Genomic DNA, 72089 nt, shown 5'->3' with positions numbered 1-72089 from the left:
TAAGGAAAGGTTTCTAAAAGAAACAGAAAAATACCTTTAAGAGATTTTAGGTTTGGGGGTAGGTTATACAAAGGGAAGGTATTAGCACCCCTTTGTATCCATGGTTATCCATGGGCTCTTAATTGCTTAGCTCACTTGTTTTGAATCATTTGTCTTGCCTTGAAATGCTTGTATGTGGTTTTAAAATTCATTTTGTAAATTGACTTTGTAATGATCCTTGTACGGATGTATACAAAGTGTTTTATCTTTCGAAAAGATGTTTTGAAAAAAAAGATCTTTAATTTCGTAATGATCCTTGTTTGGATATATACAAAATGTTGTCTTTTTTTGAAAGTTTTGTTTTGAAAAAAACAATGATATGTGAGACATTTGTTGTTTTGATTTGATTTGAGCAAGCAATTAGGAGATCTACCCTAAATTTATAAGGTCCTTTCCCATTTCTTTTAGAAAATTCTCCTTTGACCGGATGTAAACAAAAGTTTAGATTTGCATTTGAAACAGTAGAATTTGATTTTTTTGAAAGGAGTAACAGAGGGATTACCCTAAGAGGTGCAAGTGAGATTGTGTTTTGATTCAGATATTTTTGTCTTTGAAGTTAGTGATCTAACGATTCAGTTTTTATCTTTGACATACACGCAGTTTTATATGTACAGAATTTAAAGTGCGGGAATGTAAAATGCGGAAAGTAAATCTACGCTATTACATGACTTCGGGAGGGGGATTACAATAATAATCGGGAGCACAAAAACTAAAACCCTAAGCTAAATTATTACATTACTCGTGCGAGAATTAAATCTAAGCTTATTACAAATTATTTGCAGGACTTTAAATAAAGCAAACAAATTATGTTAAAAATAAAATCGAGGAATGGAAAGGGTGGATGATAAAGGAAAAATAAAGTTTTGAAAATAAGATAAAAATCCTAAGTCTAAGTTTTTAAACCTAAGTTATTTTTGGTGTTTTTAACTAAATTAAGAGTCTAATTTAACCTAATTAAAAGACTAAATGATAAAAAAGAATCTAACCTAATTTAATTAAATCTAAATTAAGTCTAAACTAGTTGTCTATTAAATTTTAAACTAAAAATAATTTTTTTTGTAGTTTTTGGAATTTGATTTTAAGGTTATACTAAATTAATTAAACTAATTAATAATACTAAATAAATTAACCTAATAATATAATAATATTTTTTTTTATTCAGAAATTAAGTGATAAAATATAAAAACCTAAATCTAAAAGAAAAATTATTTTGAGTGATTTTGATTGGTTGATATTTAATTAAAAGTAAAAAACTAAAATTATTTAATTAAATAAAACAAGGGGGTGTATTTTGCAATTTGAAAATGAACTGATTTTAGTTCAAAACCTGCATATGGGCCAGAAACAAGGGGTGTCAATAACAACACGCACAGGCCCAGTCTGATTGTTTTTTATTTTTTTCTGAATTTAAGTCATGTGGGGCCCACGTTTTTAAGTAACAACCAGTCATGTTTTATCATTTCGCCACGCAAGCCATGGACCTGTTGACTGGCCAATGAGGAGACTGGAAGGAGCCACGCGTGCACTGACTCTCCCCTGGGTCTTGTTGACCGCCGGAACAGTGTTTTCCAGTTGTCTTCTCCGGCGAGGTGGATTTTAGAACCTGCAAAATCGTTAGTTTTGAAGCAAAAAGAGTACCCTATCCACCTAATTTAAACCTCCTGAACACGATGGTGGCCTTGGTTTTTCCTAAAAGTGTTTGTATTAAGAGATTCAAAGCAAAAAGTTCAAACACGGTTAAACATGGCAAAGGTTATTTCAAGGACCTATGCTTCCATGTGCTACGTCAAAGCTCCTCTAAATCACCTCACAAACTCAAACCAAACGTTAGATATGATTTATATATGCATGTGAATGAGATATAGGTTCAAGAAAAATTACCAATTCGGAGAGAGTGAGTGAGGCTTCTTTGAGGTATTTTAGCTTCGTGTAAGGGTTGGGTTTTGTTATATGAAGGCTCAGAAGAGTGTTTGTGTACTTGGTTTGGCTTGAGAATGGATGGAAAATGAAATTCGAATTTCAAAAGTTCTTTGATATATTTTGAAAATTTGTGAGTTTCTTGGCTATTCTTTTGCTAGATCTTTGTGTGTCTTGTGTTGATGAAGTATCCTACTTCATTTATAAGCAAAGAAGTGCTGCAAATTGAAGCTAAGAAGCATTGATTGCTTGTTTGAACTTTTGATTTTTTTATATTAAAAATCTTTGAATTTTTGACCATGGCTTGATCTCCTTGGTCTCTCTTGCTCTAGGCCTGCTTTGTACCTTCATGCTGCAGAGTATTGATCAACTTTGGTGGCTTTAGCTTAAGAATCAAGCATTGTATCATTATCCTTCACCATTTCTTCTTTAATTTAACTTTAAATGTAATAAAATTAAATCAAAAAAGAAATAAAAATGTCATGGGCCTTAGGTTGGTCGTGGGAGGCCCTTAACATTGTTAGAATCATGTTTGGATCATGAAAAGTTGGCCCCTTTTGGAAAAAAAACATTTTTGATCAATGTTGGTTTCATGCATTTTCCCAAAATATAGCTAACAAGGCATAAATCCCTCAATTTTTATCATATGAAGGAGTTCTTGTACTTTTTAGAAACCTCAAGATGTCCTCTACAAGCTACTTTGGAAACTTTTTTCATTTGGAGAAGTTATCTTGATGTTATGGCCTTTGACAAAAAACCACTTTTTGTTGACTTTGAAAATGACCTGTAATGTCTGAGCTCATATTTTTCAAATGGTGAATTCAATGACCATGGGATCAATTGCATTTTGAAAGATAATTGAATTTCCTTCAAAACAAGCTTTGGTTGGAATTTTTTGAATGAAAGAGGAGAGAGTTATGGCCGGTCAAAGTTCAGTTGACTTTTTAAGAGAAAACCCTAATTTTGAAACTTAGGGTTTTGTTGATTTTTGATCTTTCCTTGATGAATTATGATCAACCAATGATCAAATGATGAATCTTTTGACAAAATATGGATGTTGACAAAAAATTTCATTTTTGACTGTCTGTTGACTTTTCGGTCAAATTGGTCGTCTTTTGACTGTTTGAGCTGCTGACTGTGCGTCTGAGCGAATTGAAGTTTGAAAATTTGTATGGTGGTACTTTGAGATATATGGAGGTCCATGAAATCCATTTGAGGTCTCAAAAAACTTGTTCTCCTGAAAAAAAAAACAAAAACCCTAGTTAGGGACTGTTCGTGTAGGAGACAGTTAAGCGTACCTGATTTTTGTGCAGTGCTGAGTCTCTGCTGATCGTGTGATTATCAGAAGACTTCTAGAACAAAAATCTTGGAATTTTGAAACGCAAAAGATTGATTTGATTGATGGTACAAAACACGGAGAATCGTGCTGTCAGCGGGTTTGACTGTCAACTGGCTGTTCAGGCATTAACGTAACAGTTAAAGTGAAAATTCAACAGTTAAAGTTAATTTTTCCTTTTTGTTTTTTGTTGTGTTAATGGTGAAAATTTATTTACATGAGTTGTTAGAAAAACACAAAACATAATAAATAAATAAAATACACTGTACGCGAACGAAATTACCGATAATAACCTTGAAAAATATTTAATGCGCAGAAGAATAAATATTTAATTAGCAAAAAACACACATAATATTATCTGGATAATTAAACTACAGTACGACAGATAGTACGACATTTAATACTGACAGTACAAATATTACATAATATAATGAACAGTACGACAAATAAACGGTACATTATTTAAAAGCAAAAGATACGACAAACTTTAAAAATGACGATTAAAAACCCATGCTATAAATAACAACATATAGATGATCGGGAGTGTAAACAACCCAGATCCGCATTTTTCAGGACTATGCAGACAGAAAAAGGACATGATCACCACAAAGACGGTGATGACCATAAGAAAACACGTATCCATCCACTTCGCCATTTTTGCCGGGGAAGAAGAGAAAATAAATATGAGGTAGAAATTTGAGAGATGAGTTGAAATTTGATGTGAGAATTTATGGAAAAAATGAGAGGTATTTATAGAGTGAAAAGAAGGATAGAGACGTTGGGGAATGAAGTGATTCCGTACAAAAAAGGAAAATTTGAGTGGTAGTAGGATTTGAAAGAAAGTGTATGGTAGGGTTTGAAAAGAGAGATGTATAGAATAAAGTTAGGATTTGATTTTGAAAGAAAGAGATTTGAAAAGAAAGGAAAAGATTTTGAAAATAATAGAATATAGTACAAAAATTAGTGGGAAACAAAAAACTAATAATAATTTACTCGTTACCAGTACAGTCTGGATCCCCGGACTTTGCGTCTGCAAAAAAAAATAATTTTGTACCAATTGCGTCAGTACTATTTATCTGCAAATAAATCTCAAATAAACAGTGTGTGTGAAGTGATAAACAGTAATTGGCGTTTGTGTAAGAATAAATTCAACAGCGAACCAAAATACCGTATAAGAAAAATTCTAAAAACCGAGTATTCATAAAATCAGGATATTTATGGAATAAAATCCAAGATTATATGAAACTCCCAATTTTTAGACAGAAGTCTGTTGTCTTCTTCTTGAAAAAGATGCGGATAAATTTTGGGGTATAACACTCTCACCTAACATCATTCATCATTTAATGCACTTGATTCCATTTGATTCTGTAACTGTTCATTCTCATAATTTCATTGCATTTCTTTTTCAAATCCGCCTCTATATATTCATTTCAAATCATAATGTTTTTCTTCTTCGCTCTCATTCTCTCTCTCTCTCTCTCCTTGCATGCATTTCTGCAACTTGTTCGCCATTTTCTCTAACCCTAAACACAAACCCAAAAAGAAATCCAGTAATCTCAGTTGTGCTAAAATGGTTGCTTCTTCATCACAAGTCGTTGGTTCATCTTCTCAGCAACGTCAACAAGGAGAAGAACAACAGATTGTTCCTGTAATCACTTGCTCGATTCCTAAGAATGGGTTAGAAGTGATTTGTGAATTAGTGGTTGATTTCGACAGTCTTGAAGAACATGAGTTTCATCTCAAGGATAACATGCTCTTTCAAGGTTGGACGTCATTGTTTTCTGAGTTCTGTGGACCGGTTTACCCATAACTGGTAAAGGAATTTTGGGTTCATGCTGTAGTAGCCCCTAAAGCTATTATATCTGTTGTCAATGGAAGAATGGTTGTCATCACTGAGAACATTCTGAGAATTATGTTCGATTTGAGAAACCCTGAAGGTGTCTTTGAATCTGATCAAAGAATGGACTAGGAAGTTGTTCTGACTGAACTCTACATAGATGCAAAGAAAACAAAGCATGTCAAAGACATGAAGGAACTTTACAAAGTCTGGACCAAGATTCTTCTAGGGTGTTTCTATCACAGAAAATCAACCCATTCTCCAGATTTCGTCAACAAATAGCAGCAATACATTCTGTACTGGATTGGCACTCAGAAGAAGGTTGATATTATCTACATAATTTTCAATCATATGTGGAATGTTGTAAGGGACTCCAGAAATGCGTTCAGAACGAAGAAAGGAAATATTATTCCCTTTGGAAGAATCATTACCAATCTTCTGGTTCATACCAAGACTATTGAAGACTTGGGAGCTCAAGGAATCATCAAGGATCTTGCTACTGCTACAGGAAGTTGCTTGAATGCCAACACCTTGAGAAAGATGAATCTTATTCAAGCTGTTAGAGTTATTCCTCAACCTCTCCCTGGAGCAAGAAGCAGAAGAAGCCCTGTTCTTGCTGAGTTTGAAACGTTTTTTCAGAAGTGAGCTGCCAGAAGTTAAGGTTCTATATCTTGACACTCTCAGGGAAGGTGGTGCTCAAGATGCTCCTGCTAAAGTTGGTCATAAGAAAGCTTCCACTTCCAGGCCTGCAGTTTCAAAAGATGTTTCAGAAGCTGCTCCAGAAGTTGTTGTCAACAAATAAAGAAGGACGAAGCGTAAGTTTGATCGTCCTTCTATTAACAAGGAAAAGGAAGTTCAAGAAGAAGCTGCTGCAGAAGTTGAAAATGAGAATGTTGCTGTGGAAGAAGATGCAGCTGAAGCAAATCAATAAGTTTTAGTTGAAAATGAAAATATTGAACAAGAAGCTTCCGAGAGAAGGAAGAAGAAGAAGAGAAAGTCGAAGAAAAATAAGAATGTAGAAGATGAAAAGGAAGCAGAAAGGAAGAAGAAAAATAAGAAAATGAAATTGATAATAGAAGAAGTGAACGAAGAAGAAGAGATTCCAGAAGCTGTGAATCAGCAAGAAGAAGAAAATCAAGGAGTAGCAACTCAAGAAGTTGGAAGTCAAGAAGTTGTGGATAAAGAGAAAGAGAGACTAGAAACTGCCAGAAAAAGAGAAATTTCTCTTGGGAAGGTGAAGACTATGTATGAGAAGAAGAGGAAGTAGAAAAGACTTGAAGCTGAATTTGAAGCTCTTCAGAATATGTCCAAAGGTATACATATTTCTGAACCTATCTCTGTCTCTGTCTTAAATTCAGAACCTGTACCAACAGAAGTTCCAGTTATCCCTCAACCAGAAATTCAACCAGAAACAGCCCCAACAGAATCACCTCATCACACCAATGTTCTTACCCCTCCTTCTTCACCTATCACAAACGTTCTCATTCCTTCCTTTCCACCCACAACCAACACTGCTTCTGACCATCCCCTTGAAACTCTAGTTCTTGATATCCAACCCCTTCAAACCCTCTTTACTCCTCACTCAAATATCTCCACTTCTCAACCTCCTCCTCATGCAAACTATGAACCTATTATGACCCCCACTCGGAATAATCCGTCTATTAATCCTGCTGCAAACAATTCTCCTGAATCAGATTCTAAAAGTTCTGGTTCTTTAGCACAACTACTCCGTGACTGCAAATATACACCTAAGCCCCGTCCTGAACCTGAGCTAGTGGTGCTAGATCATGAGTCAGAAAAAGAAGTTGTTTCATCTCTTTCCTTTGATAGAGAACCTCAACCCTACTTCTTTCTGAAACCAGACTTTGCTATCACCAGACTCAAATCCCGCCGGGAATTTTCTGTTGGTGTACGTTTTGAACTTTTAAATCTGAGACTGCAGACAGATTTAGAGACTTTGAAAGCAGCACATCATGCTAGGATGGATGATGTTGAACTAAGGAATCTCTGGAGGATGTTCAGAAAAAAGATGAATCATGAGTTCTGGAAGCTTCAGAAGATATGTGAAGCAGAAGCTCCTGGTCATCTTGGAATCCTAAGATCCTATGAAGAGTTCTGGCATAGTCCTTTTGGAGGCAGGTATTTCTTTGAAGAGAAAGCTTTTGTTGATGAACTTGCAGAATTTCTTGAAGCTGATCAACAAGCAAATTCTTGGGAGATTGTTGTTTGGAAGCCAAAATTTCCAGTTCTAACTGAAGATTCCCAATGGTTATTCCACTGGCTTAGGGCGAATCCTTCTGAGAAGGCTCCTAACAAGGTTATTCCTGAGGTTGTTTACCCGTCAGAAGTTGCTGCTCCCAAACCTCCAAAGAATCTGGCTGAGATTCTTCAAGCTCTTGAGAATGGAGATTTTGATCTTCCTACCCCAGAATATGATGAAGATGCTTCTATGGAAGAAGCTGATGCTGAGAAATAAGCTGAAGAGAATCATCCTGCTGAGAATGTTCCTGTTGAGGAAAATCTAGATGATGTTCTCACTTTAGATGCTTCTGTTGGGCATGCTATCCCACTGAATGCGGGTAGTGAAGATACTTCTGGTGAACCGTCTCGTCTTGAGAAGACTTTGGAGGCTCTTCAACAGAATCAAGCTGATCTAGCTTCTCGCTTGGATAGGCATGAAGAGTTTAGGACTTTCATGAAGAAGCAATCTGAAAGCACTTCTGGGATTCACGACCTTCTGGCCAAGATCATGTCTAGACTAGGCTAGTCGTAGTCTTTTGAGTCTTAGTTGTCTCTTGTTCTTGCATCTGTTTTCTTGCATTTGATTTTTCTATATCTTCTGATATCTTCTGATGAATCAATGAAAGCTCTCTCTTGTCTCTCATATTGTTTGTTTTTCATCTGAATCTTTTATGTTTTTTGATGTTATGACAAAAAGGGGGAGAAAATGTGATAATTGATTTGATTAATTATATCAGTTGCTAGGAGTTCTATGTAAGTTCTATGTCTTTGAGATTTTTGCAGGATTGAAGATATTCTAAAAATCTCAACATGAGAAGCAAAGACATGGGGAAAAGCAATTCTATATAGAAACATGCTCATGGAACTTGAAGCAAGCTTAGTGCTGTGAAGCTTCAAGATCAGAAGCAAGAAGGAAGAATGTTCTGATATTCTTGTGATAGAATATGCTCTAACAAATTTTTATCTCTTATATGTTATGATGCATTTTATGTGTTCTAATACATACTATATGCTCTGATACATATTTTATGTTCCGAGTCATTCATGCTCTAACTTTTGGTGTCTAGTTTGTTCTGAAACATTTCAGGATGTAAAGATGCTCTGATGATGCTCTGGTACATTCAAGAATGTTCTGATACAATCAAGCATGCAATGATTTTAGAAGAAATTCAAAGCTCTGAAGCTGTCCTATGGAAGCAAGAAGCAGAAGCTCTGAATGTTCTGAAGTTCTAGGCATTTGTGAACGTCTCAACTGAAATGGAAAATACTCAGCGAAGTCCTTTATTTATAAATTTCTTCCAGTATCTATTTCATGAGGAGATTAACTATTTCAGGGGGAGATTGTTAATCTCAGGGGGAGACATATTCACACACTATGTTTATATGCTTATGCTATAACTGTGTATTTGTCTTTAGCCATCTGATATTCTGAGTGCAAATTCATATCAATTATATATGTTTTTGTCATCATCAAAAAGGGGGAGATTGTTAGAACAAGAATTGTTCTGATCAATATTCTTAGTTCTGATGATAACAATGTATATGAATTTTGTATAAGATAATGTGGTACTCTAATCCTACGCAATTTCCATTTCAGGAAACATATAAAGAGTATGCACAAAATCAGCGCAAGAAGCACTGACTCAGAAGGTTCAGCATGCAACATCAGAACATGCTCTGGAAAGACATCAGAAGATGGTCAAGCAGAATCAGAACATGGTCTATTGAAGCATCAGAAGAACTTGAGATCAGAAGCAGAAGCACTGAAGTTCTCATGGTATCACGCTAGAAGCACTTCAAGGTCAGAAGACAAGAAGATGCTCTGCACCAAGCTGTTTGACTCTGATGATATTCAAACGTTGTTTATACAAACATCAGATCAGAATCAAGTACAAGCTAGCAGGCTACGCTGACTGACAAAAGGAACGTTAGAAGCTATTAACGGCAAAGTCAGTGAAAGTAGGAAAAGCAAGTCTCGAGGTAGTTGACAAAAGAGTGAAACATTAAATGCAATGTTGTACGGATCACGCAACGCATTAAATGCTCCCAACGGTCATCTTCTCAAACGCCTATATATAGAAGTTCTGATGAGAAGCTGAATACAACACTTTGCGCAAACATACAGAAACGCTGTCAAATTCAAAAGCTCTCAAACTTCATCTTCAACCTCACTTCATTACTGTTGTAATATCTTAGTGAGATTAAGCTTAAACTTTAAGAGAAATATCACAGTTGTGATTATAGCATTTTAAGAAGCATTGTATAACTCTTGTAAGAATTTGTTTACATTCATTTGTAAAGAACTAGAGGAGATCAAGTTGTGATCGGATTCTCTAGAAAGTCTTAGAGGGTATCTAAGCATTGTGTTCCTAGAGTGACCAGGTTGTGATCAAAATACTCTAGAAGACTTAGAGGGTATCTAAGTGGAAAACCCTTGTAATTAAGATTGATTAGTGGATTAAATCCTCAGGTGAGGTAAATCACTCCAAGGGAGTGGACTGGAGTAGTTTAGTTAACAACGAACTAGGATAAAAATCATTGTGCAAATTGTTTTTATCTTAAAAGTTTTTAAAACTACACTTATTCAAACCCCCCCCCCTTTCTAAGTGTTTTTCTATCCTTCAGAAAACACCTTTAGCTATCAATTCCTGCATCTCTATTTCAAAATTCTTGAACAATATATCAACCTCTGTTTGTGTGAGTTCAGGAATTTAAGGTTTAGGGTGAGCTTCTGGTTCCTTTTCAGAGGGATGGTCAGGTTCAGACTCGGTAGAGGGATCAGATAATGATTCAAGGGATATTTCAGGGTTAGTGAGTTGGTCAGGTTGATGTTCTGTAGATTTTTAATTTGAGGTTCAGAGGTTTCTATTTGTTGAGATTCGAAGATTTGATCTTCTAAGGTAATATGTTGTGAGATTGTTGAATTTTGTGGTGATGGAGAGGCCGGAATGACATGTACTTCAGGAGATGATGTTCTAACAGTATCTTCTGATGAACAAGGTAAAGTTGTGTTGATTAGGTATGGAGGAGTGGATGTGATGGATTCAGGAAATGAGTTATAGGCAGGATTGTTTTGGACAAAAGTGTCAGGAATAATTGTGGCTAAGGGGCTAGTGTATCCAGGAATGTTCCATGATCATGTGTACCACCCATAAGGTTTTTGAATAGAATTTTTTCATTGGATTTGTGGGTTTTATAGAGAGGGTGCAAATTTAGAAAAGCTGAGGGATATTGTTTCTTTTGATGGTGGATGTTCAGATGGTTCTAGATTAAATGATGTGGAGAAGATGGGAGGATTTTCTTGCTGGAATTTTGGTGGAGCTGTATCTGGTGAGGTTCCTTTTTGATCAGTGGTTTGAGGACATGCTTCTTTGGGATTATCCGGAGTACTAGAAATAACTTAAGGAGTGGTGGTTTGGGTTTCTATTTGTTTGGAAGATACAGATGTTTTTGGATTAAAATTGTCAATGTCTGACAGTAGTTGTGCCAAGGTATGATCTTTTGGGAGATTGGTAGAACTGTTTTCTAAGGTTGGGGGATTTGATTGTTTGGGAATCGGGTAAAACAGAAGTTTCGATATTTTCAGAATTAAGAGTTGAAACAGAAATACAAGAATTACCCGAAGTTCTTTTCTTTTTTTCCTTCTTAACTTTGACAGAGGTTTCTTCATCTTCAGCCTTCCTCTTTTTGGTCTTCCTCTTCTTCTTGTTAACTTCTTGAATGGGGTCATTTTTGCCTTGGAGCCAGACTGGATCAATAGGTATGCCTGCTTCATTGTTTAATCTAATAAAGTCTAAAATGATGTGAGGAGTGTCTCCTGCATTGAACATAGGAAAGTCCTCAACATGAACCCTTCTGCTTGTGATGGAGCTTGCTTAAGGAGTGGAGGGTTTTTGGACCATTTTCTTTAAGATATTCATCTTCTTCAGATTCTTCCCACTCATGGTTATTCCACATATCGGTTCTAACTCTTGAACTAGTTTGGCTTCTTATAGATGAGCCACCAAGCCATTCTCTGTCAGAGTGTTTAAAATTAACCTAGAGAGAGGAATCCTGTTTTTTTTAACCTTGACTTTTCGATCTTCTCTTGATTCTTTAACATGTGTCAATAGATGTTTGAAGAGGATGAATGGTAAGTCAATCTTAATATTCTTTCCAAGGCGGTACAGTAAGAATTCTTGATCAGCATTTATATAGTCAGATGAACTTGCAGGTTTACGATGGAAGATACAACCCAGAAATATTTTTTCCCAAACTTGATAGTATTCTTTCAGTTGTTTAAACTTTGAGTTTTTCAAGGATTCTCCATTCTTGTAGATTTATGCGTGGACCAGTTCCATATCTGGTCTTCCATAAGAGATTCCAACATACCCATCCTTTTCAATCCCTAATAATTTTCTGATCAGATTTTCAGTGATTACAACTTGCTTACCCATAACAATTGATAGAATCACAGTTGGGGTGGTTTCTGCATGTGTCCAGAATTCTTTAACCAAGAATGGGAAGACTGGACCGATCAATCTATCAAACAAGTTTCTCCATCCTTGAAATTCAATGGCAGAAAGTGTCGATATTGTTTTCCTTGATGTTCTCCAAATCCACCATGTACTGACACAAAACTTCAATCTGATCAATGGGTAGGAGCATTGTTCTTTTGGGTTCAGTGTATCCGTTGGTTTGGGGGTTGATGGAAAATGTTGCTGGGATGAGTTTGGATGATGAAGACGCCATTGATGACTGGTTGTGGTTTTGTTTCTAGCGAAAGAGAGACAGGAAGGACGGAATTTAGGGTTTGAAGATGAGTGAGAGCGAAAGAGGGAAAGAGCAATTTCGAATACTATTTATAGAGAATAAAAAAATTTAGAATAAATTAATTATAATAACTAATAAATTATCCCATTGATTAAGGAGGAGAATGTGATTATTGAGATGATTTGAACAGTTATCTAGAGATGAGTAACCATACCTGGCACGTGCGATCTTTTGGAGATTTACACACGTGTTCATACCTTAGAGCTAGCAAGATGAAGTAGTATTTGTCAAGGTGAATTCTGAAATGTGAACTTCTGAGACAAGTAGTTCCTATGAAATTTTTCAGAGATGATTCCTTGTTTCTTCAGTCTTTATCTTCTGACTTTAGATATCTTCGAGCTTCTTCTGATTTGATGCTTATCTACAAAACTTCTTATGATGAGTAGAGGATGTGCACAGAGTATTGAGATCAAGCCTTGACATCTTTTGATTATACTGAGTGTTGGAATTTGACTTTGATTTCAACTCAGTGTGGTTTTTCTCCTTCTGGATCTCTCTACACTGTTAAGTGTTTGATCTTGAGATCAATACAGAGCCATGCTCTGATACCAATAGAAGGTGGAGAAAACACAAGAAAGGGGGGATTGAATTGTGCTCTTTATCAATTAAAATTTCCCTTTCTTTTCCTTAACGTCTTTTCTTTCACTTAATCATCTATTGGATTATGCTTTGATGTTGCGGAAGCATGAAGTGTAGAACTACAAAATCAATACGATGTTCATTTTAACTTCTAAGGATATCAGAACTTCTGACTCGTTCAGTACAGTTCTGCAGTTTGAAACTTGAAAGTTCTAAGTTAAAATGACATGTGTAGAAAGTAAAAGACACATTCATTTTTATCCTGGTTCACCTTCTAACTAAGGCTACCTCCAGTCCACCTTCTTCAGGTGATTTGCCTCTCAACACAAGTCTTAATCCACTATAACCAAATCATGATTACAACTGCACGAATCTCCATCGTGACTCACAACCTGCACAGCCAACTACTGTGACTAACCATCTCGACAATGACCCGTTCAGTGATCTCCACGAGATATAACGTCCATTGACTTAGGCACCCTGCACAGTCTATCCACCGTGACTAACCATGCAAAACCAACCTGCTGTGACTAACCCCTAGTTGACTGAGCCGTTCAGTGATCCCAGTAGGATTTAATGTTCATCACACTAGTAACCTGCATAGCTACCTGGTGTGACTGACTCCTGCACAGCCAACTGCTGTGAGTAACTTCTGATAATGAACCGTTCAGGGATCCTAGCAGGATATAACGTTCATTTATCTTCTGGAGATTACAAGTGTGATTCTTAGTTAAGCAGATTGTCTCCTATTCTAAGTACATACTATGCGATACAATGACAAGTAATCACTATGAGTGAGTGAATAATAATTTGAGTCTACTTGTATGCATCTTCTGAACGAGATCTTTGCTTTTTGATGGTAAGCAGAGTGAGAGTTTCAGCTTCATATGTTAAATGCTTCTTTAGGTAGTTCTTTGTCTTCACTTCTTCTGTTAAGCTAATTAAGAACATCAGTTCTTATTGAATGTTGCTTCTTTGATGTCTTTCTTCCATCTTCTTCTTAAGCAGATTAAGAACATCAGTTCTTATTGAAAGTTGCTTCTTTGATGTCTTTCTTCCATCTTCTTCTTAAGCAGATTAAGAACATCAGTTCTTATTGAAAGTTGCTTCTTTGATGTCTTTCTTCCATCTTATTCTTAAGCAGATTAAGAACATCAGTTCTTATTGAAAGTTGCTTCTTTGATGTCTTTCTTCCATCTTCTTCTCAAGCAGATTAACTTCCTAGGAAAAACATACTCTTCATAAGAGATCTTTGCTTCTTTTTATAGCTGTTGAATATGTTTGTTATCTTAATCTTCGGAAAGCGTAATAAATGTAGACGTGTTTCCACCATGCTTTTGTTTTCTTCAATGTGCTGCATGTAGGTTGCTTCTTCAATCATTATTGGGAGTTGTTCCTCTTAGTTGTTGTAGTCATTTTAGCTAATGATGATGTTTGTAACGGATTTCTTCTTAATTCTGATACTTTCTATTTTATTTAAATTTGCTTGCTGAGCCGAAGGTTATCTTCTGATTCACATGTGACTCTGTTTCTGTTTGTTTTTTTGTAAGTCACTGAGTTGTAAACACTTGTAACTTCAGAACTTCTAATATTATATATATGCGTGATCTTCTGATTTGTAAGGCTTCTTATTCCTGATTTTTGTTCATTTCCTTTGAAGCTTCTGACGTACTTTCTGATGTAGTCGTTGTACTCTTCTTATGATGAATCCTGTATAAGGATTATAGCGTAATGCCTGCACACTTTAATGAAACCATTAGTAATAAAATTGTTGCTCACAAAATATATGTTCGTTATCATCAAAACCAGATTCAGAACATAGATTCTCAATCTTGTTCTAACAATCTCCCCCTTTTGATGATGACATTTTATTGTGTGCTTAATATTTCTCCTAGAACATTTCATTAACAGCACATTCTGTAACAACTTGATGACGTGTGAATTAGGTTAACTTGGTTAACCCTAATTTGTTTCTTGGAAAGCCTGAGGCCCAAGAGCTGCAAATAAGAATGCTGCAATCCTAATTTGGAACGCAGAGAGATTTGTAAATTGTGAAGAACCGTAGTTCTGTTTCTGTGTGTTTAGTCTCTTGTACTCCAAGCAATTGTCTTTTGATGATTTTATTGGAATAGGTTGTTTTTGTATTTTGTCACTCAAAGCTTTTAAGCACGAGTGTGTGTCTCTTGATTGAAGCTTTTAAGCAAGATCAATGTGTGTCTTTGAAGTGTGTCTTCTCTCTCTTTTGATTAAAGTCTGTTTGTAATCACTGTAGTGATTGAGGGGGAGTGAGTGGAGATACTCAGGTCTAGGATTAGATTGGAATTGCATTGGGTAGGTCTTAAGTGAGGAGTTGTAAACGGGGGAGTTTAGCTCTAAACTAATACTGCTTATATTGGATTCCCTCCCTGGCTTGGTTGCCCCCAGAGTAGGTATTGTTTTATACCGAACTGGGTGAACAAATCGCTGTGTTCTTTACTGTTTTATGCTTTTCTTTTTTAAATTATTATTTTGTGTTATTGTGGATGCCATAACATCTAGTATGACATCGCGTGTGAGTTACTAGAATTTTCACCTCTAGTATTAGCAAGGGCATTATGGCAACAAGGTAAATAGTCCCTGAGGTGCAGAGCTATTGGGATAAGAGCATTCTTACTAACAAGTTCAGAATAGGAGATGTCTACAAAGGGATGATGAATCAGGCTACTAATGTGGACTGGCACGTTTTACTTGCAGGTAATATAGTTAGACCTCGAGCTATATTCTGCCCGTGGCTTGCTTGCCATAAACGACTAGCTACTAAAGACATGCTTGGGAAGTTTGAAGTAGTGATATCTTCTACTTGTTGTTTCTACCAGGAAGTAGAAAGTATAGATCATCTGCTTTTTACTTGCAGGCCCATGATGAGTATCTCGTCAACCGTGTTGCAGTGGATTCAGGTTGGGCATAACCCTCAAAAGTGACACCTTGAATTGAGTTGGATCACTAACTACTGCACGGGGAAGGGGAAGAAATCTGGCATTATGAAATTGGCGATTGCAAAAACTGTTTATTTCTGTTGGTAGATCACTAACTACTGCACGGGGAAGGGGAAGAAATGTGGCATTATGAAATTGGCGATTGCAGAAATTGTTTATTTCTGCTGGAAGTATAGAAATGATATTTGTTGTTTCTGCCAGGAAGTAGAAAGTATAGATCATCTGCTTTTTACTTGCAGGCCGATGATGAGTATCTCGTCAACCGTGTTGCAGTGGATCCAGGTTGGGCATAACCCTCAAAAGTGACACCTTGAATTGAGTTGGATCACTAACTACTGCACGAGGAAGGGGAAGAAATGTGACATTATGAAATTGGCGATTGCAGAAACTGTTTATTTCTGCTGGAAGTATAGAAATGATACTTGGTTTGGGCAATCTTATGATATAGAGACAGTTGTAAATAGCATCAAAGATACCATAATACATAAGGGGTGGTATAATAGGAAGTATAGAGATTACATAGCTAAGCTAATGATGTAAAAGTCTTGTTAGGTTGGATCCTTTTGGGTCACCATTGTTTTATCTATTTTTGAATTAATCCAATTTTTATTTGATTAAAAAAAATAATAAAATATAATAGTAAATGAAAGTTACAAATATTTTTAAAGGTATTTAGCCAAAAGTTATTACCAAAAGTATAGAATTCAAAGGTATTACAAAAAGTATATAATTCAATGGTATTACAAAAGTATAGAATTCAATGCTATTATCAAAAATTTTAGGAAATTTTTTGACCCACCTCCCTACTTTTTTGATCACCTTTAGCGAAATTCTCAAAATGTCCCCTGTTTCGGAAATGTATTTTCGAAATCACTTATTTTATGAGAAAAAAGGTGATTTCGGAAATGTACTTCCGAAACCACGAAAAAAATGTGTTTTCGGAGATGCACTTCCGAAAACACCCCTTGAGGGGGTGTCTTCGGAGATGCATATCCGAAATATTCTAATTTTAGGTCTTGGAATGTTTCGGATATACACTTCCGAAAAAATCAGTAATTATTAAAAAAATTAAAATCAAGGTGAATCAATACAATTAATAGGGTATAAAATCGAGATGAATCAATAAAATAAGGTGAATCAATAAAATCAAGGTGAATCAAAATTTCCTAAACAATTTTAAAGTTAAAAGTTATTTTACTAACTTATATAAATTAAAAACATTCTAATTTAATAAGTAAATTTTGAATTATATAAAATTAAATATAAAATTTATTCATTAAATAAAATTAAGTCAAAATCTTTTTTACATTTTTTTAAACTAAATGTAAAATTATATTTTTATCATGATTAATTATGAAAAATGATTTTTTTTTATCATAATTCATTATAAAAAATGATTTTTTATCATTATTATTATTATTATTATTATTATTATTATTATTATTATTATTATTATTATTATTATTATTATTATTATTATTATCATTATTCTTACTTGATCTCTTTGAATATTATTATCAATTGTAGAAACATGAATTGAAATTATTCATAACTACATTTTAATAATTGGAATTATTTTAAATTTTTTGTAATTGAAATCATTTTAATTTTTTTAACTAAAATTATTTTAAATTTTAAAATATGAATCAAAATAAAAATATATAATTATTATTATCACAACTCCTAAATTATAGCAAAATATATAATTATTATTATTCATAACTCATAAATTATATTATATCAAATTTATGATATGTGAATTAATTAATATCCCAAAATTTTCAATTTTGGGAGGTTTTTTCGGAGATGCATCTCTCCGAATTAATCAAAATTCTAATTTTTGGGATTTTTTCGGAGATAGATCTCCGAAGTCTGAAAAAATCTAAAAAAAGTATTTTCGGAAGTGCATCTCCGAAAACACCCCCATTTGATGTTTTCAGAGATGCACTTCCGAAGTCTGAGAAAATTAAAAAAAAAAAAAACTTCGGAGATGCATCTCCGAAGCAGGGGTAAATTGGGGTTTTCGTTGAGGGTGACTCCAATAGAGAGGTGGGTAAAGAAATTTCCAAATTATATTATAGATATGAATATTTAAAATATTCTCTTTCCTTATCAAAAATATGGAGAAAATATAACCAAAAAAATATACGTCAAATATTATTATAATTTTTTAATTACAATATAATATTTTATATTTAAAGATGTTAAGAAAAAATTTGGTTTATATTTTAAGTTTATTTATGTTAAAATTATAAATTATTTCTACATATATATTTTTAAAATTTATTTATGAATAACATTATAAATTTTTTATATAAAATATAATATTGAGTTGGTCTGTCTAGTGTTTTTATTAATTGTTTTTATATTTTATATTTATTTATGAATAAAATTATAAATTATTTATACCTATAATTATATAAATATTTATTATTATTTATTATTATTTTTAGTTAAATTTTTATTATAAACAAAAATTGTGTAACTCATTTATAAAACTCATAATTTTTTAAAAATGTATTTAAAATTGCATATCTATTTTATTTTTTATTTTTTATTTTTGTTGAGTAGTAATTTTCAACGCATTTATTTATTAATGTTTATATATTATCATCAATATAGTGTATAAGTTATAATTTTAGTATTTATTAAAATAAAAATTAAATAAAATAGAATTTAAAAAGTAAGAATTAAAATTAAGATATTGGAAAGTTTTATTAAAAGATAACTTAATAATTTTTTTATGATATATAAAGCCAAATATTTAATTTTTATGAGATATAAGACTTTATCAAAAAAATTGATTACTTAAATTATATTTAAAATTTATTTTGGAATTTTGCTAATTTTATATATATTATAAGAAAATACAAATTTTGAAATAAAGTAATAAACACATTAAAACAATTTAAATGCATTTATTTATTTTAACTTTTCGTGCATACTTTATACCTGCTCTAAATTTCATTTCAATAGTATATATATAATGATAGTGTAAGTCTTAAATCTACCAGAGAAAATAATATAAGAAAATTTTGAACAATGGCCTTCGTTTATATCAATCGATCTTCTTTTTGTTTGATTTTGATCATTTCAATGATTTATCTTTCAGGTAATAATTAATACACGTTTATTTTATCTTTTGATTTGTTTACTTCAAATATAATAATCAAACTCAAATATTATTTAAAAAAAACTAACACAAACCTAAATTAAATTTGTTTTATTGTAGGATTATCAACTGGTGAGTATAGTCTTTTGGATTCAGAATGTCTAGATGGTGAATGCAAGATCACAAAATGCATTCAAGATTGTCATGATAAAGGCTATAAGAATGGTGGTTACTGTCGTATATATATTTATAAGGGTTTGCGTTGTTGTTGTCGTCCTTGAGTCATTGAATCAATCAATAAAAACTAAATAAATAAAAGGCATATCTTATGTATGTTCAGAAATAAAGTTTGTAAGAAAAGATATTATGAAAAATAAAAGATATCTTTTAATTTGATTATTGTAAATATATATATATATATATATATATATATATATATATATATATATATATATATATATATATATATATATATATATATATATATATATATATATATGGGACGACTGAAGTGAGAACATTCGGTTATTATGAGAAATGAGAACAATGAATCAATTAAATATTTGATTTTGTTGATTTTAATGGACTAGATTGGTTTCTCTTTCTATGTTGATGTAAAATAAATATTAAGGATCATAGAAAGAGAAACCAATCTAATCCATTAAAATCAACAAAATCAAAATTTAATGGTCGTGATTCATTATTCTCATTTCTCATAATAACTAAGTCTTTTCACTTGAGTCGTCCCCTATATATATATATATATATATATATATATATATATATATATATATATATATATATATATATATATATATATATATATATATATATATATAGAGAGAGAGAGAGACAGAGAGAGAGATTGATTTAGATGAATTTCCCATTCTATAATAATATTAAGTACTATAGTTTAATTGTTTTAATTATTAAGAATTGAGGTAGAGAGAGGAGAAGAACTAATGTATAGAGCGTATCCAGTGAGTATTAACATTTTTTTTTGAGAAACGAGAATTATCGATATCAATTATCAAATTTAGTTAATGTTTAAAATTTAAAATTTTCATATAAAGAACACCTCACCGAATTATTTTTCTATTACACTTAAGATTTAGAAATTTCATAAAAAGATAATCTTACTAAAAATATTTTTATTTGATGTTTAAATTGTTATTAAAATATTTGTTATAAATATACATAATTTATAGTTAAAATATTAATATAAAATATAATTCAAATGTGTTTGGTATCTTTATTTAAAAGATTAAAATTTAAACTATACATATTTTTCAAGACTCAAAGAAAAATACCAAAATAAAAGTTGTTTAAAATGAAATTAATTTTGAAATTAATCGAAAGAATATATTTTGTTACTCATCTTCAAATAAAAATATGTTATATAAATTTCTTTTAAAAATTTAACTCTTAGAAAATTAATTTAAAAACAATCGATATCAAAAGATATCAGTTCTCTTTTTATGGAATTTCAATAATATGTTTTGTGAGAAACGAGAACAATTGATATCAATCGTCATATTTAATTAACGTTTAAGATTTAAAAATCAATAAAAAGAGCATCTTACTGAATTATTTTTCTATTACGCTTAATATTTAAAATTTTAATTAAAAGATATTCTTATAAAAAATATTTTTATTTATACTTAAACTGTTATTAAAATATTAATAAAAGATTTGTTACAAATATACTTTATATTTAGTTATAATATGAATATAAAATATAATTAAAATGTCTTTAATGTTATAAAATAAGGAGAAAGATGAGAATAATTTTGTAATATTTCATCGGTGTATTTCTACAAAGAGATTAATCCTATTTATAGGATAATATTTCCATTGGGAAACAAATATTCAATTATTCATAACATTCCCCTTGAAGGATAGAAAAACATTTAGAAGGGGGGTTGAATAAGTGTGACTTTAATTCCCGGCAGGATTTGAGTCTGGTGACAGCAGAATCTGGGTTCATAAAGAAGTAGGGTTGTGGTTCTCTATCAAGAGAGAGATGTGATTCTACTTCTTCTGACTCAGCGTCTAACACCACAAGCTCAGGTTCAGGACGGGGTTTGGGAGTGAAGTTGCATTCACGAAACAATTGAGCCATAGAACCAGTACTTTCAGATTCTAATTCAGGTGAATTGTTGGTGACAGGGTTAGCAATGGGGGAATAGTTTGCATGAGGCAGAAGTTGAGAAATGGAGACATTTGATTGAGGAGGAAAGAGGGTTTGAAGGGGTTGAATGTCTAGAACGAGTGTATCAATGGGGTGGTTAGAAGCAGTATTTGTTATGGGTGAAGAAGGAGGAGTGAGAACTTTGGTGGGTGAAGGAGATATGGTGGAGGCTATTTCTGGTTGAATATCTGGTTGAGAGGGTTGAGGAACTTCTGTTGGTATAGATTTTGAACTTAAAACAGAGACAGAGTCAGGTTCAGAAATATGTATACCTTTGGATTTCTTTTGAGACCCTTCTGAATCAGCTTCAAGTCCTTTTCGCTTCTTCTTCTCATAAACAGACTTTACCTTGCCCAGAGCAATTTCTCTCTTTCTGGCAGTTTCCTTCTGTTGTTCTTCCTTATTCACTTCTTCTTGAATCACTTCTTCTTCTGACCTCTTTTCAACTTCAACAGTTTTCTTTTTCTTCTTCTTATTTTTCTTCTTCTTCTCTACTACCTTCTCAGCATTTTTCTCAACATCTTCTTTCTTCTCTTTCTTTGACTTCTTCTTTTTCTTCTTTTTCTCAGCATCTTCTTGTTCTACATTCTCATTTTCAATTAACACCTCTTGATTTTCTTCAGCAACAACTTCTTATACGGCAGCATTTTCATCAACTTCTGCAACAACTTCTTCTTGATTATCTTTCTCCTCATTTACAGAAGGAAGATCAAACTTGCGCTTTGTTCTTCTTTCTTTGTTGGCAGCAACTTCTGGAGCAGCTTCTGAAACATCTTCTAAAGCTACAGGCTTGGAAGTTGAGGCTTTCTGACTACCTTTCTTGATAATGTTCAGATACAGAACTTTAAAATCTGGTTGTTCATTTAAAAAGAACGCTTCAAACTCAGCTAGTACAGGTCCTCTTCTGATTCTGACACCTGGAATAGGTTGAGGAACATTTTCAATGGCTTCGATGAGATTCATCTTTCTCAAGGTATTGGCATTCAAGATACTGCCAGTGACAGTAACAAGATCCTTAACAACTCCAGCGTTTTCCAGTCTTTCAACCATCTTGGTCTGAACCAGAAGATTGGTAATGATTCTTCCAAAAGGAATAATATTTCCTTTCTTAGTTCTATTCTCATCTCGAGTGTCTCTTACAACATTCCACATATGATTGAAAATGATGTAAGTAACATCAACCTTCTGCTGAGTGCCAATGCAATACATGATGTATTGTTGGTCTCTGTTGAAAAAGTTAGGAGAATAGGTTGCTTTCCTGTGATAGAAACAACCTAGAAGAATCTTGGTCCAGACTTTGTAGATGTCCTTCAGATCCCTGACATCTTTTGTTTTCGTCACATCTGGGTATAGTTGAGCAAGAACATGATTCCAGTTTGCCCTTTGAGAGAGTTCAAAGGCACCAACAAGCTCTCTCAAATTAAACAGCATTCGCAATGTATCTTCAGTGATTGAGAAGAATCTTCCATGAACAAAAGACACTATTCGCAATGTCAGATGCTTCTTAGTGAGTGTAATGTGAAAGATTTTGGCATGTGAAGTGAGCCTAATATCATGGGAGTGGCCATACTTGAACTGATCATACAATGGCTTGTATGTGATTTTCATATCATCTACAGGTTCAAGTTTTTATGGGGTTTCACCCTCATAGCCAATGCCAATCTTGTTGTTTCCACTAACAGCATATATCATAGAGGCAAGTTGACTTCTACCAATACCTCTAGATAAGAACTTTCTAAAGCTCAAGTCATATTCTTTCAGAATATGGTTCAGACTAGGAATGGACTTTTCTGAGTCAGAAGGAGATCCAATATCTTTGGATAATTTTAAAACTTTTTCCTTCAGTTCAAAATTTTCCACTTCCAGCTTCTTAGTTTCAGATTCAAATAGCTTTTTCAGCTTTTTGTATTTGATACTAAGATGAGCCTTGAGTTCCAGAAGTTCTGTTAAATTGGAAACTAACTCTTCTCTAGATAGTTCAGAAAATATCTCTTCAGAATCTGATTCTGATGTAGATTCTGATCCGTCATCAATTGTGGCCATCAGCGCAATGTTTGCCTACTCGCCTTCAGAGTATGATTCTGATTCTGATGAATTTGAATCATCCCAAGTTGCCATAAGACCTTTCTTCTTATGAAACTTCTTCTTGGGCTTCTCCTTTTGAAGCTTTGGACACTCACTCTTGTAGTGACCTGGCTCATTGCACTCAAAGCACGTGACCTTCTTCTTGTCATATCTTCTGCTTCCAGAAGATTCTCCTTTTTCAAGCTTCTTAGAACTTTTGATGTTCTTGAACTTCCTATGCTTGCTCTTCCAGAGTTGGTTTACCCTTCTGGAGATCATAGACAATTCATCTTCTTCTTCTGATTCTGATTCTTCAGAATCTTCTTCTTCAGCCTGAAAAGCGTTAGTGCATTTTTTATAATTAGATTTTAATGCAATAGACTTACCTTTCTTCTGAGGTTCATTAGCATCCAGCTCAATTTCATGAATCCTCAGGGCACTGATCAGCTCTTCCAAGGAGACTTCAATCAGATCCTTTGCTATCTTGAATGCAGTCACCATTGGGCCTCATCTTCTGGGAAAGCTTCTGATGATCTTCCATACATGATCGGCCTTTGTGTATCCCTTTTCAAGCACTCTTAATCCAGAAGTTAGAGTTTGAAATCTTGAGAACATTTTTTCAATGTTTTCATCATCCTCCATCTTGAAGGCTTCATATTTCTGGATTAAGGCAAGAGATTTAGTCTCCTTGACTTGGGCATTTCCTTCATGAGTCATTTTCAATGATTCATATATGTCATAGGCAGTTTCCATGTTAGATATCTTCTCATACTCAGCGTGAGAGATAGCATTCAGCAAAACAGTCCTACACTTGTGATGATTTTTGAATTCTTTCTTTTGATCATCACTCATCTCTTGTCTTGTCAGCTTTACTCCTCTAGCTTTCACTGGATGTTTGTAACCATCCACCAGAAGATCCCATAAGTCACCATCTAATCCAAGAAAGTAACTTTCAAGTTTATCTTTCCAATATTAAAAGTTTTCACCATCGAATACTGGTGGTCTAGTATAACCATTGTTACCATTTCCATTGTGTTGCTCAGCAGAGCCAAATGTAGATGTAGGTGGTGGATTTTCAACCATCTTGACTTAGCGTTTTTCTCTTCCTAAATCTTTTCTAACACGGTTAAGTGCTTGCACCTTCGAATCGGCGCTCTGATGCCAATTGAAAGATAGAAAAACACATAGAAAGGGGGGGGAGGGTTGAATAAGTTTGACTTTAAAAAATCTTAAGATAAAACAATTGCACAATGATTTTTATCCTGGTTCGTTGTTAACGAAACTACTCCAATCCACCCCCTTAGAGTGATTTATCTCACCTGAGGATTTAATCCACTAATCAACCTTGATTACAATGGTTTTCCACTTAGATACCTTCTAAGTCTTCTAGAGTATTCTGATCACAACTTGATCACTCTAGGAGCCTTTTACAAATTAATGTAAACAAATTCTTACAAGAGTATTACAATGCTTCTTAATAAGCTATAATCACAACTGTGATATTTCTCTTAAGTTCTAAGCTTAAATCTCACTAAGATATTACAATGAAGTGAGGTTGAAGATGAAGTTTGAGAGATTTTGAATTTGACAGCGTTTCTGTATTTTTGCGCAAAGAGTTCGTATTCAGCTTCTCATCAGAACTTCTATTTATAGGCGTTTTGAGAAGATGACCGTTGGGAGCATTTAATGGGTTGCGTGATCTGTACAGCATTGCATTTAATGTTTCACTCTTTTGTCAACTACCTCGAGCCTTGCTTTTCCGGCTTTAGCTGACTTTGCCTTTAATATCTTCTAACGTTCCTTTTGTCAGTCAGCGTAGCCTGCCATCTTGTACTTGCTTCTGATCTGATGTTTGTAGATACAACGTTTGAATTAATCAGAGTCAAACAGCTTGGTGCAAAGCATCTTCTTGTCTTCTGACTTTGAAGTGCTTCTAGCGTGATACCGTAAGAACTTCAATGCTTCTGCTTCTGATCTCAAGTTCTTCTGATGCTTCAATAGACCATGTTCTGATTCTGCTTGACCATCTTCTGATGTCTTACGAGAGCATGTTCTGATGTTGCATACTTGAACCTTCTGAGTCAGTGCTTCTTGCGCTGAATTGTGCATACTTTTTATATATTTCCTGAAATGGAAAATGCATAGGATTAGAGTACCACATTGTCTTATACAGAATTCATATACATTGTTATCATCAAAACTAAGAATATTGATCAGAACAATTCTTGTTCTAACACCCCTTGGATTTTTTTTGGATATGGCTCGTTAAAACCGTTACTATAAAAAATCTAGTGAGAAAAAATCTAGTGAAGGAAAAAGAGTACAATATCCTTTTAAAATAAATTTATTTCTCCCCCTCAGCTGAACATTCATTTCTTCAACGATGAGGACTAAACTTTTGTACTAGTTGATTAAAAGTTTTACTTGGGAGTGACTTTGTGAAAAGGTCTGCAAGATTATCACATGAACAAATTTGTTGGATGTTTATATCACCATTCTTCTGCATATAATGAGTGAAAAAGAACTTTGGAGAGATGTGTTTTTTTCAGTCTCCTTTAATATAACGATCTTTCAATTGAGCGATACATAGCGTATTATCTTCATATATGGTCATTGTATTTGTTTTTCCAAAAGACAGAACATAATTATTTTGTATGTGTTGGATTAAGGATCTCAACCATATGCGTTTTGAACTTGCCTCATGTAGTGATAAAAGTTCTGCATTATTAAATGAAGTTTCTGTTATTGTTTGTTTCACCGATCTCCATGAAGTACTTGTACCACCACATGTAAATAAATAACATGTTTGTGATATACCATTGTGAGGATCTAACAAGTAATCTGCATCTGCATAACTTGTTAATTCGAGTTTGGATACTTTGGTATAAAACAGGCTCATGTCTATTGTACCTCTAAGATAACAAAGTATATGTTTGATTCTGTTCCAATGTCTTCGTGTTGGTGAAGAATTGTATCTTGCTAATAGATTGAGCGGAAATGATATATCAGGCGTGTATAATTAGCAAGGTACATCAGTGACCCGATCATACTGAGATATGATACGTCAGGACTAAGCAATTCATCATCATTTTCTCAAGGCATGAAAGGATCTTTCTCTACATCTAATGATATAACAACCATTGAAGTAGACAACATGTGACATTTGTCTATATAGAAGCGTTTTAACACTTTTTCTATATAGCATTCCAGATGTACAAATATTCATTTGTCAAAATGCTCAATTTGTAAACCTAGACATAATTTTTTTCCTAGATCCTTCATCTTAAACTCTTTCTTTAAACAATTCATAGCTTTTGGAAACTCTTCAGGAGTTCCAATAATATTTATGTCATCAGCATAGACAAGTATTATGTGTCTTTGATATATTAACCCTTTAGGGAGTTTCATGTAAATGTCACTATCAAGTGAGCCATAAAAATAAGATGTCACAACATACATCATATTCATATTAAGCCCTTCATGTACTATAAGGCTAATAAAATATCTAAAAATTAATTGAATCCACTACAGGTGGATATGTTTCAACAAAACCAATCTTAGGTTTTTTTTTTTTAAATCATTGAGTAACAAATCAAACTTTATACCATTCTTATTTTGCTTTTTCACAAAAAAACATTTATATCCCATTGATTTCACACCTTGAGGTGTTCGGACTACAAGTCCAAAATTGAGTCACTTGTAAAGTGAGATTAAATCTTATTCAATTGAATATATTCATTTTGGCCAATTCTCACTTAGTCTATAATCTTTAATAGACTTTGACTCATGATCCTCTTTTTCATTTATCATATTTAGCACTATATTGTACAAAAAAATCATCAATGTCGACTTCGTGTCGGTTCTATTGTATTACATTTTCGACATAATTTATCGAGATCTCTTTATTTTCACGAGTTTCAGGTACCTGATCAATCTCTTCTCGAGATGAAATATCTATTATGTCTGAAGATTCTATTAGATTTTCTATATCCTAACTTGGGTCATCTTTAAATTTAGCTTATTTGCTTGGTAGAGGATTATTAATATTGGAACTGACTTTCCTACCATGCATCATGCACAATTTTAATTCATTTGCAATATTAGATTATCCAACAGGAGAATCCACTTCAATTGTAGTATTAGCAGTTGTAATTGGTTATATAAAATTTACAAATGAATAATCTTTTGAACTTCTGGTTCATATTGGTTTGTATGAGGATCAAGATCTAAAATTGTTCATTTGAACTTCTTATTCACAATTTTAGCTGCTAATTCCTTCCCCCTAATATTGGGAAAATAAATTTATCAAGTGTTATCAGCTTACTAGGCTGCAACGAAGTATTTGATTATTTGCTCAAATTACATCCTCAAAATTGAGATTCATATTAATTATATTTTTCTAATATTCTTTCATGACTCATCTTAATGTATTATATTGGAGAAATTGGAATATACACAACACATCCAAAGGTTCACTTAGATGAGAAGTATTAGCATAAATCAGGGAGGACTAAGATATAGTATCTTGTTGGCTTGATGCGAATAAATATTTTAAGATCATATTTTGGATGTTTCAAATATATGATTTAGAATTGATGATCTCATAAGTATCAACCATATAATTAACTTTAGATGTCTAAAGAATGGATCTTCAGGTCCATTTTCTTTTTATGAATATATATTACATGATATTCAATATAAATTTTAATAATATATGTGATACTTATATAAGAATTTCTTAAAAATTTAGAAAATAAGATCTTAGTTTAATTAGTACAGAAAATAATTTCACAAACTTCTAGTTGTGAGTAGAGACATATACATGATCTTTTTAGTCGATGCAACAATTAATGTCATAAAAACTTAATTTCTCAAATTTTTCTTTGAAAACACACAAATTTATTGGATTCAAGAAAATTCTAATTCTTTAAAACTAATTCTCACATCATAATACATCTTAGATGACCCAACCAATTTTGCCACAACACACTTGTCATCCCCAAATTTGCCCTACCCTATTTATTTGGCTTACAATCCATATACATACTTCATTTAGGCCATGATCGAATGCATGCATTCATTTCATTGTTATTGTTCAAAAGTTGACAAGAAAGGAGCCTCTCTTGAAAGGAATTTCTGTTTAAAAGAAGGGAGTTGAGGCTTCAAGGGATTGTAATACTTTCACCAAGGTCCCTCCTGGGCTAGGGTTTCATAATTAAAGTCTTTGATTTGAAGGTATGAGCTTGCAAATCATCTGGTCTCCCAAATTAGGGTTTTTGATCAAAGTCAACACATTTGACTTTTTGGTCAACACATTAATTAGGAGATGATTTTACAATGAGAGATGGCATGGAATGTATGTGAGAGTATTCAATCAATTGCCATTGGTTAGAAGCTGATTAATCAGAAAATTTATTTGGAGTTGAAAAAGTCAAACAGTTGACTTTTGAATGTTTTGGTCAAAAATCAAGTCAAAATCTCATATTGTTGACTCTTGGTGAAAATTGGTTAAGAAAAATCATGGAAATAAATAAAATAAAGGAACAACCAAAACTTACCATTTTGGGATGGTAGTTATTATGTGAATTACCAAAAAAGGAAAGTGAGAAACTTAGAAAATATTTTGAGGAGTTTTACAATGGTTGATCAGCCACTTCGTAGCCTGATTACACATTGATTTAGGCATTATTTTAAAAAACTTTTAACATCAAAGTTGTTAATCTCATGGAGCTGAACAACTTTGTAGTTGGAAGTTTTCTAATTGGAAGCTTTATTCAAACGATATGAAGGTTAGAATACAAAGATGCAAACTGAATGTGTGTTGTGTTGCCAGCTAGAATTTCTGGGCAAACGTGAGCAAATGAACAAACACGTGGTGGGCCATTTTCAAGACTGATTTTAAGGAACTACAAGCATCTCTCTGAATAAAATTCAGCACCAGCCTTTTCTCCTTCGTTCCCTCTTTCCAATAGTACAAGAATCATGACAATGGGTGGTGTGTGGATCAAGATATGAAGCTTCGTTCTCGTACGTCTGAAATATCACTTGGCTGGTAGTGGGACATGTCACGCACGTGCACCAATCATAGCCATGGAGTATCAGTTTCTCATGCATTTTCAAGAAGCATACAAGCCTGTTCTCAATGAGAATTAAACCCAAGATTGGTACCACGATGTATGAGCTTTCATAAGAGCCTAAGAAGTGACCATTTGAGTCATCAGGTGCAGAGTAAATGAATCACAAAACTAGTCATCTAGAGTTGTTGCATTGATGAGCAAAACACGGTTTTGCTTGCAGCACCAATACACACATACGATTGCACCACACCATACATTACCATGTACCTCACCCTATAAAAGACTCAAAACTTCACAAAGCTAGACACGTTTTCATTTTTTTTTGTCAGTTTCTTCAAAACCTCTCCACTCTCTTCCCTCCTAATCATGTTTTTGATAGACAATGATGTATTAATATATATCAGCACCCAAAGTGCAGAGAGAAAATTCTCAAAACATTACAAAAAGCAGAAAAATGCCCAGCTAGTATGAACCATAACTACAGACCTACAAATATGCTAAGGGACATTGATATGGTTTTAGATTGCGGTCCGCAACCGCAATTGCACCCGCAATATTGCGGACGCGGTTGTCTCCGCAACCGCATCGGACCGCAATTGCGGTGTGATTTTAAAATCTCGCCTCCAGATATATTCAGAACCCCATCGGACAATTTTTATCATGTTTATTTTAAGTATTTTCATCAAAAATCAATATATTAGATTTCTAAAACTCAATTTACTTTTTATATAATGAAAAAACATAACATTAAGTGTTTTTCAATATAATATTTCAAACACTTCATTTAAAAAATTCACGCAGTAACGGCCGCAATACGCATCGCAACAAGTGCAATGACCGCAATCGCATCCGCAGCCACAACCGCATCCGCAGTCACAACCGCAATTTAAAACCATGCTTCTAACAGCACTAGAATTCGTATCAAACACCTTCACTTATGTTTCTTCGCATATTTTTATCATAACTCAACATTTGAGAACCCATAAACTCAATTTAGATGTGATTTGTAATGTAAAATATTAACATTAAGTGTTTTTTAATGGTGTATTTCAAATATTTTCCAATTTAAATTCACGCCGCAACGGCCGCAATGCGCATTGCAGCAACCACAATATTCGCAATCGCAACACCCACATCCGCGACCGCGACCGCAATTTAAAACCATGGTATGTGCATCATTTTGTTTTCGATTATTTTCGGTGTTATTGATTTCATGTGATTTGCGTTTGATCTCATTCAAAATGGATGTGATATTCGGAATCGTTGTTGGATTTCGTGTGGGACGGAGTCCTTTGTTTTTATTTTCCAGGAAGGAATGTGTCCGTCGCCGTCGTATGTCATGTATTGATCCGTCTGAGAAGAAGATGAATAGTACACCGGCATTGTTCACGTGGAGCGCATGGGGCTACAGTCTCTCTCATGGTCCATGCATTCTAAGCTTCTATTTGTTTTTATTTTAACAGAAATGCTATGTGTACACTAAGGTGTTACACTACACCCTATAAAATTAGGACTTTTTTGTCATTTATAAAAAAAATAAGGGCATGGGGGTAAATAACAAGTGAGGGTTAGGTTAACAATCTTCTCCTTTCATGACAAATTTCTCTCACGATTCTTCTCTCCCTCTCTCACGGCTATCTTCTTCCTCTCACTCATAGCTACTTTCTCTCTCACGGTGACTCTTCTCTCGTCTCCATTATCACCGCCGCTTGTCTCCCTCTCTTACACGGTGACTCTCCTCTCATCTCTCTCTCACGGCGACGGCGACGGCAACTCACGGCGACGGCGGCTAACGACGACTCACGGTTACTCACGGCTTCTCGTCTCTATCTCACGGTGTAGTATATTTTTCCCTTCCTTTTTATCAGCAAATGTCTCTATTTTTTTGTCTTAGTGTGTTTAAATTTTAGGGTTTATCAGATCTGTTTTGTACTGATTATGTATTTATTTGATCTTCTTTTGCTATTAGGTTGATTGATTTATCTTTGTTGATTTATTGCTGGAACCATGTCATCATCAAAAAATTTGCACGAAAATGAAGTAAGTTGATTGATTTTGTTTTGGTTCTTGTTGTTGATGTACTGAATATGTCTTTTAGTTTTGTTATTTTGGGTGCACTGATTGCTACTTATTACAGTGAAATTAATAAAAAAAATTCTCCATAAATTTAAGGTACGAATGAGGCATTGCTGTATCCCAACTAATTTGAGCAGAATCAACGAAAAATTAACTGCAGTTCAATGTGGCCATATCGAAAGCACCCCATTCAAATGGGCGTTGGATATTTCTAACGACTTCTCAATCTCGGGTGGTTTATTATGGGAGTTAGTAAGCAGATGGGACTCACGGAATAGGGGATTTCGGGTTAGGGAGAGGATAGTACCATTTACTGCTGTGGATGTTTGTTTTTCTATTGGATTAACTATTGTTGGTAAGACCCTAGTTGTAGAAGAAGACCAAAAATGTGAAACATTAGGCTTATTTAAAGGGGCTGAGGTAACCGTTACCAATATTTGCAAACAACTTCAGAAACACAGGAATAAATTAGTTAATTTTTCTAGACTTTACATATTACTCGCATTTGCAGAGTTTTACTTTCCAAAAAACGGGGATAAGGTATTCACGGGATTTATTAAACACTTGGATGATTTGGATTCACTTGATACATATAGTTGGGGTCTTTCTGTTTATAATTATGTGGTTGCTAGTTTATGCGAGTCTTTAGCTGTGTTGACAAAAGGAAAAAACAAGTCACAGAGACATTTAAATGGGTGTGCTGCCGTATTGCAGGTATATGGATTATGTAACTTTATAGTACCATCTTCTATCTTGAAATATTTAATTTACATCTTATATTTCTTATAGATTTGGGCATTCAACCACTTATCATTGGGGAAAGCACCTGCTGATTCTAGGTTAATTTTTCCATGGATATTGAATTGGCCAATTATACGTATGCAGAAGCAAACTATTGAGAAGGCATTTAACAATAACATGGTAGTATTTTTAGTGTGTTTTAATTGATAAATATATGTTTTAATTTTTCGTTTGTTTGACTTGACTTTTTTTTTGTTAGATAATTGAAAGAGTGGTTGCAACAGGGGAAGAATTGAAATATGACATAGTCAATGCTGCCTTGTTTGAACAAGGACAACAATTTGTGGATCCTTATGATTATCAAAGGTTGGTGGCTGAGAATAGAGATTTCAAAGAGAGGATAACAATTCTTGAGGGTGCAGCGAGGATGCTTAAAGAGGCAAAAGATAACACTCGGTTTGAAAATGAGGATGTCCAAGATGATCAACAAATGGTGAACTTTATCACCGAAGATGAAGTCGGAATTGCTGTTGGAGATGTTGGACATAACACTCCACCAAATGTTGATGCCAATGTTGTGGAAAACCAACCAAAGTCTACCTCCAACATGGCTACAAGACTTAAGAAGAAACCAAGGACGAAGCGTGGAAAAAGTAGTAGAATGAATTTATAATTAATTAATGTTGTAGTGTAGAATTCGGTAGAATTTGGTAGAATTTGATCCAATTTGTAAATATTGACAATTTGTGGTACTATTTTGTTTCTGTGCACAATGTATTTTGGCTATGCTATAGTAAAATATGTGGTTAAAATGTTGTGTATGTTATAGTTCATTTTGTGGAGACACTGAATTTTGATGTGGTGATTCATTAACCAAAATTAAGTACTACATTTTGAAGGATGGACGTGCATTAACCAGATTTAGACTCCCATTAACCAACTTCCAGCACTATATTAACCAAGTTTATTTTATTAATTTTCCCCTTATTCAAGTCTGGGCATGCATTAACCAAGTTATACATTTCGTTAACCAACTTCCTGCACTATATTAACCAAGTTTCGTTTACTTTTTTTTTCTTCATACAAGTCTGGGCCTGTAATAACCAAGTTATACCTTTCGTTAACCAACTTCCTGCACTATATTAACCAAGTCTTGTTTACTTTTTTTTTCCATTATATAAATCTGGGCATGCATTAACCAAGTTATACCTTTTATTAATCAACTTCCTGCACTATATTAACCAAGTTTTGTTTACTTTTTTTTTTCCTTTATATAAATCTGGACATGCATTAACCAAGTTATACCTTTTATTAACCAACTTCCTGCACTATATTAACCAAGTTTCGTTTACTTTTTTTTTCTTCATACAAGTCTGGGCCTGTATTAACCAAGTTATACCTTTCGTTAACCAACTTCCTGCACTATATTAACCAAGTTTCGTTTACTTTTTTTTCCTTTATATAAATCTGGGCATGCATTAACCAAGTTATACATTTCGTTAACCAACTTCCTGCACTATATTAACCAAGTTTCGTTTACTTTTTTTTTCTTCATACAAGTCTGGGCCTGCATTAACCAAGTTATACCTTTCGTTAACCAACTTCCTGCACTATATTAACCAAGTTTCGTTTACTTTTTTTTTCCTTTATATAAATCTGGGCATGCATTAACCAAGTTATACATTTCGTTAACCAACTTCCTGCACTATATTAACCAAGTTTCGTTTACTTTTTTTTTCTTCATACAAGTCTGGGCCTGCATTAGCCAAGTTAATCCTTTCGTTAACCAACTTCCTGCACTATATTAACCAAGTTTCATTTACTTTTTTTCCTTTATATAAATTTGGGCATGCATTAACCAAGTTATACCTTTTATTAACCAACTTCCTGCACTATATTAACCAAGTTTCGTTTACTTTTTTTTTCTTCATACAAGTCTGGGCCTGCATTAACCAAGTTATACCTTTCGCTAACCAACTTCCTGCACTATATTAACCAAGTCTGGGCTTGTATTAACGAACTATTTTATACATTATATATACCAAAAAATGTTAATACAACTTTAGTAAAGTTACAATAGTGTAACTTTTACATGACAAAAGTAATTCGACAAGACTGCAACATTCCACGTGAATAACCTGCACCACCAAAATACCTTGATTTAGTGTATGCAATGTTTGAACAAGATTTAACAAAAATGTTTGAACACCATACCATCATGTCAAAGTTGTCAATAGCATAATGTGTCGGTCTTCCCCAAAATATACATGTTGTCAAAATAGCATAATGTGTCGGTCTTCCCCAAAAAAATTCCCAAAATCATCATCAATTTGTACAAACTTGAGATGAACCCACCAAAGGTGTTTCACATGTTGTCAAAAGATCCATGAATGACATATTACCTCCAACCTGAACAATAACATACAAACAACTAAAATATGACTCACATAAAACTATATATATATAAAAATTAGTGACTTAATAAGTACACATAAGTTTTCCTCAACTAATACATATGAATTCCTCAAATATTACATAAGAAATCAAACATTATTTAATACAATCTTATAATGGACACAAACCACGATATTTGAATTTAAGCAATGTCCTCCATTAACAACCTCAAGAGATGATTCTACACAAATGTTACTTCCGAGCTGACTTCCCACCATTCCAATATTGCACTCCTACACATTTAGCGAAACAATAAAATAAGATTCCACTAAATTATATATGTATTTCAATAAGATATCATTTATGAACGAAAAGAGACATACTGTAGTAAGCTCAATGTGATCACTTTTTTTGGTTTGCTTCCTTGACCTCTTAACAATCGTATCAGAGACAAATATTTTTCTTTTAGATGGAGGACGACCTTTGCGCTTGACATGTTTTGGGCTACGAATGTGATTACTATTGATTGGATTGGAATCCTCATTGATATTCTCTTCAACAACTACACTATCCTTTATGGACATATTGGAGCTAAACAAATGTAATGTTTCATGGAGGTCATCAGTAGTCTCATCTGAATCAGCAGCTACTTCAGCAACCTCATAAAAGTGTTTGCATAATTTGTCAAACTTGTCCATTTTTGGCTTCAATTCTGTTACACCATAACTAGTCTTTATATATGAATGCTTCCTTTTAATATTTTTTTCCATCTCATTAAAATGTACTTATTTGGAAGACTTGTAATCCTCTCCTGACTACACACGGATAACCCATGGCGGCACGCAATACCTCTAAACTCAAACAATGAGCATTCACATTTGAAATCATGGTTTTCCTTGTTAAGTACAACTTTTAAGACTCGCTCTTTACGTATCTCTCCAACTAATATCTCCTCTAACACATGATACGTAGCAAAGCAACCTTCCACGCCTTTCAATGAGGTAGAACAATTCATTTTAGATCTGAATTCCACTTGAATTTCCTTGAATTTGGCATGAGTATACTTATTTTGGAATTGCTTCTCAATGGTCGAGTTTGACCCACATGGAATTGTTGTATCCATCGAATTAAAATCAGCTTCAAATTCCTTTTCTGCCCGACTTCTAAGAGCATTATCATATTGTTTCACAAATTGATTTAGACTTGTTGTAGAATTTATATATCCATCAAAGAAGGCATGTATGCTCTCACTACGCTGCGTAGTAGACATACCAGCCCAAAAATATTTCCTTAACAAAGTTGGTGCCCACCGATGACGCTCCATATACAACCCTCCCAACCAATCATTCTCTTGGAGATTAAATTTTTCTATGAACAAACTCCATTTTTGTTCAAAACCATCTGTTGTGAATGTATCATAGACTGCTTCTTTCATTGCATACTTGATCCTTTTGTATTCACCATATCCGCTAAGTTTTTCTGGAATTTTTTTCATTATATGCCATAAACACCACCTATGACGAGTTGTAGGGAAGACTAACTCAATAGCATTTTTCATAGCCTTACATTGATCGGTCACAATACCCATAGGTGGTTTTTCTAACATACAACGAAGCCATGACTTGAAAAGCCACACAAAAGAATCTGTGTCTTCACCTGATAGTAATCCACAACCAAGTAATGTTGATTGACCATGGTGATTCACACCTACAAATGCAGCAAAAGGCATGTCATACTTGTTAGTCAAGTATGTTGTATCGAAAGTTACAACATCACCAAAATATTCATAAGCGGCTCTACTTCTTGCATCCGCCCAAAATACATTCCTCACATGAAAATCATCATCCAAATCTATGTCATAGAAGAAATTTGTATTTTGTTCCCTCATTTTACAAAAATAACTTATCAAAGCCTTACCATCACCTTCTTTTCCAATTGCACGACGTTCTTTGTTAATATAATTCCTCACGTCCTTTTCACAAAACGGAATATTTTCATGACGACCTGCATCTTTAACTAGCGATTGAAAAGTCTTGTTGATCCTTACTCCCGCGTCAACATTGATTTGGATTTTTCTTCTCACGTGTAAGTTCATTTTCTTGTTGGCCTTGAACAATCTAGCTTTCGTAGGGCTAGTTTCATGAGAATGGATAGATTCAAATTGTGTAATGTACCACAAACCATCTTCTTTCATTTTAACATAAATTTTGGCAGGACAATTTTTCGCTCGAGATGGTAGTGTCTTTAACGTGCATGAAATTTTTGAAACAGTTGATCCCCCTCTTGAACATGAAAGTATTATGTAGTTGAGCTCTCCATCATCTCCCTTTTTCGATGACCTAATCCTCCATCCGAAACCCTTTTTCAAAGCATACTGCTGATAATATGTTTTAACTTCCTCTACACAATAAAAACACATTCCAATTTCGGGAACCCAACGTGAATCATCGCCATCACCATCATCGTGATCAACTTCTACATCTTCCCTTTGACTATCTCCTGAATCTATTAAAATGTTTAAGCTATCCATTACGACACACAAACTGCACAAAATTTGCCAATTAGATGCATAATATAAATTTATAACAAAGTTGGTTAATAATGTTCAAAAAGATGGTTAATATTGTGTATAACTTGGTTAATAAACTGCCAGACTTGACTACAAATTTATCACATTCTTTATGATAAAGTTGGTTAATACTGTGACATAAGTTGGTCAATACAGTTCCGAAAATGGTTAATGAACCAACATGAGTAAATACATGAAATCCTTTAACAGTAAATACACGTGGTTAACGATGTGAACAAAGTTGGTCAATACGGTTTAGAACTTGGTTAATGAACAATCATGAATAAATATGAAATCAATATGAAATCAATATGAAATCAATAACGTTTTGTACTAATATTTCATTATAAACAGTACAAATATGATTAAAATTGATATTACAAATAAGAATACCTAGAAGCTTAATGACTTAAATCTTCATCTTCATTGTTTAATGATGTCAAAGAAATTTCTTTTTTTCTTCATCAAACATGGATTTGATTGAGTTTGGTTGGAGATGGTATTGTAAAAACTGGAGGGAGAAGAAAAATGGCGCGTGGAAGAGAAAGTGAAGAAAGTAGGTGGTTCTTATGTGTGGCCCAAAGTGAAAAGAGAGAATATAGAAGCATGGCCCACATTTCCAAAAAAGCAAACACTAACATTATTTAATTCATTATTTTGGTATAAATGAACAGGGTTTCTACGGTGTAGTGTAACATAGCAGTGTATGCATAGCATTTCTGTTATTTTAATTAAGTTCTCAGGTGAAGAATATTGGGTATTGAATTGTGATTGGCTTTGGTTTGTGTTTTTGTCATTTTGTGACTTGAATCTAACGTGGCCTATTGATTTCATATCATGATTATCTTTTTTTTGTCACATGCTGATATAATATACATGAAAAATGAAATGAATATATGGTAATGTGCTGTTGGGCCATAGACTGAACCATTGTGGGCTTAAGCTGGGAATTCTGCGCCACAGTCCCCTTTTGGCTGATGCTATCTTTTGCTTGAATGTTTGGCTTAGCGCCCCTGATATCTACACCCCCTGACTCCATTAAAATTGGTAGATTTTAGATTTTTTTTACTTAATTTTTCTACTTTCTTTTAGGTAATAAAAGGCATGAAAATTATATAAAATTTGTTAGACTCTAACTAGGTGTTTTAGGAATTAATCTTAGTTTTAGGTTTCTCCATAATAATGAAAATGCAATAAAAATACTTTGATTTTTTTACTTGGATTAGTTTAATTTTGACATTTAATTGATAGTTTTGCCTCACTATAAAACACATAAAAAATAGTAGTTTTTTTAGACTAATTTTGTACTAATGCTTGAATTGCTTCTCATTTTATCATTTCCATGTTATTCTTGTATAATTGTTGTGTGACTTTGTTGCTTAGTTTTTGGCCATATTTTGGCCTGTGTTGTTAATATCATCTGTATGCTCCTTTTATAATCCATTACCATGTTAACTTTAGGTAGACATTCCTTTGTACATAAACAACAATAATCATTAGGCTAGACTTAATTAGGTTAGTCTCCCCCTTATTCATTTCCTTTTTCTTTTTCAACTTTAAAAAACCTAATAAATACCGACGAGGATCATACTACTATTTCTTTTATAGTGGAAAAGAAATGATTAGGGCGTAGGCCCTGGTGTATTTTTTTCTACTTAGTGGGAGAGAAATGATTGAGGTGTAGCCCTCAGTGTATTTCTTAACCGCTACTTAGAGAAATGATTGAGGTGTAGGCCTTGGTGTATTTCTCTAAATACTTAAACTTTTTGGTATGATCCAAGTCACAAATAAATTCTCCTTTAAAAGACACCAATAAAAAACACTCAAAATACTTAATAAAGGTTCAAATCTAAACAAAGTAAGAAAGTGGTGCGAAGCCTTGTAGTGGGTTTTGTTCATCATGGAATTACATCAAAAAACACAAACTTGTGTTCCTTCTCTTCTAAGAACAAGTTAAGTCCATTCCATACTTAGGCGTGTAAGTCTCCCAAGGTCAAACATCGTGGATTCTGACCTTAACCTCTGTTCACCTAAAAAACACAAAAACAAATCAAAACATGTGAGCCGAACTACGACGCTCTAATTCCTGAAAAGGATACGTAGGCATTGGGTCGCGGGGCCTATGCGAGCACAATTGTAAATAATTCTTTCTTTTCCCCATATTTATTTTTGCATGCATTCGTATTTAGGCTTTAGACTTTAGACACACCCTTTAGATAGAAACAAACATATGTAGATATCGTCGAGTATGATGGACGTTAGAGGTGCTAACACTCTCCCCTTGCGTAACCGACTCTCGTACCCTAATCTCTAGTCGCAAGACCTTGTTCTTATTCTTTGCTAGGTTTTATGATATTCCTTTCCCTCGATGGGATAACACTTAAGTGTAATCTGTAAACTTCTAGTTTTCATTAATACGTATGATTATATTCTTCTAATTTGTTTCAATCCATAGCAAATAATAAAATTATTTATATAAACTATATTTTTGAAAATGGATGGCATATAATTTAATTACAATTTTTACATCTAAATAAATTTTTTTTTTATAATAATCATGTAGTACTTAAATCATATTACTACATTTTCTTACGCTTTACGTGTGTGTGTGTGTGTATATATATATATATATATATATATATATATATATATATATATATATATATATATATATATATATATATATATATATATATATATATATATATATATATATATTAATTGTAGAGTACAAAAATTATTCAGCAAATATAAATAACTCTAAAGATTTTATGCAAGAATTATAACTTAATAAACATCATTTATTAGAAAATTAAACAAAAGAAAATATATGTATACTATAAAATGTATTATTTTTAAGAAAATAATTTATTCAATCAAATCACTATTAAGAATTATCTTTACAATATAAAAATTTAAAAAATAAATATCTAACATACAAAAAAAAATCATTTTATATTTAGGTGATTTGTTTCATTTATATTGAAATTCTGGTATCAGATATGTGATGTCGAATGAGATGTCACGACATAATATCTGTTGATAACGATTATGGATCGAGACGGCAGGAGTAATGAAAATAGTGCATAAAGATAAATAACACAAGGAATTTTCAACTCAGTTCGGAACAACCTTCCTACTCCGGGGGCTACCAAGCCAGGGATGAAATCAATATCCGACAGTATCGATTCAGAGCTAACTCCCCCATTTACAACCCCTCACTTAATCACTACCCTTCCCATGACTTATACCTAAGACTCACCTAGGTATGAGGCCCTCCTCAAATCCCTTCAATCGTAACACCCTATGACAAATAAAACAAACAGAAACCGTAGAAGACACTCTTACAAGACCCACAATTCTCAATGCATAAAAGCTTATGAGAACGACACTACTCTTTTTGCTTAACAGCTTCGAAGATTAAACCAGCATTCAACACCTACAGGTTTGTGAATGCAACATATGGAACTTACAACACAACAAAAATAAGGGTTCCTATAACCCTAAAAACAAATATCAGTTCCACTTAAAACTAGGTATATACCACTCTATTTATAGCATTAGTATTGATTGAGTTGGGCCTAAAACCGCACAAAGTCTATTGCTTGATCTCCAAGAAAATAGGTTTCCATCAAATCTTTCCTAAACTTTGACCAGCCATAACTTTCACATGGTTCATCAGAAATTGTCCATCAGAAATTGTCCATCAAAAGCTCATTTTGAAGGAAATTCAATTCTCTACAATTTTGTCTCTCTAAAGACTTGGCCCAAAATGCTTCATTTGAAAGATATGAGTTAAAACATTACAGGTCCTTTTGAAAGTCCACAAAAGCTATCTTTTGTTAGGAGTCATATCACCAAGATAAAATCTTCAAATGCAAAAATGGTTCCAAAGTGGGTTGTGGAAGACATCTTGGGCTTTCCAAAAAGTATAAGATCATTCCCATATGAGAAAAATCAAATGAGTTATGGTTGTCAGAAGTTGGATAAATTCTAAGAAGTGTATGAAATCCTAAATGAGCAATTAGGAGTTTTTGGATATTGGGCCCATATTTTTGGATCTCCCACGTGATCATAAGCTTATAGAAGGCCCATAAATCCATCCATCCCTATTTTGTGATTTTTATTTCTTTAATTTTGATTTATTTATTTAAATTCAAAATAAATAAAATAAAATAAAATTTAATTGATAAAGGATTATATAATTGGATTTTCAAATCAAAATTAATACAATATCAATTATATGGATCATAAAACACGTGTAAAAGGTTGGGAAATAGAATTTAACTAAAAAAAGAAAGTTTTGGTACAAGAATGAAGTCAATATTTTTCAATCAAAGGGATAGATTCTTTCCATAAGTTTTACCTTAATTGCTTGTGATATATATACACAACAAAAGCAGACCAAAAGGGGGCAAAAATTTCACAAAGAGGCAAGGGTTCCAAGAGTTGCAAAAGTCAAAGAACTAGGGCATAATCAAGAAACTCTCTCCCTCGTGTTACAGCCAAAGATAAACATCCCATTCGACTCTTAAAGGTCCCAGGGGTTCATCCTCACCTTCATCAAAGCGTAGAACACATGGAGAAAGTGCATACATAAGAACACTGTTTCATTCCGATCAATTCTTTCCCAAATTCCCAAAAACTCACTCCTCATCTCCAACGTTGGTATCTGAACGACTCTTTATGAATCTATCAATCTCTCCTCCATCAACATCGTCGTTTTCCACGCTTCACAACTCAATGCTCCCTTCTACAACCTCCTTATAACTGGAATCACTCGTTACTTATCAACAATCATATATATAATTCCAACGATGAAACTCTACAAATAATACGCAGTCCTGAAAACACCGCAAATATATGAGCTTCATCTTCTCATACCCATCCCAACCGTTTAACAACTATTCCTTCGAGATAAGAATCTGCATCTATTCATCAGAACAATCCGTAAGCACATGGCTCAACTACAACCATCCTCCGATCCCACAATTTAGGCCGAAAGACACGTCTATCCCATCCAACATAATCCCGTATGCTATCAGCAAGAGATTGAGGGTGATCAGTTCCCCAATTTGTTAATAGACATCCGAAAACCATGATGGGGTACAAACCGTCTTTATCGACTACAATAGAGTTCCACCGCGTACCAACGACAACTCCACACCCACCATCTCAGAGAAGCAAAAGCTTCTCCCCCACTTATTTCAGACTCATCCCCTGCAAAGTTAGAAGTAAGGCAAAAGGGGGTATCGATAGTGTTGTCACACAGATATCGCATACACACAACACGGCTCTACGGACTCAACAACCTGGCCGGACGGACCGACCTGCTCTGATACCAATTGTAACACCCCACTATTGCTAGTTAAATAAAATTACACAATAATAAGAAAATAATCAGAGTTTTTCACATAAAGTGGAATGTCACATTAAAAACAAACCAAAACAACTTTTTGTATTAATAAAACAAAACAGTGGAAAATTAATTGCTTTATCTTAACCTGGAATTTTACCTAAACATCAAAAAAATATCCACATTAATTCGTGGTTCAATAAATCTCCAAATTAACATATGATACACAACTAATTGATAAAAGAAATAACGAATAAATAAACGCCCCAAAATCCCGTGTTACGTATCAGAGTGACTCCTAGGACTCGATCAGGCAACACACGCTCCATGCACACTCAAGTACCTGGATTATCTGTACTTCCAAGGAAGCACAGACACAACAACAACAACAAAGGGGTGAGAACTACATTCAATAATTTAACAGTGAAATAATCATGTTGAGAGTAGTAATCACACAACCACACCAGTGCAAACAATTAATTAAGATGCAATGTGACTCAATAATGACACAATGCATGTGGTACCAATCACCAAGGTTCATTCAATCGAACCAGATAAATCACATACATATCTCCTAGGCAATGATATATCTACACCACTGGTCACATACACTCCTCCTGAGCAATGACCTATTTTCACCAATAACACCATGAATGCATGACAACAATATGCATATGATTCACATGTACACGACATGTTCACACCAATACGATCCTCCTGATCAAGTGTAAGTCTTAGACTTACCGCAATACCCACTGGTATTACCACACCTATTCAGACAAATAAGCACACATACATACAATTTACCGAATCAACCCAAATAAATTACAAATAAACCACGTAATTATTCGGACCATTATGACTATTCTGGTTAATTAATCTTCTGCTCCATTGCTCAAATTTACTATTTTGAACTATTATTAAGCCAACACATATTGTTACTGCTAATCTATTCAACACTATTGACAATTACATTACACCTTTAACAACTCTACCAAAATAGAAATAATTAAAATTAACACATTAATCTAATTATTTATCTCTAATTCCAAAACTCTTAAATTATTATATTAATAATATTAACTTACTATTATTTATCAATATATAATGAAATGTATATATATATAATAAAGTTGTATCACATTATTTTTGTTCAAAACATAACCTAGTACTTAATTAAACAACATGACGTTCATCACCACAAGTGTGATGTTCATCACACTAAAAGACAAAACAAGCTAATTGGAAAATTGTGACCTTCATCACACAAGGGGTGTTGTTCGGCATGTTAGAACAAGATTTATTCTGATCAATATTCTTAGTTTTGATGATAACAATGTATATGAATTTTGTATGAGATAATGTGGTACTCTAATACTATGCAATTTCCATTTCAGGAATTATATAAAGAGTATGCACAAAATCAGCGCAAAAAGCACTGACTCAAAACGTTCAGCATGCAACATCAGAACATGGTCTGGAAAGACATCAGAAGATGGTCAAGCAGAATCAGAACATGGGTCTATGGAAGCATCAGAAGGAATTGAGATCAGAAGCAGAAGCACTGAAGTTCTCATGGTATCACGCTCAGAAGCACTTCAAGGTCAGAAGACAAGAAGATGTTCTGCACCAAGCTGTTTGACTCTGATGATATTCAAACGTTGTTCACACAAACATCATATCAGAAGCAAGTACTAGCTGGCAGGCTACGCTGACTGACAAAAGGAACGTTGAAAGCTATAAAAGGCAATGTCAGTAGACACAGCGAAAGCAAGGCTCGAGGTAGTTGACAAAAGAGTGAAACATTAAATGCAATGCTGTACGGAATACGTAAAGCATAAAATGCTCCCAACGGTCATCTTCTCAATCGTCTATATATTGAAGTTCTGATGAGAAGCAAGGTTACGAACTCTGAACCAACTTGCAAAAACGCTGTTCAAATCAAAAGCTCTCAAACTTCATCATCAACCTCACTACATTGTTGTTGTAATACTTTAGTGAGATTAAGCTTAAACTTAAGAGAAAATCACAGTTGTGATAATTGCTTTATTAGAAGCATTGTAACTCTTAAAAGAATTTGTTTACATTAAGTTGTAAGAACTAGAGTGATCAGGTTGTTGATCAGTATACTCTAGAAAGTCTTAGAGGGTATCTTAGCAGATTGTTCCTAGATTGATCAGGTTGTGATCAGTATACCCTAGAAGACTTAGAAGTTGTCTAAGTGGAAAACCATTGTAATCTTGTGTGATTAGTGGATTAAATCCTCAGGTGAGGTAAATCACTCCAAGGGGGTGGACTGGAGTAGTTTAGTTAACAACGAACCAGGATAAAAATCATTGTGCAAATATTTTTTATCTTACAAGTTTTAAAGCTACACTTATTCAAACCCCCCTTTCTAAGTGTTTTTCTATCCTTCAATTGGCATCAGAGCGCCGGTTCTAAGGTGCAAGCACTTAACCGTGTTTTGAAAAGATTCAGGAAGAGAAAAGCGCTTCAGTACAAGATGGCTGGTGAAGATCCATCACATACATCTACATCTGGCTCAGCTGAGCAATACAATGGAAATGGTAACAATGGTTATACTAGACCACCAGTATTTGAAGGTGAAAACTTTGAATACTGGAAAGATAAACTTGAAAGTTACTTCCTTGGTCTAGATGGTGACTTATGGGATCTTCTGATGGATGGTTACAGACATCCAGTGAAAGCTACTGGCGTAAGGCTTACAAGACAAGAAATGAATGATGATCAAAAGAAGCTTTTCAAAAATCATCATAAATGTAGGACTGTTTTGCTGAATGCTATCTCTCATGCTGTGTATGAGAAGATATCTAACAGGGAAACTGCCTATGATATATATGAGTCATTGAAAATGACCCATGAAGGAAATGCTCAAGTCAAGGAGACCAAAGCTCTTGCCCTAATCCAGAAATATGAAGCCTTCAAGATGGAGGATGATGAAAACATTGAGAAGATGTTCTCAAGATTTCAAACGCTAACTGCTGGATTAAGAGTTCTGGACAAAGGCTACACCAAGGCTGATCATGTAAAGAAGATCATCAGAAGCTTGCCCAAAAGATGGGGTCCAATGGTGACTACATTCAAGATTGCAAAGAATCTGAATGAGGTTTCTTTGGAAGAGCTAATCAGTGCCTTAAGAAGCCAAGAGATAGAGCTGGATGCAAATGAGCCTCAGAAGAAAGGTAAGTCTATTGCATTAAAATCTAATTTTAAAAAATGCACTAACGCTTTTTAGGCTGAAGAAGTAGATTCTGATGAATCAGAATCAGAAGAAGAAGATGAACTGTCCATGATATCCAGAAGGGTAAACCAACTCTGTATGAGCAAGCAAAGGAAGTTCAAAAGCTTCAGAAGTTCAAAGAAGCTTGAAAGAGGAGAATCTTCTAGAGGCAGAAGATCTGACAAGAAGAAGGTCATCTGCTATGAGTGCAATGAGCCTGGACACTTCAAGAATGAATGTCCAAAACTTCAGAAGGAGAATCCCAAGAAGAAGTTTCATAAGAAGAAGGGTCTTATGGCAACATGGGATGATTCTGAATCAGAATCAGAATCAGACTCTGAAGGCGAGCAAGCTAACCTTGCACTGATGGCCACAGTGGATCATGGATCAGAATCTACATCAGAATCAGATTCTGAAGAGGTATTTTCTGAACTATCTAGAGAAGAGTTAGTTTCCAGTTTAACAGAACTTATGGAACTCAAGGCTCATCTTAGTATCAAATACAAAAAGCTGAAAAAGCAATTTGAATTTGAAACTAAGAAGCTGGAAGTGGAAAATTCTGAACTGAAGGAAAAAGTTTTAAAATTATCCAAAGATATTGGATCTCCTTCTAAATCAGAAAAATCCATTCCTAGTCTCAATCATATTCTGAAAGAATATGACTCGAGCTTCAGAAAGTTCCTATCTAGAAGTATTGGCAGAAGTCATCTTGCTTCTATGATATATGGTGTTTCTGGAAACAAAAGGTTTGATTTTGGCTATGAGGGTGATACCTCACATAAATTTGAACCTGTTGATGATTTGAAAATCACATACAAGCCATTGTATGATCAGTTCAAATATGGCCACTCACATGATATTAGGCTCACTTCACATGCCAAAAGCTTTAGCACTACACACACCAAGAAGCATGTGACACAACCTAAAAGATATCATGCTGCCAAACCTAAAGAATATCATGGTGTTCCTCCTGTTACTTATCATGCTAAACCCAAGTTCAATCAGAACTTGAGGAAAACTAACAAGAAAGGACCCAAGAAATTGTGGGTACCTAAGGAGAAGATAATTTCTGTTGCAGATATCCTTAGCAGCAAAGAAGACAAAGCACAAAATGTCATGGTACCTGGATTCTGGGTGCTCGCGACACATGACGGGAAGAAGGTCTATGTTCCAAGACCTGGTGCTTAAGTCTGGTGGAGAAGTCAAGTTTGGAGGAGATCAGAAGGGAAAAATTATTGGCTCTGGAACCATAAGTAATGGTAACTCTCCTTCCATAACTAATGTACTTCTTGTAGAAGGATTAAAGCATAACTTATTATCCATAAGTCAATTAAGTGACAATGGTTATGACATAATCTTCAATCAAAAGTCTTGCAAGGCTGTAAGTCAGAAGGATGGCTCAATCCTATTTACAGGCAAGAGAAAGAACATCATTTATAAGATTGATCTTTCAGATCTTGAGAAGCAAAAGGTGACTTGCCTTATGTCTGTTTCTGAAGAGCAATGGGTCTGGCACAGAAGATTAGGACATGCTAGTTTGAGAAAAATTTCTCAGATTAACAAACTAAATCTGGTCAGAGGACTCCCAAATCTGAAATACAAATCAGATGCTCTTTGTGAAGCATGTCAGAAGGGCAAGTTCTCCAGACCTGCATTCAAATCTAAGAATGTTGTCTCTTCCTCAAGGCCGTTAGAACTTCTACACATTGATCTGTTTGGACCAGTCAAAACAGCATCTGTCAGAGGGAAGAAATATGGATTAGTCATCATAGATGATTATAGCCGCTGGACATGGGTAAAGTTCTTAAAACACAAGGATGAGTCTCAATCAGTGTTATTTGAGTTTTGTACTCAAATTCAATCTGAGAAGGAGTGCACAATCATAAAGGTCAGAAGTCATCATGGTGGCGAATTTGAGAACAGATTCTTTGAGGAGTTCTTCAAGGAAAATGGTATTGCCCATGATTTCTCTTGCCCTAGATCTCCACAACAAAATGGAGCTGTAGAGCGAAAGAATAGGACTCTACAAGAAATGGCCAGAACCATGATCAATGAGACCAATATGGCTAAGCACTTCTGGGCAGAAGCAATAAACACTGCATGTTATATTCAGAATAGAATCTCTATAAGACCTATTCTAAATAAGACTCCTTATGAATTGTGGAAGAACAGAAAGCCCAACATTTCATATTTTCATCCTTTTGGAAGTGTGTGTTTTATTCTGAATACTAAAGATCATCTTGGTAAGTTTGATTCTAAGGCACAAAAATGTTTTCTTCTTGGATATTCTGAACGCTCTAAAGGCTACAGAGTATACAATACTGAAACATTGGTTGTAGAAGAATCAATCAATATCAGATTTAATGATAAGCTTGGTCTTGAAAAGCCAAAGCAGTTTGAGAATTTTGCAGATATAGATATTGACATATCAGAAGCTGAAGAACCAAGAAGCAAAGTTTCAGAAGCTGAAAGTCTCAGAAGCAAAGGATCAGAAGATCAAGTTGCTGCATCTTTAGAGAATCTCAGAATTTCTGAAGAGCCAACTGTCAGAAGATCATCTAGACTCACCTCAGCTCACTCAGAAGATGTGATCCTTGGAAAGAAAGATGATCCTATCAGAACTAGATCATTTCTAAAGAATAACAATCAGAAGCAGTGATCAGAATCAAAAGATGAAAAGTTCTATTCAGTACAACACAGCTGTCATCAAGTATTTTCTGATGGTGAACACGTGTATGTACGGTTAGTAAGAGCGTGAGAGAATCTAATGGGACGCCGCCCTAGGTAACTGTGTTAAATCATTTCATTTATCACGATCTCTCACCTAACGTCATTCATCATTTAATGCAATTGATTTCATTTGATTCTGTAATTGTTCATTCTCTTAATTTTATTGCATTCTTTTTCAAATCCGTCTCTATAAATACTTTTCAAATCATAACGTTTATCTTTTTCGCTCCCATTCTCTCTTTCTTCTTGCATGCATTTTTGCAACCTTTTTGGTCTTTTCTCAAACCCTAAGCGCAAACCCAGATATATTTCTTGCAATCTCAGTACTGTTTCAATGACTGCTTCATCGTCTCACAACGTTGGCTCATCTGTCCCTCTCCATCTTCATGAAGAAGATCAGCAGATTGTTCCGGTTATCGCCTGCTCTATTCCCAAAAAGGAGTTGGAAGTTATCTGTGAACTTATGGTAGATTTTGACAGTCTTGAAGAACATGAGTATCATCTTAAAGAAGATATCATTTTTCAAGGATGGACTTCGTTGTTCGCTGAGTTCTGTGGACCGGTTTACGCAGATCTAGTAAAGGAATTTTGGGTGCATGCTGTTGTTGCCCCTAAATCTATTCTGTCCTTTGTCCATGGGAAGTTTGTGGTTGTTACTGAAAATATCCTGAGAATGATGTTTGATCTAAGAAACCCCAAGGGTGCTCATGAAATTGATCAAAGGGCTGATTGGGAAGAGGTTTTGACTACTCTTTATACAGACGTAAAGGAGACAAAGCGTGTCAAGGACATGAGGGACCTCTACAAAATCTGGACCAAGATTCTTCTGGGGTGTTTCTATCACAGGAAAGGAACACATGCTGCAGATTTTGTCAACAATGAGCAGAAATACATTCTATATTGCATTGCCACTAAGAAGAAGGTTGATGTTATCTACATAATCTTCAACCACATGTGGAATGCTGTGAGGGATTCCAGAAATGTATTCAGAACAAAGAAGTGTACTATTATTCCTTTTGGAAGAATCATTACAAACCTTCTGGTTCATTCCAAGATTGTTGAGAACTTGGAAGCTGAAGGGATCATCAAAGATCTTGTTGTTAATACTGGAAGTTGCTTGAATGCTCTCACCTTGAGAAAGATGAGTGTTATTGATGCTATCATCAAAACCCCTCAACCTCTTTCTGGAGCAAGAAGCAGAAGAGATCCTATTCTTGCTGACTTTGAATCCTTCTTCAGAAGCGAGCTGCCAGAAGTCAGAATTAGTTATCTGAACTCACTCAAAGAAGAAGAAGGCAAAGTTGCTCCTGCTAAGGGTGGTCGCAAGAAAGTTTCCACTTCCAGGCCTGCTGCTTCAGAAGATGTTTCAGAAGCTGCCCCTGAAGCGGTTGTCAAGAAGGAAAGAAGGACAAAAAGAAAATTTGATCATCCTTCTGATAACCAGGAGAAGGTAGTCCAGAGTGTAGCTGCTGCTACTATTGTTGAGAAAGCTGCTCAAGAAGAAGTTGTTGCTGAAGGAGTTCAGAGTGTTTCAGTTGCAACTAAGAAGAGTGAAAAGGAGACTGCTGAGAAGAAGAAGAAGAAGAACAGAAAGATGAATAAAAATGTTGAAACTGAAAAGGCTGTTGAGAAGAAGAAGGCAATAAAAAGTAAATTGATCATTGATGCCTCAGATGAAGATGAGGAAGTTCAAGAAGCTGTGAATCAGCAAGCAGAAGCTGTGAATCAGCAAGAAGAAATCATTCAAGGACCAACAACTCAAGAAGTTGAAGGTCAAAAGGCTGCTGAAAATGAGAAGGAGAAACTGGAATCTGCCAGAAGAAGAGAAATTTCTCTTGGGAAGGCTAAGATTGTGGAAGAGCAGAAGAGTAAGAAGCAGAAGAAGCTTGAGGCTGTGTTTGAAGTAGTTCAGAAGGTGTCCAAAGGTATTCATCTCTCTGAACCTGATTCTGTTCCTGCTTTACGTTCAGAAGTTGCACCAATAGCTGTTGCTCAAACCCCTGAACCAATAAATCAACCAGAAAAAGCCCCATCAGAATCACTCATAAACATCCATGTTCTCACACCCTCTTCTTCTCCTGTAACTAAAAATCTTACTCCTCCTCTCTCACCCATCACAAATGATCCCATTCCTTCTTCTCCACCCACAACCAACCTTGCTTCTGACCAGGCCCTTGAAAACCCTGTCCTTGATATACCACCCCTTCAAACTCTCTTTCCACCTCACACAAATATACCCACTTCTCAACCCCCACCTAATGCAAACTATGAACCCATCCCTTCCACCTCTCAAAATAATCCTTCCGTATCAGATATTCCAGATTCTGCATCACATGAGCAATTGCTTCGTGACTGCAATTACACACCCAAGCCTCGTCCTGAAGTTGAGCTGGTAGTGTTAGATTCTGAGAATGAAGCAGAATCATCTTTTCGGTTGGATAGGGAGCCTCAACCCTATTCTATCCCAAACCCAGATTCCTCCATAACCAAAATAAAATCCCGCCGAGCATACCCTATTGGTGTAATTTATGAAATGGTAAAGAGGAACCTCAGAAGAGTCTTTGATACTCTCAGAATAGTTGAACATGCTGGCTTAAATGATGTTGCTATGCGAAAATTCTAGAGAATCTTCCAAAGAAAAGCAGATGCTTATTTTGAAGAACTTCAGGAAATTTGTGTAGAACTTGCTCCACGCCCTTGTGGAATTCTGAGGAGTTATGAAGACTTCTGGTTCAGTCGTCTTGGAGGGAGATATATTTTTGAAGAGAAGGAATTCACTGATGAGCTTGTACAAGCAAGGATTGCTGCGGTAATGGAAGCCAATCCCTGCAGAGATATGGTAGTCTGGAGACCTAAGTATCCAGTTCTGACTGGAGACTTCAAATCTTTGTTTGACTTTCTGAGGGAGAATCCTTCTGAGGAAGACCCTGATATAGGCATCCCAGAAGTTTCTGATCCTCTAGAAGTTGAAGGTCCTTCTGCTCCAAGGAATCTGGCTGCCATTCTTCAAGATCTTGAGAATGGAGATTCTGATCTGCCTGCTGCAGAATATGATGGAGATGCTTCTATGGAAGAAGCTGATGTTGAAGATCATCCTGCAGGAACTATTCTTGTTGAGGAAAATCAAAGTGATGATCTGACTATGGAAGCTGCGGTTCAGAATGTTGTCCCTCTGAACAGAAGTTGTGAAGCTTCTTCTGGTGAACCCTCTCTTCTGGTGAAGACTCTAGAGGTTATTCAGAAGAACCAAGTTGAGCTATCCTCTCGCATGGACGCGCAAGATACTACAAATGCTGAGTTCCGCTCTTTCATGGAGAGACAGACTGAGAGCAATGATGGGATTCATGACATGCTGGCCAAGATTATGTCTAAGCTAGGGTCATCTTAGTCTTTGAGTCTTAGTAGTTTCTTTGTTTCTTGCATCTATCTTCTATGCATCCTCCTTGTATTTTGTGATAATTCTCCTCTGCATATCAATGAAAATTATCTTTTCTTCTCTCATATTGTTTTGTTTTTTCATCTGAATCTTTTATGCTTTTTGATGTTATGACAAAAAGGGGGAGAAAAATGTGATAAATGATCTAATTTATATTATCAGTTGCTGGGAGAAAGTCTCTACATTTCTAACAAGAATTTGCAAGTTCTATGTCTTTGAGTGTTTTGCAGGAAGTGAAGATCTTCTTAAAAGCTCAACATGAGAAGCAAAGACATGAGGAAAAGCAATTTTGTATGGAAACAAGCTCATGGAAATTGAAGCAAGCTGAGTGCTGTAAATATTCAAGATCAGAAGCAAGAAGGAAGAATGTTTTGATATTCTGATGATAGAATATGCTCTAACTCATTCTTATTCCTTATATGTTATGATGCATGTTTTTAGTTCTAAAATATGCTCTAAAACATTATTGTTTGCTCTGATACATAATTATATGTTCTGATACATATTTTATGTTCTGACTCATTCATGCTTTGACTTTTGTCGTTTAGTTTGTTCTGTAACATTTCAGGATGTAGAGATGCTCTAATGATGCTCTGGTACATTCAACAATGTTCTGATACAATCTAGCATGCAATGATTCAAGAAGAAATTCAAGCTCTGAAGCTGTCATATGGAAGCAAGAATCAAAAGCTATGAATATTCTGAAGATCTAAGCATATGTGATCGTCTCAACTGAAATGGAAAATACTCAGGGGAAGTCTTTTATTTATAAATTTCTTCCAGTAGTTATTTCAGGGGGAGATTATTTATCTCAGGGGGAGATTGTTAATCTCAGGGGGAGACATATTCACACACTATGTTTATATGCTTATGCTATAGCTGTGTAATTGTCTTTAGCCGTCTGATATTCTGATCGCAAATTCATATCATTTATGTATGTTTTTGTCATTATCAAAAAGGGGGAGATTGTTAGAACAAGATTTGTTCTGATCAATATTCTTAGTTTTGATGATAACAATGTATATGAATTTTGTATGAGATAATGTGGTACTCTAATACTATGCAATTTCCATTTCAGGAATTATATAAAGAGTATGCACAAAATCAGCAAGAAGCACTGACTCAGAAGGTTCAACATGCAACATCAGAACATGGTCTGGCAAGACATCAGAAGATGGTCAAGCAGAATCAGAACATGGGTCTATGGAAGCATCAGAAGGACTTGAGATCAGAAGCAGAAGCACTGAAGTTCTCATGGTATCACGCTCAGAAGCACTTCAAGGTCAGAAGACAAGAAGATGCTCTGCACCAAGCTGTTTGACTCTGATGATATTCAAACGTTGTTCACACAAACATCAGATCAGAAGCAAGTACTAGCTGGCAGGCTACGCTGACTGACAAAAGGAACGTTGAAAGCTATAAAAGGCAATGTCAGTAGACACAGCGAAAGCAAGGCTCGAGGTAGTTGACAAAAGAGTGAAACATTAAATGCAATGCTGTACGGAATACGCAAAGCATTAAATGCTCCCAACGGTCATCTTCTCAATCGCCTATATATTGAAGTTCTGATGAGAAGCAAGGTTATGAACTCTGAACCAACTTGCAAAAACGCTGTTCAAATCAAAAGCTCTCAAACTTCATCATCAACCTCACTACATTGTTGTTGTAATACTTTAGTGAGATTAAGCTTAAACTTAAGAGAAAATCACAGTTGTGATAATAGCTTTATTAGAAGCATTGTAACTCTTAAAAGAATTTGTTTATATTAAGTTGTAAGAACTAGAGTGATCAGGTTATTGATCAGTATACTCTAGAAAGTCTTAGAGGGTATCTAAGCAGATTGTTCCTAGAGTTATCAGGTTGTGATCAGTATACTCTAGAAGACTTAGAAGTTGTCTAAGTGGAAAACTATTGTAATCTTGTGTGCTTAGTGGGTTAAATCCTCAGGTGAGGTAAATCACTCCAAGGGGGTGGACTGGAGTAGTTTAGTTAACAACGAACCAGGATAAAAATCATTGTGCAAATAGTTTTTATCTTACAAGTTTTAAAGCTACACTTATTCAAACCCCCCTTTCTAAGTGTTTTTCTATCCTTCACGGCACACCCTCTATCTAGTCACTGGTGCCATTCGGCACCCCACTGCACACGCCGATCGGCATGTCCCCCTCATGATGCTTGTGCAGTTCGGCACACTCCCCTTACCCAGGGTGTGTCGTTCGGTTTTTGTTTCCGGTTCCTGCAATTTTTCTATATCTCTTCGATGCCTTCTACGATTAATTACCAACAATAATTTCGTCACACAGTACATCAATCGATCACTACCAACTATAATTTTTCATTCACATCGTCAATTAAATAACTAATTCAAACACAATTTCATTCATATAATCACAGACATATTCACATAACAAAAATTGATATAAGAAATCTATACAAGGGAAGGGTATCCTCACTACCCTCTCATGATAATACACCCATATTGAAATAGATTCTCCCCCCTTACCTTGAAATTGTTCGGAAATTCCTGCGAATTGGTTCTCTCCCGAATATCCCTAGCAGTCGTTCACCTTTAGTCCTTGATCACCCTAATTGTTATTACATGAAACTCTCCTCTTTTTATATCTACCAAATCCACTTACCCTATTCTTCTCCTTATAATTCTCCACTAAGCCAATTACTCCTTAAAAATATAATTTTAATTATTAGAAAATAATACTAATAATAACAATAATATTAATACTACTAATAATATAATAATATTAGTAATCATAATAATACTAATAATAATAATAATAATAATAATAACCTTATGCTATTATTATCAATTTCACTACTAATAACACACCATAAAATATTCTCCAATGCCCTTAACTAAGGTTCAATCATGCAAGTACCCTAAACAGATTTCAATCAAATTAAAATATACTCGACGATTAAATAAATTAAAATGGGTGTTACAACTCTCCCCCACTTAATTTATTTTCGTCCTCGAAAATGTACCTGATGTTCTACTTTCGACTTCTGACATGTCAAACAAGCATACACAAACTGAGCTATATCTCTCTTCATACCAAACCACCAAAACAACTTCTTCAAGTCTTGATACATTTTCGTCGCTCCCGGATGAATACTTAAGCTATTCCGGTGAATTTCTTCAAAAATTGCTTTTTTCAATTCATCATTATTCGACACACAAATTCTGTCCCGAAATCTCAACACACCAATATTATCCACTTTAAAATCACTATCAGGGTTGTCTTCTCCCATAGGCATCAAATCAAATGATTTCACATCAACTTTTTGATCCTCCTTAATCACATCCAAAAAGTCATTATTCATCTCCAATCACATATTTTCCTAAACTTGTGTCTTCAATTGCATTTCAATATTCTTCAATCACAACTCTTGATGACGTCCTGTGCAACTACTAAGTCTTCTCTGCTCAACAACTCTATCGCTCGTGTGTGATTTCCTACAAGATAAAGGCAGCTTCAAAAGATCCAACAAAGGTTAATAGCAATGTAGGAATATAAGGAGTATGTTTGGTAAGGCCATAAAAAGAGCTTTTAACTTTTAACTTTAAGCTTTTCAGCTCATATAAATAAAAAAACTCTATTTGGTAACTGTTTTTAGCTTTTAGCTTTTTTACCAGTTTTTGTCTTTGTTTTGAAAAGCTATTTGAAGTAGCTTTTGAGCTTGTAACTTTTAGCTTGTGATATTTTCTTTCATTTATACCCTTATTATTTTAACAAAAAATCAATCTTTACTCTAGCTTTTACCCTACGATATATATTATGATTCAATGTTTAATATTTTTAATAACATCTAAATTATACAATAAATTTTGAAATAGTGTTGATATTTCTCAAGTTAGTGACTAATCGAAGAATCAATGAGATTAACTGAGACGAAGAAAATTAAAAATTTTATTGTATTTTTATGATATGATATTAAATAATAAACTTATTTTTATTATTAATTTTGATGAATTTAACTAAATTCAAATTTCATGTATTTCGTTAAATTTTTTATATATTTTATATATAAATTTAAAATATTTTGATGTTTCTTAAATTTTTCACATATATTAAAATTTTTTTGTAAGTTTGTATTAATATATTTATTTTTATCAAATAAAAATTAATTTTATAACATAATATGATAAGATAAATAAATCACAACTTTTTTAATAAGAATGTCCTTTTGTGTCATTTTGTATTTATCAGCTAGTGTAACAGCTAATTTATCAAACACTCAAATTAGCTTATCAGCTACCGGTCATCAACTATAAGCTATTAGTCATCAGCTACCAGCTATCAACTATCAGTCATTAGCTATCAGCTACCAACTAGTTTTGCCAAACAGAGTCAAGGTTTGTGATTATTTAGTTGATAGTGTCACTGGTTGGCAAACAAGCGAGAACGCCGATGTTTTATGACTAACACCAGAGAATCTCATTTTAGTTTTAGGAATAATTAAAACTCATATGATTATCCAAATACATGAAATAATGATGTTAACATCTTCCATAAAATAATTAAGGGTGTCTGGTATAATAGCATGTTCTGTTTTTTTTCTTTCTGATTTGTTTTATCTATAAATTCATGTTGATTAGCTTAGTCGGCAATTGTCATTAGAGGAATTGATGTCTTAAATTACACACATGATGACACTTCAAATTTCCATCATTACTATTAACTTTTTTTATATAGTCTTTTATATGTAATAAGTAATAGTAACTAATAACTATTGTGCATTATGTGAATTTTAATGTTTAGATTAGTTCTATATAGTAGTCTTCATCTCTAAATAAGTATAGAGTATAATAATATTTTACAAGTCTTATCCAACTGTGAGATTAAGTATTAGTAAAAAAAATATCCAAGTCTTCATATTCTTAATATATATAGAATATAATGATATGTATATAATATATGTTAATATTTTACTAGTGTTTTGGTCTTAGGTGAAATTTATTTTTCTTCTTTTATGTGTGTTGGTTGAACTTTCGATGTATAGAAATATCAATAGTTATTGATTTTGTGTTTGTCAAATAGATGCTATATAGGAAACTTTTCCCATTTTCTGTGTATGGTACTGCAATTTAATAGCATTCTTTTATAATGCAAGCATGAGTTGAAGCAGCTTATATGAAAGGCATGTTATATATATATATATATATATATATATATATATATATATATATATATATATATATATATATATATATATATATATATATATATATATATATATATATATATATATATATATATATATATATATATATATATATATATATATATATATATATATATATATATATATATATATATATATATATATATATATATATATATTAATGAGAATTTAATAGCACTTTTTTGAAAAACGCTATTAAAGATAACTAGCCTATAATAGCGTTTTTATGAAAAATGCTATTAAATCCTATTAAAAAAATATCTTGTCATAGCGTTTTTTGGATTGCGTTATTTTTCACTCTTCTTTCAATAGCGCTTAAAAAGTGCTATTGAAGGTTTTATACCAAAAATAGTGGGGGTTTTAATAGCGCTTAAAAGCGCTATTAAAGGGTAAAAAAGTGCTATTAAAACACGTTTTTGACATAGTGTTTAGTGTCGGCGTCTGCTCTGATGTGTAACACCGGGGAAGGAACGTTTTTATATCTCTTATATTGTGGAGATTAATTGGATATCTCTTGAGTTGACGTTGCTATGTTTTACTTTATAAATATGATTATGTTTTGAATTATTATTAGCTGATGATATTTCCGCTGCTTGAATGCAAGTTGAATTTTCAGACATGTTTTTATTATTATAATCTTTATTATAATTTTTAAAAATATTATGTGTTACATATCATATTTTATGAGCAGGTTTTGTTGAACTGTAGCATCTTAAATACTTTTGTGTTGAATTTACTCTGATAATCTATTTAAATTACGTTGGAGTTATTTAGGGTGTTACAATAATCTATTAAAAGCTTTTAAAATATAGAAAACCTAATCCAAAAGGAAACCCTAAAATGGCTACATAGTTTAATTGATTAAATGTTTTTCTAATCGATTAATAGACCATTTACCCTGTTCTAATTGATTTGGCCAAGTCCTTAACCAATTAGGTAGTGTAAAACCTCCCCCGATTGAATATTAAATACTTATTAATCAATTACATACAAGTCTGGATAGGTTTTTCAAGAATTTTTATGAAATCAGAGAAGGTTTAAATTTTTTATAGGTTTGTGTGTGGTTGCCTCAGTACTTCAATACATACTTTTGACCTTTTACATTTTGAACTGATCACTCTAAGATACTAAGCGCAAGACCATGAGAGGTTTTATACTTTCCATCTTCTAGACTTTGTAGTTGCTAAAAGCATAATACGTGACAACCCTAGTGATTAAGGGTTGTCAAAGGCTTCAGGTTTTGTTGTAGGTTTTAGAGTTAGCACAGGTAGGGAGGTGAGGTGCTCTGTGTATCTAATATTTATGTGAATATGAGATTGTCTTCCTTTTCACACTTGGGTTAAGATATTTATAAGAAGTCCTGGGTCTGGATCTCAGATTACCATGAAATAACAAACGATTCTAGGAGCGGGGGGGGGGGGGGGGGTAATTGAACACCTATTATTTAGGGGAGTGTGTTTAACTTCCCCCAAACTTCTTTCATACCATTAAGGACTAACGACACACCACTTCTCATCTTTTCCAACTTCAGGTGAGTTATCTCAGAAATAGGAGATGCATTTTGAGGAATGGGATTTATATTCAGTAAATGGGTGATTGATCTAAGAAAAGGGCAACCAAGGAGAATCTATGGGTGACATGCTGCATTATTTCCTACTTATTACCCCTTTTAGGCCATTTATTATGTAAGTCCAACAATTGTATTTCCCTTTTTAAGGTGACAAGGATATTCCTATGGAAGTACAACAATTACATTGCCCTTTTTAAGGTGGAAATGTTATTCTCATGGAAGTACAACATTTAAGTCAATTGTAGAACTAAATAACCCTGTTGCAAATAACAGTAAAGGATTTTCAAAAAGATTCATACAATGGTAAGAAACTCGCCTTGTTGACAATCAACTATAGTAATATCTTGTGTTAACTGAATTGTAAGTTCTAGGAATGAGTCGTAGAAATGAGTTGTCCATCTAACTCCTCTAGCTTATAGGCCCTATGAGATAGCTTCTAGTATATGTGATACGGTATTTCCTAATTAGGTTGTAGTTTCCTATGTTGGGTGAGCACGACAATTTGTCTCAGCACCAGGTCGTCGTCCTGGATTTCCTTTCAAATCACTTAGAAGTTGTATCTTCTGGACGTCCTATGCTTGGCGAAAAATTCTAGTATGTGGGAAATATCTCTTGTTTCGTTGATTAGATAAGCAACACATCTTAGCCCTGCCTCGTTTTCTTCTTTATTGAATTGAGAGCGCTACCAAAAGGGTGTGTCAATTTCGATAGGAAACATGGAGTCTGCCTCATATACCATGTTGAAGGGAGTCTTCTTCGTATTTGAGTCAGGGGTGGCGTGATATGACAAAAGCCTTTTGTGCTATTGTTAAGCCTAAAGTCCCTTGGTATCATATACATTCTTCTTGATCCCCTTTTGAAGAAAAGAAAAACACAAGAAAGGGGGTTTGAATTGGAGTTTTCAAAAAATTAAAGCAAATTGACACGTTTTGTTATCCTGGTTCGTTTGAACTCAAACTACTCCAGTCCACCCTATTAAGGTGATTTCGCCTCTCTCTCACGAGGTCTTAATCCACTAATCAAAACTTTGATTACAACACACGAAGACAATTGTCAATGTCTTCTTGAGATCAAACCACAACCCGGTTTTCTCAAGGAATAACAATTCTAAAACAATAACTTAACGTGTTTACAAAATGCTTCTAGAAATTTGTATCACAACTGTGATGTATACACAATATTATAGCACAATATATAAATAAGAGATAAAATGTATGAGAGTGATTTTGAGCGCTTTTAGTATTTGCATGCATGAGAGTTGTACTTTGATTCATCATGGTCTCCTTTATATAGAATGAATTGAGAGGTCTGTTGGAGACACATTCTCTTGTTTTTGGAGGGTTGATAAAATACAAGTTAATACTCTTTCCAAAAATATAGATGTTGTCCATAGTCAGAAGCTTCTTATCAAAGTATAAGTTGTAACTTTGTTCATTGGTGCTTGTGAAGCGTTTTAGCATAAGAACTTCTTGTTCTTGTTAACTTCCCGTTTAGCATCATAACTTCTTGGTCTTGTAAACTTCCCTCAATGCAGCATTCTAATTCTGACAGAACTTCTTGTTCTTGTAAACTTCCCTTAATGCAGCCTTCTGCTTCTGAGAAATCACTTTCATAGCTCTGTTTTCTCTTAGAATGCTTCCGAACTTCTATCATCTTTCTGCATATTTAATTGTACGGTTAGAGTGCATATTTGTTCTTATTAAAAATTATATATTTGTTATCATCAAAACTATTACAAGGATATAGAACCAAACTATGTTCTAACACCTTCAATATTACCTTGTAGGCTGACTCCGTTTGCCCATTTTCTTATGGATGTAGGACATAAATAAACATAGTTTGCACTCTAAAGTTGTGACAGAAATCAACTACGGTAGCGCTGACAAACTATGCCCCATTGTCAGAAATGAGGACGCTTGGAAAACTGAACATGTATATGATCCTCTCCCAATAAAAATGATGGACCCTTTTTACTCCGATCTTGGAAACAGTTTCAACTTCTATCCAGTTCATGAAATAGTCCACTTTGACTATGAGAAACTTAGTTGATCGGGTGCTAGGGGAAGGGCAAAAAATATCCATTCCCTATTAGTAAAATGGCCAGGGCATCGAGACGGAATAGAAAAGTTCCCTAGGTGCAAGATGCAAATTGGCTTGCCTCTAACATTTTTTTGCATTTCTTAACAAATGCTATACTGTCCTTCGTTAATGTAGACCAATAATAGCCTGCCTATGCTTGTCTGCCAATATGGCATTCTTTTCCTTTAGTTTAAAATATCTACAATATCCTCATAAAATTTAGATATGGGTTAATTTAAGTAAAAAATAAAATGTAAAATGAAAGATGTCTCGTATATGTCATCAAATGTGAAAGTTTAAACACACTCTTCACTTTTAAAACTCGACATCTAATATGACACTCAACATCTAATATGATTGATAAAAATAACCTAATAGCAAGTGGTTTAACATTTTTTAAATAGACTTCGATCTGATTTTAAAATTTGAGTTAATTTGACATAATTCAATCCTAATAAATTGACTTATCAAATGAGAGATATCTTCCACTTTTAAATTTATTTTTAAACTATAGCTCATTCAATTCAATGTATAACTCTTTAACACCACATAAAGTGCAAAGCTCTTTAAATAACTTTATTTTTGGAAGCTAAATGCTATTTTTTTCTTTCACAAAACTCAAACCAAAGATCTTATTTAAAGAGAATCAAACTCCAAGACACTGAGAAAAGATGAACGGTAACGGCTAGTTTCTTGGTCGAAATCCAGTTTTCTCCCACCACTTCCTCCTCCCTTATTCCCTCCTTTCTTCCCTACTAAGTTATGGAAGTCTCTCTTCTATTTTCGGAAATGCACACAGAACCCAGTCTTGCTAACACCAATAAGGTGACTAAAGAATCGAATGTTCCTCTGAAATCTAAATCGTTCACCTCTGTGGTATCTAACAATGTTCGTGGTATACCTTTAAGTCAGCTACCGGTGCCCTGTTTAAAAGGAGATCGTATAGCTATTCAAATCCCAGAGGAGGAGTATACCCTGGGTGTTGAAGCTTGTAAGCATCACCTACATGGGCGCATGGTCTGGTCAAAAGGCTCGCAACTGCTCACGGTTGTTAACCTCAGAAACAAGCTCATGGAATTGTGGCCTTCGATTGGCAAATAGGGTGTCACATCCCTAGGTAAAGGATTCTTCGAATTTGCTTTTTCTTCTCTTGAAGACGTTTAAAGGGTTAGATCAGTCAGTTCCTGGATTCTTCCAAATGGGGTGTTAAAGTTGTTCCCATGGACTAAGAACTTCATCCCCTCTACTCTAAAGGAAACCTCCACGTAGGTGTGGATTAGGATTCACGAGCTTTCTCAAGAATATTGGCGACCTCGAATTCTTTTTGCAATTGCTAACAGCATTGGTACGCCCATATGCATTGACTCTGCCTCAAATAAATCTGCTTTTGAAAGGCCTTTTAGTCGTTTTGTCTGTATTCTGGTCAATTTAGATCTCACAAAGGAGCTGAGCTACAAGATTCTAGTTGAAAGGGTGGGATTTTCTTTCTTGGTAGACATTGAATGTGAGAAGATACCAAAATTTTGCAACTTTTGCAATTGCATTGGTCATTCCATTGGAAATTGTAAGAGAAAGGAACAAGCCAAAGGAAAAGAAAAAGAGAGCCAGCAAAGACAGGACAAGAATGTATACATTCCTACAGGGAAAAATTAGTGATGGGGGAAAGTTTTGAAGATAATTCTATGGCTCATCTGGACAAAGGAGTTGATGCTGATGGTGCAATTCCTGTCCTTGTCCCTGTTCAACCAAACACATCTCATGGAAAAACTATTGAAACTAATGGCTCTTCTGAAGGGGAATTTTTGGATGCTACTCAAATGGAGAACTTCGTCCCAAAAACACAATTGGATGAAAGATACAAGGAGAAGGTTACCAATTTTTTGCACGAGTCTTGGAACAACATGGCGGATTTAGATGATCCAAGGGTGGACCTATTTCAACAAAAGGATTTTCAACTGGTCACAAGCAAGAAGAGAAGGAATAGGAAAGCCAAATCTGCTGACACTACTAGGCATATGCCTAGTCCTATCAACAATTCCTTATGAAGTGCCTTTACTGGAACATCAGAGGTATTGCCAATAGTTCATCTAGGATGGCCCTAAGAAGGTTGATTCAAAATAACTCTCCTGAGCTTGTCTTCATTGTTGAGCCTTGGATGGATTATGCAAACTTCCCTCAAAGATGGTTGCACAGGTTTGATCTAAAGCCCTTTGATTTTAATAAGAGAGATGGCTTATTACCTAGTTTATGGTGTTTCTGTAAGTCTTCCCTCAACCCTGATATTATTTCCATTGATGAACAACATGTTTCCTTCACTACTAAAGTTGATAATAAAGTTTTTGGTTTCTCTACCATTTATGCTTCAACTTGTTACACTAATAGGAGAAATTTGTGGCATAATCTTTCTAGTATCCTCTCTACTAACAACAATCCTTGGTCAATCATTGGGGATTTTAATGCTATAATAAGTGCTGAAGAATACAAAGGCTCTAACACCCCTGCTAGCATCCGTATGAATGATTTTTTTCATTGGTCTGATTCTAACCATTTGGTTCACTTACCTACTATAGGCAATTTCTTTACTTGGACTAATGGTAGAAAAGGTAGGCACTTTATTGAAAAGAGATTGGATAGGGTTATTTGTAACCTTGATTTGATTGACTCTTGCAGCATTGTGGTTTGTCATACTCTTACCAAAATCAAATCTGATCATTATCCCCTATTGTTTTCTTGTGTTTTAGACAAAATGAGTGTCAAATCCCAATTCAAATTTCTTAAGATGTGGACTCTCCATGATGACTGTGACAGAATTATAAAGGAATCATGGAACACCAAGATTTATGGTTGTCCCATCTACATCCTTGATAAGAAGTTGAGAATTCTAAAAAGCAAGCTAAAAGATTGGAATAAGATCATATTTGGATATGTTAAAACTAAAGTGGCTGAGGCTGAAAAAGCTCTTAAGGATGTCCAACATAGAATTAACTCTACTTGTAATGCTCCAAACTGCTTTCGGGATAATCGATTGACCCTACAAACCAACACGGGTCTTTTCAGTATGCTTTGACCTCACTCGCATGCTTTCCGGGAAACTTCCCAGAAGGTCACCCATCCCAGAATTGCTCCAAGTCAAGCACGCTTAACTGTGGAGTTCTTATGGGATGAGCTACCAAAAAGAAGATGCATCTTGTTGGTATAGGTAGTACCCATCAATCCTTATAAACTTTCCTTCAACCATCAGTCCCATACCTGCACAGCCTCAGGATCCCTCTCATTCCGATGTGGCGACCACCATAGCACTCTACGGCCTCAGGTGTTACATGCGGTGCAACCACCCCTCGCCTTCTTTGGCCTCGGGTGTTGCATGCCCACCAGCTTCCGCATGGTTCTTCCTCGAACCACATCGTACTGGGAGAGGTCTGACTCTGATACCATTTGTAACGCCCCAGACTGCTTTCGGGATAATCGACTGACCCTACAAACCAACACGGGTCTTTTCAGCATGCTTTGACCTCACTCGCATGCTTTCCGGGAAACTTCCCAGAAGGTCACCCATCCCAGAATTGCTCCAAGTCAAGCACGCTTAACTGTGGAGTTCTTATGGAATGAGCTACCGAAAAGAAGATGCATCTTGTGGGTATAGGTAGTACCCATCAATCCTTATAAACTTTCCTCCAACCATGCAGTCCCATACCTGCACAGCCTCAGGATCCCTCTCATTCCGATGTGGCGACCACTATAGCCCTCTACGGCCTCAGGTGTTACATGCGGTGCAACCACCCCTCGCCTTCTTCGGCCTCGGGTGTTACACTACAGGCTACTCTGATTGCCTACAATTAGAAGAGGTCAAGGGCCAACATGAGTTGGAAAAGGCCCTTATTATAGAAGAATAATTCTGGAAAGAAAAGGCTAACATTAAATGGCATTCTCAGGGAGATAGAAACACTAAATGTTCTGACACATATGCTAAGATTAGAAGGAAGAATAGCCTTTTCTCTTCCATGAACATTAATGATGTGGTTATTACTGACCAGCACATTATTGAAAATCATCTTACCAATCATTTTTCTAATCTGTTCAATCAAGATGTCTCTTTATAGGATACTGGTTTGATTGAGAGGGTCATATACCAAAGCTGGTGAATGACAACACCAATGCTATGCTGACTGTTATTCCTAGTGTTGAGGAGATTACTAGTGCTTTTATGAATCTTAAGACTGATTCAGCCCCCGACCCTGATGGATTTGGTGCTAGTTTTTTCCAAAAATATTGGAACATTATCAAAGATGATGTTATTATGGCTGTGAATCAATTTTTTCTACAGGATTGGATCATGCCCAATTACAACTCTAACACTATTGTCCTTATTCCTAAGACCAGTGAGCCTAATACTCTTAATCATTACAGACCCATTGCCCTTGCTAACTTTAAATTCAAAATAATTTCCAAGATTATAGCTGACAGGTTGGCTTCCATTCTGTCTGCTATGATCTCTAATGAGCATAAGGTTTTATATTAGGTAGAAACATCAAAGGTGGTATATGCCTCACCTCTGAGGCCATAAACATCCTCAATAATAAGTGCTATAGTGGCAATGTAGCTTTGGAGATTTATATATCTAAGGATTTTGATACTCTAGGCTGGAATTTTATCCTTAAAACTTTGGACTATTTTGGTTTCAGTAGCAAATTGTGTAACTGGATCTCTTCTCTTTTAGAGTCTTCTAAGCTTTCTATTGGAATAAATGGCAAGCAGGCAGGTTTTTTCAATTGTTCCAATGGAGTGAGACAAGGGGGTCCTCTGTCTCCTCTTCTGTTCTGTATTGCTGAAGAGGTCCTAAGTAGAGGAATTACCAAGCTTGTATAATCCAATCAATTAATTCTCATCAAAGCTTCTAGAAACACCTTTGTGCCTTCTCATACCCTATATGCTGATGACATCATGATCTTCTGTAAGGGGGATAAAAAATCAATCAATTCCTTTGCTAATCTTCTTAATGAGTATGCTATTTGCTCTGGCCAAAATTGTAACAAGTCTAAATATATTATGTATGCAGGTGGAATGTTAATGGAAAGGCACAAAGCTTTGACAGATTTAATAGGATTCACTATGGCTGTTCCCCCTTTTATTTACTTAGGTGCTCTTATATTTGTTGGAAGACCTAAATCTTGTTATTTCCTTTTTATTGCAGATAACATCAAAATTAGGCTGGCTCATTGAAAGCTTGTTTATTGTCTATGGCTGGAAGACTGTTGCTGATCAAATCAGTCATTCAGAGTATGATGCTGCACTACATTACTGTGTACAACTGGCCAACATCTATCACTAAACAAATCAACACTTGGATGAGGAACTTTCTTTGGAGTGGCAACATGGATCAAAGGAAGATGGTAACTGTTGCATGGAAAAAATGTTGTAGAAGTCTGAAGGAAGGAGGGCTTGGCATTAAGTCTCTTAATGTTTTCAACTCTGCCACCAATCTTCACTTATGCTGGAACTTCATCAAAGGAACTCATGATTGGTCTATTCTTCTTGCTTCCAGGGTCAAAGGAAATGGCACACTCATTTCTTACCACATCAAGTCTTCTATTTGGACTAGCATTAAGGAGTATTACAATCATGTTCTTGATAACTCAAAGTGGCTCATAGGAGATGGTTCTAGAATCAACTTTTGGTTGGATAATTGGTTAGATGAACCTTTGGCTAACAAGTTCAAAATTCCAACTGGTTTTCACAAAAGCATCAAGGTTAGGGTCAAGGATTGGTTGGTTGATAAAGTCTGGTGCACCCCTGCTAGTGTTCATGCTGCTTTCCCAGCTATCTTACCTATGCTCTCTGACATTAAAATCCCAGCCTTAGAGATTGAGGACTGCATTATTTGGACAACTTCCAGCAATGGTGAGCTCAGTTTGAAACTGGCTTATGAGCAAATTCAAAAGCCTAATCCGAATGTCTCTTGGGCCAACTGCATTTGGAGTAAACATGTTCCTCGTTCTCACTCTTTGCTGATATGGAAAATTGCTCATAACAAGCTACCTCCGGATGATAACCTTGCTGTCAGGGGATTTGCCGGTCCTTCTATATGTTCCCTTTGCTGTAAAACTATGGAAACTACTCAAAACCTGTTCTTTAAGTGCAACTTTGCTAGGCCAATTTGGAGCTAGTTGTTGGATAAAATCCAATTCAAGGGTATTGTTCATAATATCATGGAATGCTTTATGTTGTTACAGACTAATAGATCTCCTCAAGCTATGGTGGTTATTCTATCCATGGTTTGCAACTTATTTCACCAGGTTTGAAACATAAGAAATGTGGATAGATTAGATGGAAAGCATAGGCACTGGAAAGCTTGCATTTCTAAGATTATGGCTTGAGCTAAGTTGGTTGGTGTTAGCTAGAGATTTCGAATACTATGTATATTCTTCGAAGATATAAGTTTCGGAGGAATAATGGCTTTGAATGGCTATTTTTGAGATTGTTATATATCATGAAGGTTCCTAAATTGAAGCTGAATTGGAATAGGTGACCTTCGAAACCTTAAGTAGTCTTCGAAGCATAAAAGTCGTTGACACTTAAGGTATTTTGATATATTCTCATGAGGGACACGTTGTCACGAGTCGAAGAAGGTTCGAGCGGGAAGATTTAAAATTCAAAAAGTTCCGTTTGAATCAAGGAGGACATGTGGAGCCCCAGGAATTCGAAGCGCATGCAGGTGGACAGCGTGGCATTTCGTTAGTATATGACCGTTAAGGTGGAATTAGTATAAATAAGGGTCTTAGTGGTAGGATCCAGGGGTGTTCATTTTGTACAAATCACTCACAAATCACTCAAGTATCAAGTGTTAGAGAAAGAGTTTTCGCTGAGAAATGTACGTGTAACACCATCATCTTATATATATTTATCTTTCTGTTACAAGAACGAAATATTTTTACTTTCCTTTACTTTCTCGTCGGATCTTTTCATATTTGCAGTTTAAACTCCTTTACATTTCCATCGAAGTCATTTACGATTATCGTCTAACCAATTTCTGTTTCATTGCATTTTCATTTAGTTTTACTTTGTAGTTATTCATAGATTCGCATCATCACGTTATAGAAAACCAAAACCAAGAAAGTATGAACCAAATCATCATAAAAGATAGCTTTTCGACACATGTTCTAGGATCAATCTAGTCGATCCTGCAAGTAACCAGAGTATATTCATAGTTTGAAGGACTAGCGGTTGTTTACCGGAAATCGCCGTAAACAGTTGGTAACACAACGATTTGTACTTCCAATAACTCTATATCCAGGTTCTCGATTTTGAAAGGTGTGAATGTGATTGTTCATCCTAGAAGGTCTCTTTCCACTTTTGAGGTGCTTTGGTCTCCTCCTCCTAAGGGATGGGTTAAGGCTAACATCGATGGTGTGGCTAGAGGTGATCCGATGGTTATGGCTTGTGGAGGTATTTTCAAAAATGATGAGGCTAATCATTTGGGCAGCTTCTGTGACTTTGTAGGGGAGGGTTATGCTATGTTAGCTGAGCTATATGCCGCCATGCTTGCTATGGAAAAAGCTGCTTCTATGGGATGGAAGAAGCTGCGGATTGAAACTGTCTGCAAGATGGTCGTTAGAGCTTTCTCCGATTATGATATTGTTCCGTGGATAATCAGGTCTCGTTGGCTTTGTTGTCATGCTCTCACTCAAAGTATTACCTTTTAGACAAGGAAGGTACCCCTAGACTTAGACTCTATTCTTAAAGGGTCTTGGTTTGATCCCCTGTGTATTTCGCTATCCTTTCTTTTTGATTTATAATATTCTCAGTTTATTAAAAAAAAACTCCAAGACACTGATTAGAAGACTAGTTATAGTCTTTTTAATTTTTCAGTAGATCCTTTCAATCGTTCACATTCTTTTGGTAAAACGATTAAAGGATATAATCACAAGATTGTACCATTCCCTATAGTAATAATGGGAAAGGCTTTTAGGAAAAAGAGAGTTGATTCTCATCTTGTAGACTGTGTTTACAGGTAATGCCTTCAGCTTCTTAATGATTTTAACCATGACTGCATGTTTTTGAGTCCATCAACATTAATCATTAAGGTAAAAGTTTAGGGGAATAGTGGAATATATACAACATATCAAAATCTACCTAAAATATATCACCAAGAAAAGGGGATTCCTTAATTAGTACCATTGTTAATTATGAAAAGGTTTTATCAAGTAAGATTGGCTGTTGTGTTTTCAAGGAAAATGGAGTATGGTCTAGGTACTTAATTAATCAAAGCCATTAGATATAATATTTGAAAGTTTAAATTACTCGGCAAAGCAAAATATTCTAAAATATGAAACATAGTAGAAGAGAGAGGTTTTTTTTTTAAATAACTAAGTTTTTCAAAAATATTACGCAAATAATCAAAATTTCAAAATAATTACATAAATGACCAATTTTTCAAAAAATTTACACATTATCGCCACCCTGGGTGGCGACTACTCTTAAAATATGAGCAAGTCGCCACTCCTAGGGACGACTACAATTAACTTTTAGAGCAAGTCGCCAACCTAGGTGGCGACTGCATTGAATGAATTTTTTTCCTATAATAATAAAAAAACAAACACAATGAAGAAAAACTATTAAAAAAATTCAGAAAAATATAAAAAAACGAAATAATCTAATTAGATGAAATAAGAATTTTACAATTTTTTTGGAATATTTTCGACTCTGAAAACAATAAAAAAAAAGTCATTAAAAATAGAAAAAAAGAGGAATTTGGCAATTTGAAAGCGAAGTTCCATAACTCTTCTAGAGTACGGGATAAATGATCAGGGGATTTTTCAGCTATAGATGCTCGGAACAGATTTTAAATTGGACGCAATTTTCCCCAAAACCGATTTTTTTACTATTTTGACTCTAAAACGCGAATTGGCGAAAACCATGAGAAAACTAAGGCCTAGACGCGAGAACACTAAACCTATGAGTCTAATATCGGTTAGCGGAGGAGTGACCTTGGTATTTATAGGAAAAAGTGAGTGAAGTTTAGTGGCGAAATGACCTTGGTATTTATAGGAAAAAACAAATATAATGTAGTCGCCACCTAGGGTGGCGACTTGCTCCAAAATTTAAGTGTAGTCGCCCCTAGGAGTGGCGACTTGCCCCTATTTTTAGGATAGTCGCCACCTAGGATGGCGACAATGTACAAAAAATTTTAAAAATTGATCATTTCTGTAATTGTTTTGAAACTTTAGTTATTTGCATAATATTTTTTAAAATATTAGTTATTTAAAAAAAAAAATCGAAGAGATAGATACTCATGATTTCTTTAAAAAAAGTGGAGTATTTTATGATTATAGTTTTGGGAGAATATATTTGATAATTGAATTTAAAAATTGTGTTTTTATTATTTTTTACTTGTTACTTTTATGGTTTAGAGGTCATATTTTTTTCAAATCAACTACTATCTTAAATTAATCATCTTACACCTTTTAATAGCATGATTAATAAATATTTAAAGATAAGTTTACATTACATCCACTCTCCAATTTAACTAAAAGTAAATAAGTAATTAGTCATGTTTTTTTTTTTATTATTGAAAAAATCTCAAATTTCATATTTTTTTTATAGACAACGTCGGAATTTTTTTTATAGAAAATGGCACCTCTTAACTTATAAATTATTTTTTAAAACTAAATTAGGCCAAACAATAATTTTAATACAAAGTTATAAAAATTTACTATCAAAGTTTATTAGTCTTATTATAAATCACTCACGGTTTATATCACAGACCAAACTCAATATTCAATAATATTAGAATAGGCCACTCACCGTTTATAACACACACCAAAGTACCCATTCTTTACCGATATAATTTGTCCATATAGCTAAGTTGACGGTAAACACTTATTTTTAAATTTTAGTTGATGAAATTCTTGATTTCGTTTGAAAAATGGAGGATCTTGGAAAAGAAAGACAAGTACTGTACAATCATGAATGGACATGACAATACCTTTCAACATTTTGAGACAATAGAAGATATCAAAATAGTACGACTATATTTGTTGTGCAAATTAATAATAAATTTGATTTGTCACTATTCTGTTTTATGTTCTGAAGATGTTAAATGACTTTTTCTTAGCATCAATGTCTCAATACATTTGTTCATGATAATTGTTCCTACTCATATGATACATTGGTTTTTATGAAGATGAATTGTTCCTACTTAAGTACTTATGTACGTAAGTTAGTTCTCCTATGCATACACCGATGATTATGATGGGAAGCAATTTTTGTTACACAAATGCAACACAATTGTTACTAAACAATAAGTCTTATAATGCTAAATTTGTCCACTTATGGATGTAGGCTCATGGAAGGTTTTTTTTTTTTTTCACTTACTAGTTTCTTCATTAATTTTTTTCCTACATTGTCCAAATTCAATGTCACGGCTCAATGGCTAAAAATACCCAAAGATATGAAGTTCACTAAAGTAAGGGTGTTCGTAAAGTAGGGGTGTTCGTACAGGTATTCCGTAATGACGTCAAGAGATAAATATCATACATACACAATTGTAGACTAGAGAGAATGTTTTTGGACCTCAGGATTAAACATATATCTATCTTAGAAAATCATTTGATCAGAGTGTATAATTAAAGAAGAACCATTAGATGACAAAACACATTATATCATGACATATGTCAATTTGAACGACAATTTATATGTGAAGGTTCTAGATCTTTGAAAAACCCTAACAAAACCATTATATAGGAGACAACGAATGTCAAATTAAGGTACACATAAATTTCTCTCTAAAATATCTCTCATTTTTTATACTTGATTACCAGTTTGAATAAATTTTTAGGAGTGAGATTTACACTAGATAATTGATTATCACACTAGGTTAATTGATTATTTCTTTTGTAATGTTTCATAATCGTTTAAGAGTGCTTCTAATCGATTAGTGATGGTGAATTTGAAAACCTTTTATATTTAGTCTACCTAATCTATTAAACTCATCTCATAATCGATTATGAGCATTAAAAAGCCGCTAAATCATTTTCCTTTTTGAATTATATTTTTTTCTTATATAAAGAATGCTTCTCCTCATTTCGAATCACACAAGAATTTGGATTTCTATTATTATTATTTTATTATTTTCTTTCTTCACCAAAGTTACCTTAGTGTCTTGTGAAGAAAAAAAATGCTTCCGAGTGTTTTTGGTTGCACTGATACTTATGCTTATGTGTGATTCATCAAGAGAATAATTTCTATTGTTTGATATCTTTGGTTCTTGAGATTATTCTAGTAAAATCTTTGTTTGGTTATGGAGATTGTCCTAGTAAAATCTCTAGTTGGTTCATGAGATTAACCAATAAAATCTCTATTTGGTTTGTGAGCTTACCAATTAAAAGCTCCATTTGGTTCAGGGGACCATCTTGTGTAAAATCTCTTATCTATTATAATAGGGTTTATGGGCACATCCATAAAAGCTTACGACATTATTTTAGTGGAATTCTCGAGAAGAAATTTTTGGCGAGAGGAG

The 72089-nt window shown here is 34.3% G+C and overlaps 2 protein-coding genes across 2 annotated transcripts; one reads left to right on the top strand and one right to left on the bottom strand.

Annotated features, from left to right (window-relative positions):
* The first annotated feature begins 32049 nt into the window (after positions 1 to 32049).
* Positions 32050 to 32736, top strand: LOC131637541 (uncharacterized). The gene is made up of 2 exons (XM_058908135.1): positions 32050 to 32177; positions 32257 to 32736. The coding sequence occupies exons 1-2, from the start codon at positions 32136 to 32138 to the stop codon at positions 32668 to 32670; spliced, it is 456 nt and encodes a 151-aa protein (XP_058764118.1). The 5' UTR covers positions 32050 to 32135; the 3' UTR covers positions 32671 to 32736.
* A 1586-nt stretch (positions 32737 to 34322) lies between these two features.
* On the bottom strand, positions 34323 to 36921 carry LOC131637539 (protein FAR-RED IMPAIRED RESPONSE 1-like). The gene is made up of 4 exons (XM_058908133.1): positions 35241 to 36921; positions 34775 to 35103; positions 34580 to 34684; positions 34323 to 34406 (listed from the first exon to the last, which is right to left on the bottom strand). Exons 1-4 carry the CDS (start codon positions 36919 to 36921, stop codon positions 34323 to 34325), a joined length of 2199 nt encoding a protein of 732 aa, XP_058764116.1.
* Between the last annotated feature and the right edge of the window lie 35168 nt (positions 36922 to 72089).

This window comes from Vicia villosa, unplaced genomic scaffold, assembly GCF_029867415.1.
Source record: "Vicia villosa cultivar HV-30 ecotype Madison, WI unplaced genomic scaffold, Vvil1.0 ctg.002023F_1_1, whole genome shotgun sequence".
Classification (NCBI taxonomy): domain Eukaryota; kingdom Viridiplantae; phylum Streptophyta; class Magnoliopsida; order Fabales; family Fabaceae; genus Vicia; species Vicia villosa.
Note: the sequence above shows the minus strand (reverse complement) of the source record. Positions and strands in the feature narration are given on the sequence as shown.

Bases quoted from the DNA above. Each gene is read 5' to 3' on its own strand.
- LOC131637541 (XM_058908135.1), top strand. From the start codon at position 32,136: ATGCAGAAGCAAACTATTGAGAAGGCATTTAACAATAACATG. The intron at 32,178-32,256 runs GTAGTATTTTTA...TTTTTTTGTTAG, and splicing joins AGGCATTTAACAATAACATG to ATAATTGAAAGAGTGGTTGC.
- LOC131637539 (XM_058908133.1), bottom strand. From the start codon at position 36,921: ATGGATAGCTTAAACATTTTAATAGATTCAGGAGATAGTCAAAGGGAA. The intron at 35,104-35,240 runs GTATTGCGTGCC...ATGGTGTAACAG, and splicing joins CTCATTGTTTGAGTTTAGAG to AATTGAAGCCAAAAATGGAC. The intron at 34,685-34,774 runs GTATGTCTCTTT...CTAAATGTGTAG, and splicing joins ATCACATTGAGCTTACTACA to GAGTGCAATATTGGAATGGT.